General features: G+C 32.0%; 3 protein-coding genes across 3 annotated transcripts; 1 reads left to right on the top strand and 2 right to left on the bottom strand.

Annotated features, from left to right (window-relative positions):
- Positions 1-18,548: 18,548 nt before the first annotated feature.
- Positions 18,549-23,093, bottom strand: LOC134686161 (uncharacterized). The gene is made up of 2 exons (XM_063545834.1): positions 22,209-23,093; positions 18,549-19,093 (listed from the first exon to the last, which is right to left on the bottom strand). Exons 1-2 carry the CDS (start codon positions 22,996-22,998, stop codon positions 18,684-18,686), a joined length of 1,200 nt encoding a protein of 399 aa, XP_063401904.1. The 5' UTR covers positions 22,999-23,093; the 3' UTR covers positions 18,549-18,683.
- A 14,278-nt stretch (positions 23,094-37,371) lies between these two features.
- LOC134687196 (proteasome subunit alpha type-1-like) lies at positions 37,372-54,312 on the top strand. Its single transcript, XM_063547295.1, has 11 exons — positions 37,372-37,452; positions 38,641-38,685; positions 40,042-40,143; positions 40,797-40,900; positions 41,405-41,493; positions 42,058-42,128; positions 42,856-42,985; positions 43,464-43,543; positions 44,758-44,829; positions 51,836-51,898; positions 54,036-54,312. The coding sequence occupies exons 1-11, from the start codon at positions 37,450-37,452 to the stop codon at positions 54,135-54,137; spliced, it is 861 nt and encodes a 286-aa protein (XP_063403365.1). The 5' UTR covers positions 37,372-37,449; the 3' UTR covers positions 54,138-54,312.
- A 681-nt stretch (positions 54,313-54,993) lies between these two features.
- LOC134687809 (uncharacterized) lies at positions 54,994-64,071 on the bottom strand. Its single transcript, XM_063548265.1, has 2 exons — positions 63,651-64,071; positions 54,994-55,403 (listed from the first exon to the last, which is right to left on the bottom strand). Exons 1-2 carry the CDS (start codon positions 64,069-64,071, stop codon positions 54,994-54,996), a joined length of 831 nt encoding a protein of 276 aa, XP_063404335.1.
- Between the last annotated feature and the right edge of the window lie 8,018 nt (positions 64,072-72,089).

The raw sequence follows: 72,089 nt of genomic DNA, 5'->3' as shown, positions 1-72,089 counted from the left end.
TAATTGTGATTTTGTTAATTTGTCTGATGATGATAAATTCAAATTTTTATTCACTGATGAAAATGTGTGTTACTTTTTAGCCAAAATCTGCTATGATGTATTATTAAAAAGAAAAGGTATTTTATATAATTGTAGATAATAATGTGTTTTGTAGAAATTTTATAGTCTCTCATAACTCTTTTTAGAGTGGCTCATGTTGTTTTAAATATTACTGTAATTTTATAAATGTATAAATGTATGTCAATTTTGAGGTGAGACTCTAATAAAGTATTTGTCTTGTCTTGTCTTGTCTTGAAATACGTCACATCATCTATTTTCATACCTTGAACAGGTATTCCTACAAAAAACAAGGCCAAGACTATTGATTTTTTAATATTGATTTTATTTTATCATTAACATCCTTTATGCAAGGTACCATACCACGTAACTTGTCATGGAGCCAAATAATATCGAACAAATTCAAATCGTGTTTTTATCATTCTGATTATATGTTTATCTGTATTTGTCCTGGTCTTTTAAGGTTTTATCGTCTTTACGATAAGATAAGATACATGTAATACATGAATATAATTTAACCGGAGAACATCTTACATCAGTTGGACATAGATCATCCTGTGTTACTAACGCATGTTATATTGCCTTTTCTGGCATTTTAACAAATCGGCCGTTCGTTGTGATACAGATGCAACAGCTTCTTGATGTTTTACCTACAAGCCCGACTTGTAGTGTAATTGATTTGTTCTGTTGTGTTGTTTTATTTTTTGATTACTTAGGTACCGGTGTTGGGACAGTGGTAAACAATTCAGTGTTAGTATCTACACAGTTTGTGAGTTGGCGACAAAATTGCTGTTGACTGCATTTGTTACATATAATACAATGTTCAAAAAATCATCATGATAATAGATAATAATTACATTAGATGTATGTTTCATTATAATACGTTATTCTGATTGGCTAATTGCACATCACATATTATTCTGTAAGCAGTTGCATGAGACAATAACATTTCATTCATGATGACACGAGGTCCCGCAATAAAGTGCACAGTTGAATTTAAAAATTTAACTTCATGAAAATCGTGTTTTTATAATCCTAGCTAAAAAATGTAATTATAAGTATTGAATGCTTCTTTTTGTAACTTTATAGGGTTGTAAAAGCGTTGACCGTGCGTACATTTTTAGAATGAAGCGCTTCCGCGCTTCATACAAAATGTACTTCGGTCAACGCTTTTACACCCCAATAAATTTACAAAAAGAAGCATTCAATTCTTAAATACACCGATTTGAAATAGGTTTTCTTGATATTAATGAAAAACATTTAAATGTTTCCGCAAGTCTTATAATACAATGTGGTTATTATTGTTAAAGCATGCTGAAATGTACATCTCAGATAGATTTATTCGAGTGCACAAACGACTGTGCAATACTTAGGCAAATATTTATGCTGCAAGTTAATGTTTTGAAACAATTTATGATATAATAAGATTACTAATTAAAGTGTTTTGACCGGATTGTATGTATGCGCAATGTTTACATTGGCTATACAAGTTTCAACTCTCAAACCCCCCAGGCCAAGGATAACTTGTTAACAGAAGTATAGTCACTACAAGCCTTCTTCCAGTCCGCAGGAAAACCTTTGCCAAAGTGGGGTGTCCGTAAAGCAGTGTACGATGTACATTAAAAATCCTTGCAACAATTATGTGAGTGGTCCGTATTCGTAGGTAGCCGGTTGCAAGTATAACTGCATGCCTCTTTCCAATATATATACTCTCGTTTCCAAAGGAAATCCCAATTTACCAGATCAACGGCCTCTATTGCAAAGTATCTATTGGTAATTTTTTCTCGTCCTAAACATGCATGAAATATTTGTCACCTGACGATAAGCAACCAATAATAAATAATTAATTACCACCGGAACTCTTTTAAATCCCTTTTGGAACCTCAATTTTAAAAGCAGAATCTTGTATATCGAATGCATTTCTTTCCAATGTAGAAAACATTGTATTATCAATCATCATTTAAACGTGAGGATCTAGCTACAGAGACCGGAATTATCTCATGTAAACTAAATGAAGACGATGCGTTTCTATGTTAGATTTATACTTTTAATGTGCTTTGCGTATACAGCAGCTCCCGTTTTGTACGATTTGTTAATTTACGCTTTCGTACGTTCGTTTTTCAATATCCAGGTCATCTCTGATTAATGTTTTACAGAGCTACATGTATTAAATATTTTCTTAAATACTAAGTTTTCTTAAATCAGCATATCATTGATTTGTGCCTACCGTGTTCATGTTGTTTCTTAACTTTAATCCTTCACATACTTTATTTACAAAGTATTATAAATGACATTAATATTCTTTGAAGTATGTCATATGACAACTTCAAATGACATTTATTTACTTTAAAACATATGTAAATACGTACGATTATTGATATTATGGTATTGAATAAGACTTGACAGTGAGTTCTCTAGCATAATTTTTTTGTTTGTTATGATGCAGGAATGTTAAGGTTATGAAAAAATTCAAAGTTACACTTTATTGTCAAATTGATAGCAGTCAAATCGATAAATATGAAACAACGAATACAATGTATTACAACTTATGTTGAGGATGTACTTAGGTGAGAATAGGTAAAAATTAATAAATTAAGAATTGGAAATTGATACTATAAGCTGATAGAGCATTCGTTAAGGATAAAAATAAGCTAAAAATATTGATAGGTCATGGACCTCCTTTTCGAAATATTTGAGATTCAAAATATGGCGAGAAAAGGCTGACTCGGACTTTTACCTTATATTGAAAAGAAAGAAAATTAAGAATCTTCTAACATTTTGGTAAATGACCTTTTATGAGCTATTAAGACTTATATGAAAAAATAAATGAGAGTTATGGGGCAAAATATTTTACCTTGCATTGTATGGAAAAAAAACCAAGGAGTCCGTACATTTGACACGAATTCCAAAACCTCACCTAAGTACATCCTTAAGTTAGTTCCAATTTAAAATGTAAGTCAAAACGGATTTATCAATGATAGTGCTGGTGTCATACATATTTTACCAAACTTTATATCAACATTTTTAGCAACATCATCTGTTGAGACAAATGAATGGTTGAAGGCGGATACTTTACTGCTTAGTTTTAAGTTAAATTGCAATGATGCAACTTAAAAAGTGAATTGGATAGGGGCGGAGTGATTTTTCTTATGTTTTATTTAAAACAATAATTCAGTTGATTAGTTATTGTTTATGTTTTATGGAACTTCTTTTTTCTTAAAAACTAAAGTAAGACTAGGTTCATATGTTTCGCATACCTGTGGCCGTTGGTTGTATCACCTTTAGCATCGGGCCTTTTTCAGTCGCCTATTCGGTATTGACTTTGCATCTTGTTGAAGGTCGTGTGTTGATCAAAGTCAAATCCACTTAATCCATGCCATTTGGACTCTGTTTGCTAGTTGTCGTTGGTAATGATACCAAGTCCCCTTTGTTTATAATGTGTATGCATAATCTTATACGATATTCTACTTACTTTCCATTACATGTACGTTAGATAGTGATAAAGTGTCTAAGGGAACATTTAAAACACACCATCGAGTTTTCTTCGGTCGATGAAGTGTCGACTCAAAATAATTTTCATCAATATTAATTAACATTAATAACATTGACTTTTTATCACAGATTTCCAACGTTATTTTCCTCTTATTGTTGATGTGTTTTCATCGATTTTAAAAACATGAATGTATTATATATCTATCTTGTAATACGTCTATTAATACCTCTTTACAGGACTTTTAGCCTCATACATTATAGTACTTTTCTAAGAAATAACGGTTTCATGTTCAATGAAATATTTTTCAATTTCAAATATTATTGTCTCTGAATATTTTTTTTCAACATTTGTAAGGATGCATTAACTTGCACTGTCGTATTTCGTACGTTTACGTCGTTACAAAAGCAACATAAATTAAAAAACTTCAAATGAAAACTTAAAATCCGAAAAGTATCCAATGCAATACGTGTGTGTTCATAATATCATGTGATACATACAATGCAGAGCATAATGCTCCGTGTAGGGGACGGTTAAGGTAGCTCTTGTTTAATCAGAAATGCCTTTTGGCCGGAAAATGGTGAAATTGGATGAAATGTTCTTCAATGATACACATGATAATGATAATAATTTGTAAGGGACATAACTACAATAATTTAACATTTTTAATCAATCAAAATATTTAAAATAATAACAGTGAATTTACAACACAAACTTTTGGTGGAATTATGCGCAGTCGAATAGTCATTGGCCACCATAAGTCTGCTTCATATCTTGACTTACGTTTACAAATTGAAAATGAAGGCCGGTTTGAAACACAATTTAACGCAAAAAAGGAAAAAATTTCTGCTTTCGAATTGTGAACTTTCAATTTCTATGTACAAACAAACCAACAACACCTGCATACGGAGTATATATTTCCCAGTTGATATTCCGGGGCTTGCATTTCCTACCATGAATTCCATAATAGAGGATTACTGCTCACAATGACGATATTAAACCAAGAGTTGCTGCTCGTCAAGTTGAGGTCATAACTTCTTGAACACAGACGGCATTACGTGTTTTACAGATGATAACGCATATGTTAAACTTATCGTAACTACAATCCCGTACACATTTTCCGGATACGACTTATTAAAGGGTTTGTACCCACAGGTTTAACTCGACGGGTGCCACATGTGTAGCATGATTTGCCTACCTTTCCAGAGCACCTGCGGTCAACCGTAGTTTTTGAAGGGGTTTGTGTTGATCAGTCTTTAATTTTTTGTTGTGTTTTGTGTGTTGCTGTGTTTTTTGCTCTTTTTCTTTCTAAGCCATGGGTTTGTTAATTGTTTTTACAAATTACTTGCAATTTCCCTTTGGTGTCTATCTTTCGTAATTTGTAGAAAATACCACCAAATGTCTAAAACCTTAGTTTCGGCAGCTTCAGCGTGAGTCATTTGGAGTCCAATGGTTATCGTCAAAATCGAAAAAAAAAAACCAAAAGACACGTTATAAAAATTATTTCTTTTTTAGCATGATTAATATTAATTAATGCTCCCATAACCTTAAAATTAAACAAAAGAACCCAGAATATATATCTGTGTGGTAGAAAATTTAAAAAGTTTTAAAATTTGGTATATACTTTCCTTGGTGGTAATATCATAACGTTCCTTTACGGAATATCTGTTTCACAAGCACGGCAGAAAGGTTCCATTTGTCGTAACAACAATTTTGATCTCTTTTCCCCGATTGTTATCTAAGCAATTACATGTGACTGTCCCTCTGGTATATTTTGTCCGTCTTTGACACTTGTTACCAGATTCGTAGTTACATGAGCATGGAACGTATCATTTGATTTACCTGGTTTGACAACAGCAAAGGATAAATCCGATGTGAAAGAAACTGATTTAATCACAGCGGCTTCAAATGGGATCATGTGGACTTATCTTTACTTTCTTAATATTTTTATATACTGTTGTCTGCCTTTTCTTCTTTTCCCCTGATGATTATTGCTTTCCTCTTTGTGTGAAGTTTTAACTGACTTATCTTTTTTTTTAATTTCATTTACTCTTTTTTTTTGTGCAAATTATATCACATAATGAATAAAACTGTCTGGATCAAATTTCATATCCTCTTTCAATATAATATAAATTTTTGGTGTAATGTTTCAAAGAGACAACAACCCGACAAATGTGCAGATAACAACCGAATGAATCTTTCAAGCGAGAAAAAGCCACACACGCATCCCTCTTCATTTATTACAAACGTTAAACATAATAAAATTAATATCAATAAATTGTTGATAAAAGACATGGTATACAATACCGCGTATTCCGTTGTTGCGTTTGTTATTGCCGGAGTGATCTAGAACTTATAAATAAAGACTTCAAATAGGTTTAATTTAGACTCATTTATATTTTTTGTTTGGGCATGTATCATATTTTCCCTCCGGTTTATATGATCCGTTCATCCTATATTGTCTCTTAAAATTCAAGAGTCAATCTTAAATTGAGAGTAAATTATATGGCCTTCCAAATACCGTTTCGATCCCTAACATCACTGAAGAGACATATATTGTCGAAATCTAGATCTGGTGTACTAAAGAAATATTGAGACCGAATGTTTGTGGCACAACATCGTAGCCACAAGTTAACAATTTTTTTCTTTCTGTGACGTATTAAATTTATATTCAGATCCATTTTGTTACATCTTGTGATCAATTTTATTTGGCAATCGTCAATGGCAGTCAGCAGGGTTAAAGAACATCAGTTGTTCGACCTGTTAGTCAAATGCGTTTTGTTTAAATATACTTTTTCACTTTTTGGTCTTTTGGAAAATGTTGTTTGTGCTGTTTTTAGACCCTTCTACAACGAAATTTGTTTGACATGCACACGTATAAAAATTGCGGTTTTTATCCAACGCAATCATAGGTTTGAACGTAGTTTTCAATTTAGACTCTTTTATATATACATCTGTTGTAGGGTTGTCACTGATTCAGACGTACTTATGAATATAATTATTTTCTGTGACTGTATCTTACATTAATTTGTAGGATCCTTTACTATAGATAATTTAGCTGATCTGTAACAATAACATCTTCATGCCTTATATATCATGTACTGTAGTACGCCGCTAGATTAAAACTGACGTGGAAAGGTAACATATGGCCACCGAAAGCTCTTTTTTAGAGAGCCTAGGTGGTCGTGTGGTCTAGCGGGACGGCTGCAGTGCAGGCGATTAGGTGTCACGATATCACAGTAGCATGGGTTCGAATCCCGGCGAGGGAAGAACCAAAAATTTGCGAAAGCAAATTTACAGATCTAACATTGTTGGGTTGATGTTTAGACGAGTTGTATATATATATTTATAAAGCAAATTTACAGATCTAACATTGTTGGGTTGATGTTTAGACGAGTTGTATATACATTATGTACACAGCCATGTATCACCATCATTGATGGCGATCCGATGGATACATCTGTTGTAGGGTTGTCACTGACTCAGACGTACTTATGAATATAATTATTTTCTGTGACTGTATCTTACATTAATTTGTAGGATCCTTTACTATAGATAATTTAGCTGATCTGTAACAATAACATCTTCATGCCTTATATACCATGTACTGTAGTACGCCGCTAGATTAAAACTGACGTGGAAAGGTAACATATGGCCACCGAAAGCTCTTTTTTTGAGAGCCCAGGTGGTCGTGTGGTCTAGCGGGACGGCTGCAGTGCAGGCGATTTGGTGTCACGATATCACAGTAGCATGGGTTCGAATCCCGGCGAGGGAAGAACCAAAAATTTGCGAAAGCAAATTTACAGATCTAACATTGTTGGGTTGATGTTTAGACGAGTTGTATATATATATATATATATACAAATATATATATATCATTCGTATCTACCATTCAGCAAATACATTCAAATTAATGAAAAACGTATACAGAATACAAAAGAAACTCAGAGTGTAAAGTGTTCGTACGGATAATACTCCGACAGGGAACGAAAATTGATACAATCGAAATTGTAGTTGAAAAATAACTTGTGTCAGCTTAATGTCCATTGGAAGGAGCAGGACAATACTTTATTAAGGTGGTGCATAGCTGCTGACATGATACTAAGAGGAAATTATTTCGTTACTCATAATTGTGCCGGTTTTTTATTCGCATTGTATTCGATGATTTTACACAACATCGCCAATTTATCTTCACTTGACCTAAGACAGGAATGAACCTTTTAATAAGAGAAGTAACAAACTTTTACTAGTTTGTAAAAAACTTTAAATAAAGTGTCTTATATTGCAATAGTTTTTTCTAACTATTATCATAATTACCATCAATCATTTAGGACCACATTGCAGCCTCAATAACTCATCGTTAGTTATTTTTCATGCACAATAAGTTAAAAAAGAACGTTCATTTAAGGAGCTGTGTCTTAAATTGAATAACACCATAACTCTTACGATGATATATCGATAGGAGGGCAACACTTATCATCTAGAAAATACTGTGCCCAGAAAATGTGATATATCTATAACCGTCACTATATATTGTGTATGTACCACCTCCAGCAATGTATACTTCGTCTCCTCTTTGTAAACTAAGTACAACATCAAATGTCCCAGTCTTGTAACCGTCACCGGTGATCAACCTTGCTGCTGTCCACGTCTTATTGTGATAAATTTTCGAATATAATGTACCTCCACTCGTTGACATTAGTACCGCAGTAAAGTGATAAAGACCTTCACGGGGAGCTGTAAATATGCCAGTACTTGCTTGATATCCATTTCCTACATTGGTCCATACTTGATTGAATAACACCTTTGTTCCAGCAGACAAAATTTGAGAACTTGTCCGGTAAGCCGAAAAAGCAATCGTCTCTCCTTTCTTTAGCATTTCATTGTAACCTGCAAAAAAAGTATCGGTAAGTTTTTGTCAAAATACCTAATGTCAACTTATGGCAATCAGTGAATTAAATCGCAGCTATATCGACTAGAAAATGGGTAACACATTTGGATTAAATACGAATACAAGCAAAAATAAGTATCCATAAGAATAGATATGTTTAATATTTATAGTTTTTTGTATATGCAATAGATGCTGGCTTTTATATCAGGTTTATGAAACGTGACTGATTCTTATCATTGATCAAAATCATATACGGAGTCATAAGCAAACTAAGAACCTATCATTTATACAGTTTTGATATTTCACAACTGTCATTCAAATTATCGACAAAAATTATCGTGAAATAATAATTAACTGTCAACCATTGCAATTGGATCGTATAAGATCAAGTTCGTGAATGCAATCAATTACATTTATACTTCAAAATCTGTGAAATTCAAAAGGACTGTCAAAATGCAAAAAAACAAATCTAAAAAACATATAAACATTTCCCGAAATAGTTCCTGGTTTTAAATGTTTCAATGTCACGCATCGTTTAAATAGCGGCAAAGGAAATAATGAGTAATAAATGTGAATGTAAAGTAAAAAGAAAACATCGAACTCAAAAAGAACATTCAAAATGGAGAATCTCTTATCAAATGTCAAGATCTGAAGCTCTAGCACATTAAAAGAATGGAACACAATGGTAAAAAAACCTCCTGACTTGGAACAAGCATTTGCATATGTAGAAAATGGTTGAATACACCTGCAGCTATCAAAAACCCAACTTGAATGAAAGAAGTATAGAATTCCATTTTATTGACAATAACTTGTGAGCAATACAAACAGACACAATTTGTAAAAATGTCACAAATTAGGATTCAACAGCTAGATTTGTGTTATAATGTTAATCACTATAACGCAAACAACTATGTCAACAAAGTAACACAAAATAGCATTATAGAAAATTTTAGACATATCATATACGCAAAAAATGAAAGACGAGAATACACAACATGACCACAGCATAATAACGCAACCGCGGGATGTATGCATATAGGATCATATAGAGCCGAAATAAAAGGATATTACTAAAACATGATCAAAAATATTTAAGGTTAAACATATACAAATACAACAAATGGACACTTTACTACTAACACGTAATGAAGATGATTAACAACGTTCGTACTTAAAGTACATACTTCAAGGCCGTCATGTGTTATTTTTGAGGTTGATACGGAATATTTATTTGTATCAAAGTCTTGGTATCTTTTTATTAAGTTTGAGTAGCAACTGCAAGCTCCTGACTACTGAATGAGTACGAATGTATCTCCAGTGTACATCATGTTTGACAATAGAAAGAAAGAACATCTTTAATATCATGAAAACTCATTTCCCACTTATTTTCGATGGGTGGGAATATTTAGGTCCTTTTCAGAAATTTAATATTCACTCGGTCTTGAATGATGTTGATTTTCCCATGTAATTACACGATCGTAGGGTCATATATAAACTTCGATGTTTTCAGTCTTTTTCTTCTCTGTGCGTTTTTGTCGTAAAGACAAGTAATTTCAAAGAAATCGACGATCATTTAACTATATATGTCTTTGCATAACACTTATAAACGATAACACTTCTAAGAGGTTTTAGTCTAAAACTGTCGTTTTAACCTTAACAGAATATAAAAAGGACTTTTTTTCGGTATGTCCAGTTTTTCAGTCAATTTTCAGACTTATCTTTTGCGGTAAAATAACTACTGACTAGCTTGTGTTTTCTGTCCATTCAGTAATTTTCAGTACCAGTGTACAAATTATCAACAGCTACTTACCAGTGTAAATATAAACTGACCAGATTTGAATTTACTGCCACTGAAATGTATGAATTGTAAGTCGCAGTCGAAAAGTTTGAAAATTACCTGGTTATTTGAAAATGACGTTACAATTTCTTGTTAAGTCTGATAACATATATTCGATTCAAACTGGTCGGTTATTTTTTTCAAAATAGGTTAACTAGTGTCAAGCATTTTAAGAAGGCAATTTTCTTTGCGAACTTAAATCACACGATGGTATGATGTCAAATTAGACAATTATCTACAAAAAAGTAATATTGAAGTAAAAGAGAAACAAAATCAAGAAATACTACCTTTTAAAATAAGTTTTTTTTTAAACAACAAATGGTTTATAGGACATGTACAAAGTATTGAATGAAAAACATATAACTTTTGCTGCAAAGGATAAATTGGGAGAACCATCTTAATATGACTGGTATTAACTAAAAAGGGGGGGGGGGGGGGGGTATACACACTTCGTTTACAAAATATACTTGAAGTACTATGCTTTATAAAAAAAGAAGATGTGGTATGATTACCAATGAGACAAATACCCACGAAAAGACCAAAATGACACAAACATCGACAACTATAGGTCACCGTACGTCCTTCAACAATGAGCAAAGCTCATACCGCATAGTCAGCTATCAAAGGCCCATATAAGACAATGTAAAATAATTCAAACGAGAAAACTCACGGCCTTATTTATGTAAAAAAAATGAACGAAAAACAAATATGTAACACATAAACAAACGACAACCACTGAATTACAGGCTCCTGACTTGGGACAGGCACATACATAAATAATGTGGCGGGAGCCCAACCCTTCCCCTAACCTGGGATAGTGGTATAACAGTACTGGTTTAATTATATAATTATTCATAGAATTTTAGGAACTAAATCACTATTTTACAAGATGAAAATAAATAGTAGCAACATATGTAGATTTGGAAAGAAACACCAGAGACCATAGACCATTTATTATGGAGCTGTCCAATGGTCACCAGTCTCTAGATTGCACTAACAACTGGATTTGTGAGATGATAAATATTAAATTGACTTTGAAAAATAATAATAACTACGAAAAGGTTAAAGTCATAAGAAACCTCAAATCCAAAAAAAATAATGCATATGTTTTTTATAACTCAATCGATAGTTTTCATTGTAAAACTTATGTACATATACTTTTTTCTGAAGAAAATTCTTTAATTTATTCATATTTAGAAGAAGTTTACTTTATTTGAATTGCTTCCTTCCCGCAAGCAATTCCCCCGATATATTTTCCGTATGCAAGGTGACCTCAGTGTGACCCATCTCGTAAAAATCCGGTGACCACAATACGCATGGATGTCCTTAAAATAAACTATTATCTGAATTTACATGTTAAACACGTGCTCAATTTCCATGCTTTTTTGTTTATTTTTCGTCAATTGTTGACAAACAGGTGACAATCGTTAAACTTCGGCTTCAAAACACGAACTTTAATTACCTGACCGATTGAAAAAAAAATTGACGATTATACGAAGTTTACACGAAAAAAAAGATAAATTCGAGCACAGAAGACTAAGTTTATGATGTTTGTATGCATTGGTTTAAGAATTGGAAGAACATTATTTTTCACCGGTCACTCGTTTCTTATGACTTTAAATTGAATATTGTTAAAAATAAGATAATTCTGCTTACAAAATACTATATTTACCGAACAAAATTACAAGAAGTATTGCCTGCTTTAAAAACAACTTTTTACAGGAACACTTGAACTTAGAAAAAACATTTCATTTAAAGACCCTATTATATAATAATTAATAAATGTCGAATTTTTATTTAAACACCACAAATTAAAAGAACGAATTATATTCCATTGATATTAGATAATCATTTCTGTTTAATCTAATGTTGCAGCGTCATATATTCAATTATTGTTTTATTATCTAATACTTCCTATGTGGAAATCTGCCACATTCTGTATATCTTTGTTAATATATTTTGTGTTAGTCCAAGTGTCACAATAAAGAAAATTCATTAAAAAAAGTTAAAAAGAACGGAAGGCAAATGACACAGCAATTGACAATTGAATGTCACCGTTCGGCCTTTAACAATGGAAAAGCCCATACTGCAAAATCGCTATAAAAGGACCCGAAATAAAAAACGTAATATAATTTAACCGATATAACGAACGGCTAAATTATTGTATAAATTCATTATTGAAAAACTAATAATTAATAATAATAATATAATAATTAAATCCCTTTGGTCATTCTATGTTTATCACCTTAAATCTTTAAAACAAATTATCTTAAAAGAAAATGTTATTAATGACATTTTTTATCCTTGCAGTAAATTAGATGACAATTTCAGACACCATTTATAAAATCTGGAAACATCAATGTTATGAACAGAGAATTACTGTTACCATGTTATTGGATAAGATATCTTTCATACCAGTTTTTCTTTGTGATGCAGGAATGGACGATGGGGTATCTATCATACCAGTTTTTCTTTTTGATGCAGGAATGATAAGATTTTCAAAAATAATTGAATTCTAGAGACAAATTGGAAGCAAATCGATGAAATGACGAATAAAACTTAATTCAACTTATCATTAGATAATGCAATGTCATTAGATAGTTCAATATCATTAGATAATTCAATATCGTTAGATAATTCAATATCATTAGATAATTCAATGTCATTAGATAATTCAATATCATTAGATAATTCAATATCATTAGATAATTCAATGTCATTAGATAATTCAATATCATTAGATAATTCAATATCATTAGATAATTCAATATCATTAGATAATTCAATGTCATTAGATAATTCAATGTCATTAGATAATTCAATAGCATTAGATAATTCAATATCATTAGATTATTCAATGTCATTAGATAATTCAATATCATTAGATAATTCAATATCATTTGATATTTCAATATCATTAGATAATTCAATGTCATTAGATAATTTAATGTCATTTGATATTTCAATATCATTAGATAATTCAATATCAATAGATAATTCAATATCATTAGATAATTCAATGTCATTAGATAATTCAATATCATTAGATAATTCAATATCATTAGATAATTCAATATCATTAGATAATTCAATATCATTAGATAATTCAATGTCATTAGATAATTCAATGTCATTAGATAATTCAATATCATTAGATAATTCAATATCAGTAGATAATTCAATATCATTAGATAATTCAATATCATTAGATAATTCAATATCATTAGATTATTCAATATTATTAGATAATTCAAAATCATTAGATAATTCAATATCATTAGATAATTCAATTTCATTAGATAATTCAATATCATTAGATAATTCAATATCATTAGATAATTCAATATCGATAATTCAATATCATTAGATAATTCAATATCGATAATTCAATATCATTAGAAAATTCAATATCATTAGATAATTCAATATCATTAGATAATTCAATATCAGTAGATAATTCAATATCATTAGATAATTCAATATCAGTAGATAATTCAATATCATTAGATAATTCAATATCATTAGATTATTCAATATTATTAGATAATTCAAAATCATTAGATAATCCAATATTATTAGATAATTCAATTTCATTAGATAATTCAATATCATTAGATAATTCAACTTATCATTAGATAATACAAAATCAAAATAGTATGAAGAATTGGCATAAACCCAAAGCCAGCACGGACATTTAGGACACTTCAAAACAAAACTTTACGTTGCCAAAAAATGAAGCACATCCATACAATCCACATAGTGATGGCAAAATTATATCAAATAATTTCAGTAAAAAGATGTATATTCGTGAAGTTTATTTCATAAACGGAAAAGTTTCAGATACAATATTCAGGTGTATAACATATGAGTTGTTCGATTTACCAAATGAAATTGTCCTACTAGAAATGACCAGGATACTGACAAACGAACATGTGCCGAAGAACGGACGTTCTTGGGGCGGTTATTGCATGTTTACAAACTGTAGTTTTAATTTAAAAATGTTATTATTTTGATGGCATAGATAGAAACGCATTAAATTTACTAATGTTAAAAATATTTTTGAAAAAAAATATAAATGAAAGACGTTTAAAAGTTTTACAATACAATGTAATTATTATTGTTAAAAACATGATGGAATGTACATCTCAGATAGAATTATTCGAATGCACCGACGACCTTTGCAATGATCACGCAAATAGGTATGCCACAATTGGATGATTTGAAACAATTTATGAAATAAAAAGATTACAAAATGACTGTTATTAGACTTATATTTGCTTAATGATTTTCATTGGCTATTCAAGTTTCAATTCTCGATCCCAACTTGGCCAAAGGTGACTGGGACAGGGTAATAGAAGTATAGTCACTACAGGCTTTCTTCCGGACGTAGTTAAACCTTTGCTAAAGTTATGCGTTTCTATGGCATTGTATGAAGTACATTAAGAATCCTTGCAACAATTATGTGAGGGGTACGTATACGCGGCCTATATTTCAGTGTTTGTATTGGTAATTTATTCTCGTTCTAATTATGCATGCACTATTTGTCAATGGACAATAAGCAACCAATAATAAATGATTCAATCAATCAGTTAGTTTCTAAACAAACATGTATATCAGTTTATCAAAAAAACATATGGTATTTTGAACCAGTTAAAAATAATGATTTCTGGATTTATCATATTTTTAATCCTTTGAGGATGGCAAAACTTGTAAAGGGTAAAAAAAAAACTAGTCATGAGAGTAAATACTTTTTTTTAAAAGAGGATTTAAAAACAAATGTTGAATGAATTGTGCGTTTATAAATGAATCTGTTGTAGTTTTTTGTCTGTATTGTCGTAAATTTCCGCAAAATATTCGCAATTAGAAAACAGGTATTGAGCATTAAAGATGCAAAAGCCGAATTGCAACTCTAATTTGATTATCGATGTAATATTACACTAAACTTCAAAGTCTTTAGCAGAATCTACGTTTTATCACAAAAGGATAATCTTTAACATTCTTTATCTACAAAGTATTATAAATGACATTTATATTCTTTAAAGTACGTCATATGACAAATTCAAAGGACATTTATTAATTTTGAAAAATATATGTTGATACGTAGTATTATTGATATCATGGCATTGAATTAGACATGACTATGAGTTCTCTAGCATACTTTTTCCCTTGTGGATGCAGGAACGTTTAGATTATAAGAAAATTCAAATGATTCACTTTATTTACAAATTGACAGCAGAACAAATCGATAAATATAGAACAATTTATAACAACTTAGGATTAGATTAGCGACATCATCTGTTGAGAGAAATGAATGGTTGAAGTCGATTACTTTACTACTTAGGTTTTAGTTAATTTGCAAAAATGCAACTTAAAAGGTGAATTGGATAGGGGCGGAATGATTTTTCTCATGCATTATTTAAAACCATAATTCCGTTTATTAGTTATTTTTTTATGTTTTGTGGAATTTCTTTTTCTTTAAAACTAAAGTGAGACTATCAACCAGTTTTTGTCATTGGTTTGTGTCTTTTTTAATTGTTTTTTTTTCTCGTTCATATGTATCGCATACCTTCGTTGTTTTTATCACTTTTTGTATCACGCCTTTTTTAGTCGCCTTTTCGGTATTTACTTTGCTACTTGTTGAAGGTCAGATGGTAATCAAAGTCAAATCCATTCTATCCATGCCATTCGGATTCTGTTTGATAGATGTCGTTGGTAATCATACCACGTCACCTTTGTTTATACTGTGTATGGATTATTTTTTGCGATATTCAACTAACTTTCAATTACGTGAGATAGTAATAAAGCCTAAAGGAACATTTAAAAGTCACTAACGAATTTTCTTTGGGTGAGGAAGTGTTGACCCAAAATGATTTTCATCAACTTAAGTTTACATTAAAAACATAGCGGATTTTTTTATCACAGGTTTCCACAATACATGAGCAACGTTGTTTTCCTCTTATAGTTGATGTGTTTCCGACGGTTTAATAATTTTTTTGTAATATGTTTTTTTTTCTCTAAATAGATTTATGACTTTTGAATAGCGGTATACTACTGTTGCCTTTGTCTAATATCTTAGTCACTCATGGAAATATATTTTTTTTAGTACCCGGTTTGGTGTCATATATACAAATGCAACACAAAATCGTTGCAATCCACATACTATCATGAAAATATAATTCTACAACGCAGATTAAATGAAAGCAGTCAGAATACTAAACATCCAATTAACACCAGACAGGACAATATTTCTTAGATATACTTGTGCATCTTCTGAAGGCTGTTAATGTCCAAACGAGCCCTATTATCTGAACAAAACAGACATACTTTATTGATACTGATTAAAATATAGTTCTAGAAAAAAAATTATATTTGCAAGATCCACAATAACCAGGGGATCAATATTCTGGACCGAATTGATCAAATAATATCCACACTACAATAAAAAAAAATGATATAAAAAGTCCTACAATAGTAAGAAAACAAGTCTGCACGCGACATCCTCGTTTGACTCAGCAAGTTTGAAACAATGTGTGCAACATACATTGTCAGGCATAAAAACACAGTTGACCATAAACAGGGAAAAATTACACTGGCAACATAACATATTCTTAATATCTTTGATGCACCAATACCAAACATAGGGAAAACATATAAGTCAGTTAAAGAGACGTTGACAAATTTTCCATGTTTAAAAATATGTTAAAGTAGTTATCAAAGGTACCAGGATTATAATTAAGTACGCCAGACGCGCGTTTCGTCTACAGAAGACTCATCAGTGACGCTCATATCAAAATATTTATAGAGCCAAACAAGTAAAAAGTTGAAGAGCATTTAAAGACAAGGATACATTTTTGCAATTTATGTTTCTTTCGAAAACGATTAAAATTGCCAACCAAATCACGTATACTCCAAAAAAACACATTTGATTATGGCTAAATCGGAGATATCTAAACCCAAATGGATTGATCTAAAACAGAACGGTTCTTAAAATGGTTTTATCGGAATCGATGTATTATTCTCCATCTGGCAATTTGTCTACAAATATCTATTGATCGTTGCAAAATTTGTCATTCATTTAGTGTCATGTACGTATTGTTCGCGCGTATACATTTTTTTGAAAATCAATTTCTCTTATAGCCTCATACATGATAGTGCTTAAACTCATTTAATCATTTTCTTTCATTTCTGTTTTAAATCACACCACTGGTGTAATTGTCATTGTCATTTATAACAATAACGATTTCATGTTCGTTGAAATATTTTTCAATTTTGAATATTTTGTTTCTAAATATAAAAAAAAACCACCTGTAAAGAGGCATAAGCTTTCACTGTCGTATACCTCTCGTTAACGTCGTTACTAAAGAAACAGAAATTGAAAAGCTTCAAACGAAAACTAAAAAAACAAACAGTATTCAATGCACTACGTGTGTGTACATACTATCGGATGATAAATGCAATGCAGAGCATAATGTTCTGTTTGGGCTACGGTTAAGCCTGCCTCATATCTTGACTTTCATCTAGAAATTGACAATGTGGGCCGGGTGAAAACGAAACTTAACGATCAAAGGGATTATATCTATTTTCCAATTGTGAACTTTATGGTGGTGTTCGTGTTGATCAGTCTTTAGTTTTCTATGCTGTATTTTGTGTTTTGTTGTGTGTCTGTTTGGCTTTTTCTTTCTTAGACATAGCGTTGTCAGTTTATTTTTTACTTATGAGTTACAATGCTCCTTTGGTATCTTTCCTTTTTTTGTAGAAAATCCAACCACTGCCCACAACGTTAATTTCTTCTACTATATAATTAGTCTTTTGGTGTCCAATGGTTATCGTTAAAATTCCAAAAGCATTACAAAAGAAACATTATGAAAACTGTTTGTTTTCAACATGTTTTATAGTTCAGATGCTCCCAGAACCTTCAAAACCCCGCACCCGGGGGCGAGAGTTAGCTGGCCCCTATACAAAAATGTGTCATATCTTAGTGAAAATAGACATCATACTAAACTCAAAAACATATATTAAATGAACTTAAATTCAAAAAAAAAAAAGACTAGCAAAGGCCAGAATCTTTTCGTTGCCAATAATAGTCTTTTTTTTTAAAACTCGCATTAACTTCGACGGTTTTAATCAATTGCGTCAATTGGGCCTTCACCGGAGCCTTGCACGACAAGAATGAACCTTCAAATGAGAGAAGTAACAAACATTAACTGGTTTGTAAAAACTCTTTGATAAAGTAACTATATTGCAAGATTTTTTTAAAACTAAATTTAACAAACTCAAGTCTCAATTATTTATTGACTAGTTATTTTGCATGTTCTATAAAGTCAGAAAGAACGTGCATGTTAATGAACTGTGTCCTAATATGAATAAATCCATAACTCTTCTGATGAAAGGATGACTGTATTTATTATCTAGAAAATGCTATGTCCAGAAAATGTTATGAATTTACCAATGTCACTATGTATAGTGTATCCACCACCTCCTGCAATGTATACTTCGTCTCCTCTCTGTAGACTAAATACAACATCAAATGTCCCAGTCTTATAACCGCTTCCAGTAATATAATTGCCTGCTGTCGGCGTCTTATTGTGGTAAATTTTCGAAAATAATGAACCTCCATTCGTTGACATTAGTACCGCAGTAAAGTGATAAAGACCTTCACGGGGAGCTGTAAATATGCCAGTACTTGCTTGATATCCATTTCCTACATTGGTCCATACTTGATTGAATAAAACCTTTGTTCCATCCGACAAACTTTGTGGACTTGTCCGGTAAGCTGAAAAAGCAATCGTCTCTCCTTTCTTTAGCATTTCATTGTAACCTGCAAAAAAAGTATACGTTAGTTTTTTCAAAATACCTAATGTCAATATATGGCAATCAGTGGAGATAGAACATTAAATCGCAGCTATATCGACTAGAAAATGGGTAACACATTTGAATTAAATACGAATACAAGCAAAAATAAGTATCCATAAAAAAAGATATGTATAATATTTATATTTTTTTATATGCAATTGATGCTTGCTCTTATATCAGGTTTATGAAACGTGACTGATTCTTATCATTGATCAAAATCATATACGGAGTCATAAGCAAACTAAGAACCTATTATTTATACAGTTTTGATATTTCACAGCTGTCTTTTAAATTATAAACAAAAATTATCGTGAAATAATAATTAACTGTCAACCATTGCAATTGGATCGTATAAGATCCAGTTCGTGAATGCAACCAATTACATTTATACTTCAAAATCTGTGAAAATTCAAAAGGACTGTCAAAATGCAAAAAAAACAAATCTAAAAACATATAAAACATTTTCCGAAATAATTCCTGGTTTTAAATGTTTCAATGTCATGCATCGTTTAAATAGTGGCAAAGGAAACTATGAGTGATAGATGTGAATGTAAAGTAAAAAGAAAACATCAAACTCGAAAGATCATTCAAAATGGAGAATCTCTTATCAAATGTCAATATCTGAAGCTCTAGCACATTAAAAGAATGGAACACAATGGTCATAAAACTCCTGATTTGGAACAATATGTAGAAAATGGTTGAATACACCTGGGTTTGCGGCTATCTATTAAAAAAACCCACCAGAATGAAAGAAGTATAGAATTCCATTTATTGACAACAACTTGTGAGCAAAACAAACAGACACAATTGGTTAAAAATGTCACAAATTAGTGTTCAACAGCTAGATTTGTGTTATAATGTTAATCACTATAACGGAAACAACTATGTCAACAAAGTAACACAAAATAGCATAAAGAAACATTTTAGACATATCATATACGCAAAAATGAAAGACAAGAATACACAACATGACCACAGCATAATAACACAACCGCGGGATGTATGCATATAGAGCCGAAATAAAAGGATATTACTTAAACATGATCAAAAATATTTAAGGTTAAACTTATACAAATACAACAAATGGACCCTTTCTAGTAACACGTAATAACGATGATAAACAACGTTAGTACATAAAATACATACTTCAAGGCCGTCATGTGTTATTTTTGAGGTTGATACGGAATATTTATTTGTATCAAAGTCTTGGTATCTTTTTATTAAGTTTGAGTAGCAGCTGCAAGCTCCTGACTACTTAATGAATATTCGAATGTTTCTCCAGTGTACATCATGTTTTACAATAGAAAGAAAGAACATCTTTAATATCATGAAAACTCTTTTCCCACTTATTTTTGATGGCTGGGAATATTTAGGTCCTTTTCAGAAATTTAATATTCACTCGGTCTTGAATGATGTTGATTTTCCCATGTAATTACACGATCTTAGGGTCATATATAAACTTCGATGTTTTCAGTCTTTTTCTTCTCTGTGCGTTTTTGTCGTATAGACAAGTAATTTCAAAGAAATCGACGATCATTTAACTATATATGTCTTTGCATAACACTTATCAACGATAACACTTCTAAGAGGTTTTAGTCTGAAACTGTCGTTTCAACCTTAACAGAATATAAAAAGGGCATTTTTACAGTATGTCCAGTTTTTCAGTCAATTTTCAGACTTATCTTTTGCGGTAAAATAACTACTGACTAGCTTCTGTTTTCTGCCCATTCAGTAATTTTCGGTACCAGTGTACAAATTATCAACAGCTACTTAACAGTGTAAATATAAACTGACCAGATTTGAATTTACTGCCACCGAAATGTATGAATTGTAAGTCGCAGTCGAAAAGTTTGAAAATTACCTGGTTATTTGAAAATGAAGTTACAATTTCTTGTTAAGTCTTATAACATATATTCGATTCAAACTGGTCGGTTATTTTTATCAAAATAGGTTAACTAGTGTCATGCATTTTAAGAAGGCAATTTTCTTTGCGAACATAAATCACACGATGGTATGATGTCAAATTAGACAATTATCTACAAAAAAGTAATATTGAAGTAAAGGAGAAACAAAATCAAGAAATACTACCTTTAAAAATAAGTTTTTTTTTTAATCAACAAATGGTTTATAGGACATGCACAAAGTATTGAATGAAAAACATATAACTTTTGCTGCAAAGGAAAAATTGGGAGAACCATCTTAATATGACTGGTATTAACTAAAAGGGGGGTATACACACTTCGTTTACAAAATATACTTGAAATACTATGCTTTATAAAAAAGAAGATGTGGTATGATTACCAATGAGACAACTACCCACGAAAAGACCAAAATGACACAAACATTGACAACTATAGGTCACCGTAGGGCCTTCAACAATGAGCAAAGCTCATACCGCATAGTAAGCTATCAAAGGCCCATATAAGACAATGTAAAATAATTCAAACGAGAAAACTAACGGCCTTATTTATGTAAAAAAAAATGTTACGCAGCAGAACTACTGATTTACCTGCTCCTGATTTGGGAAAGGCAAATACAAAATGAAGCGGGCTAAACTTTCGTATGAAGGCGCTAACCGCCCATTTAACCCGGTACAACATAAGAGCAAACTATAAAAATCAACCAAAAAATGGTTACCATCAGATGGATGCAAATCAAAATATAGACTGGACGTGGAAAGGTCCTTTTGAATACGCACAATAAAGCGACACTAAGTACAGATCTGAGAATATTCACAGTAACTGTCATCTAGGTTAAAGTCAGCATTTGGAATAGCTAATTTTATTGTGATAACACATAATGTGTCCTACAATACTGTGCAAACAAGATAGTACAAAATACTACTCAGGGCTATCAGTGCAGATGAACAACTTTATATACCATGCTTTAATTTTTTGACTAATTTGAAGCATTAACATTTTGTAGTTTGAAATTAAAAAAAATGTGTATAAGATACATGATATAGAATTGACACCAAAATTAGACAATAAACAAAGTAAATTCACCTTTTGAATTTAAAGTCAACGTGGGTAGTTTAGTCATATTTTTTACACCGAGGGACTTTGCAATACACAAATTACCTTGTTTGCTGTTGTTTGAAACTTGGCTTTCGATCGTATTAATTTTTGCCATGATTTCTTCAAAAGTTGTATTTTGCTGAGCTTCAATATCAAGGAATTGATTATTTAGAACATTGATATGTGATTCTGTTGTTAATTGTTTTACTTCTTGCTTTAGAATATATCCTCCTAAGTTTTGTACATTCGCGTCAGTAACACGGGTCACATTATACAATGCAAGAAAGTCCTGGCTTCTAGCGTTCTGGTTGTTTGTCAACAAGGCAGTTTTTTGTTCAAGTGACTGAATTTTACTTTGCACAACACGCAAATCTAACGTTTGGTTGACAATTTTCAATTGCTTAATCTCGGACAGTTCTTTTATGACTTCTGTTGATGTGTTTTTCAATAAGTCTAATTGATCATTTTGTCGGACAAAACTGATTTGTAGCAATCGATGCTTTTCCTGTAGTATTGTCAAATTCAATTCCAAATCCCGATTTTTCTGCTCCAAATGTGCAAGTTCTATCGTATCGTTCGGTTTGTTAGATTGTTTTAGTTTGTCGTCCATTACGGTAAGCTTTTGTTGTAACTGAGTTGTCAGAAGTTGCAAAGTTTGTTCATTTTCGCGCTGAAACTGAAAAATCTGATTTCTTAATTCTTTCTTTTCCGCTAAATACATATCCATTGAAATGCATTGACTCGTTATGCCGGGGCTTGATGTCTGACCCGGGTTGAGAAGAAATCCTTCAACATACATCGCAAAAGTTAAACATGACAAAATAAAAATTATTGAATTGTGGCGTAAATACATTGTTCACGATGCAGTCGTATTATGTTTTTGTAGCGGCTGTCCAAGTGATCCAGAACCTAGTGAATTCCCTTTAAATCTGTTTGTTATTAAACAAAGCTGTCAACTTTTCTAAATGATTACAAGATGACACAGTTTTTATTTAAACATAGAATACCCCACTTAAATCCACAGTATTATCTTTCTGTTTGATTTATGAGTATATGTCTTCACGAATAGTTGATAACATTGTAAATAGTAGTGTTGCTAAGATACATTATATGTTTGTTGATGTGCAATTTTAAACAGAAACCGATAAATGCGAATTCCTGTACAACGCAATCTAATGTGTCTTTTATATGACAATTCAAAAACCCATTTTACTTTGGAAGAAAATAAGTTATGTCACCTATCAATTGATTCGAGATAATTGTGAGGGAAAATAGCTTTGACTTTACCTGTACCATTAATTGTTATATTTAGGAGATGATTCAGGATTGGAGATAAGGGTTGAATGAATTGGGCGAGGATATACCGGTGGGTCTAAATGTGCCGTGACGTGTGAAGTACTGATGTATAGGAAGGACCACATAAATGCTGACATGCTGTTGAGAGAAATGTATTCTCTTAATAATATGCTTAAAGAGACCTTTCTTCCCCTATTTTTCATTTATTTTCACATTTCTCTATCGGTATGACACAATATGTCTCATCTAAAGAGAAAACTTTGTTCTCGACAAATGTTTGGACAAAATTTTCCAATTAGTTTAACCTTGTCTTCTTCTAAATTTCTTAACATGACGTCATGGTAAAAGGTAAGCAGACATGATGACGTCACATAGATAAAACACAACTTTCTGCAAGTCTTTGAAAAAGAAGTATAAGCTTCAGATCTTATAGTCATTATGGAACCAGATTCCACCACTATGACCTGTGTTGCGTTATTTCTCTAATCTCGTCAAATTAAAATTATGTTTTTGAAAACGATCGGATAGCCTCGCGTTTCGAGTGGAGAAATACGTAACACATTCCACGCAGCAGTGGAATCTATATATATATCAACTTTTTTAAATCTTTATTCTCTATATATATCAATTGAGATATAAATGAATATGTGTTTATACCTTCTCCTTCTGTCACTATATAATAAGCCTTCTTTAACAAATTGTAAATTCATCTTCATCTTTTGAAAACAATCTGATCTTGATTTTTTTCGGTTCATCGTACCCTCTCATGCACTGATATTCTTTACCAATTACAAATAAACCAATAAGTATGTGCGAAAAGGACTCAAATATTCGTGTGCATGAAACGTTACTGGTGTTTTATTCAACAGTTACGTAATAGAACAAGAGTTGACAAGCCTTTCTGCTTCTCATGCGATACCTTCCATTATATTAAAACGAAAGAGAAAAACATTTTAAATATTCAAAAATTGGTAGTATAGTTAATCACGTCTGAAAACTAAACATTAAAACTACAGGACAGAAACTGGTTAATTCATTTATCCTGGAATCAGTCAACTATTGTGCAAATAACATATATACAAATAGATGATTGCCTTATTTTGGCCACGAGCATCACTGAAGACAAATGTATTGTCGAAATGCGCATCTGGTGCAAGAAAATTGGTACCGTTAATTTTATTATTTGAATTTGTCTACATTTAACTTCAACTAGTCTGCTTCAAACTAGGGAGAATTGTTATTTTAACAGTACTGTTGATATGTCAACAGTTTATTTTGTCTTTAACTCCGTGACCTGCATTTTACAATTTCGATTTCTCATACATTTGGTTATACCAAAGAATATGAAAGTCAGATGTGATCTCTGATGAAATGACAAGTCAGTCAACGTTGTAAATACATAATATGCTAAATCGCTTTCTATATTATAAAAAGATTTTTTTTTAGTTCTGAAAAAGAACATTTGATTACGTCTATTCACAGAGACACATTTAAAATCATGTTAGAAAAATGGAGTTTTGTGCAAACGCTGCTTGATTTAAATATGATTCTACAATATTCATTGTAGATTATTAATTCTAACGTCAACATACATCTATACTAATAGAATGACCTTTTATGAGCATTGTTTCTCCATACAAATTGGTTATCTGATGACATATGTACATATAAGTTAATCAAATCATTTGAACTATAAGTTATCAGTGGAAATTAAGCAGGTTCAACCCACCACTTTGTATTATTTCCTGAACCATCAGTTGTAATCAAATATTTTTTTCTATGTATGTAGGAGTTTGTTGCACTTCAGTGTTCCTGTTGTTTTCCTCTTATAGTTTATATATTTCCCTTGGTATTAATTTGTTACCCAGATATGTTTTCTCTCAATCGATTTATTACTTTTGAACAGTAGTAATATTACTGTTGCCTTCATTATGCCTTTTAAGCGGACAAATGCCCGAAAATAAAGTAAGACATGGGTTTTTAAAGGTACATACCCTAATCATATATTGGGGATTAGGTTTATTGTTAATAAATTCACGAGTATTAATACAGATAAACGGTTGTTCCCTCCCAACTGTTTTAGATAAGCTTTCCATATAAGAATCTATACTTATACCTGGCGTACAAAATTATGAGTTCGGTATCTATGATCGGTTTTTTACTGTCTGTTCACGTCAAACTTTTTGAAATGTTTGAGTTGCATGGTATTAACTGCCTTTGATAATGCTTTTCCATTGACTTCTTCTAACGGAGTGAACATTTTGTAGTCGGTTTACTTGTTCGTATGGATATCTAAGAGTTTACTTTTTTTATTCCAATAACATTTGCAGCCATAATCATGCACACGTATATTTATTAAATTCTCAAATCGATAACTACATTTTATTGTTTTAGATATAAGTGTTGGGAAACTTAAAATTTGTGTTCAGGAATCCGATGGAAAGAATTATATATCAATTGTTTACTGTTCTGTAATGTATAAGCTTTACAGATAAAGAGATATCATTTGAATCTCGGTGTTTGGCTAAATACGTTTCTTAACAACGGTTTTTATCATACTTTTTTCTATCCTTTTTAGGATAAACATTAAAACGTATAGTTTGTAAAACATTTAATTCCGTTTCCGGATTCGTTCAATTGTCTGAAATTGAACAATAAGGGTTTTTTTTCGTTGTACAAGTCGTTCCTTCCCTTATTGTTTGTGTGGTTCCAAATGAAAACAAAAAGTAGTAAAGTAAAACCTCATATGTAAAAGTGCAGGAGAGTATGATTCATATAAGTAGTTTTAGTGTTTTTGTTTTGCTTTTGATCATTGCTAGCATTGTTTTGTTCAAAAATATGTGTTAATATTTTATTTGTGCCTCACTTTTTGATATTCGTTTAGAATTTTCCTCTGAGTTCGGTATTTTTGTTATTTTACTTTTTCCTGCAATATTATTTAGATAGTCACTTCTTTTTTAAACTATCTTTCGATATGATTATTAAACAAACAAAGAACGCTTCCTCTGTTTCACCTACACTATTTTCTGTGAATGTCCATGATTGACTCGGCCGGGGATAACGTGTTGTAAAACGGTAAAAAACAGCTACTTAACATGCTTAAAGTTGCAACACATATCAACAATTTAAAAAAAAAATTGTGTCTCACATTTTTTTTAGCAAGCTCGGCCTCATATCTTGACTTAAATCTATAAATTGACAATGAGGGTCGGTTGAAAACAAAAGTTTACGACAAAAGAGATGATTTCAGCTTTCCAATTGCGAACTTTCCATTTCTAAGTAGCAACAATCCAGCAGAACCTGCATACGGGTATATATCTCCCAATTGATGCGATATTCCCATGCTTGCATTTCCTATCATGATGTTTTGATAGAGGATTGCTGCACACAAGGAAGCTATTAAACCAAGAGTTCCAAAATTGTGAATTTGAAAACATCCCTTCGTAAATTTTACGGACATCAATACGAGTTGGTTGACTGTTATGGAATAACCGTTTCACAAATGATATCGGCTATATTTCTTACGTCGTAACTACAATCCCCTTCCTTTTCATGAATGTGACCTACCGACTTAGACTATTTACCGGATTTGTTATCACATAAGCAACACGACGGGTGCCACATGTGAAGCAGGATCTGCTTACCCTTCCTGGACCACCCCTAGTTTTTGGTGGGGTTCGTGTTATTTATTCTTGTGTTTTCTATGTTGTGTCATGTGTTCTTTTTTTTGTCTGTTTGTCTTTTTCATTTTTAACCATGGCGTTGTTACTTTGTTTTACATTTATGAGTTTGACTATCCCTTTGGTATCTTTCGTCCCTCTTCTTTACATCTGCACATATTTCTTGAAAAAATTAAAAGCTAGCATGCAATATTGGTACATTGTTCTAAATGTTTATAGAAATAACACACAACATCAGTTATTCGATTTTGACGGACGAGAATTTAAGCATAGATGCAAATTCGGTATTCCTCATTATCTAATCATGGGTCGTTTGGAGGTAGTTGCTAACATCTACGTCACTTTGGTCTCGGATGGCTTGTTATCTAATTGAAAATCAAACCGCATGTAGTTATCAGGGGCGGATCTAGACATTTAAAAGTTGGGCAACCCAGGACAAAAAGGGATGGGGTCCAGCCATATGTTCCCATTCAAATACATTAATCGTTAAATAAAAGGGGGTCCCAACCTCTGGACACCCCCTGGATTTGCCACTGCATATTATATAACAATATAGTGTTATTAACTGGCTATTTCTGTATTGGCACTGTTATAGATTCAATGTTTGCTGTATTAGCCTCGAGACCTGTAGGGTCGAGGGCCAATACAGCTGACCGAGAATTTATACCAGTGCCAATACAGAAACAGCCAGTTCATAACACTTTTATCAAATAATCCAACTCTTTCAATGCAGGCTTGTTCTGAATTTACATACAGCAAATGTGAATATAGGGCCAATATTTCCAATACTGGCAATGATTTGAATATATTGCCAATATTTCCAATACGGACTAGCAATGAATCCTGAACTTCATGCATAAAATATGTTTACATGTATTCATCTCGTGATTTATATGGCCAAGACGACGTCACCAGTGTGACACATGCTGCTTTGGCAGTATTAGGGCTGTTTTAATCGTATTATGTAATCACATTGCGTGTGCGTTTATATGTCCTTTTGAAATTTCCAAATAAAACAATTTTATAAAATAGTATATCAACAGTACATGCAGGGACAGTATATACACGTTAGTATAGGAAGTCCATGAATAGTAGTATTATATAAAAAAGAAGATTTGGTATGATTGCCAATGAGACAACTCTCCACAAGAGCCTAATATGACACAGACAGTAACAACTTTAGGTCACCGTACGGCCTTCGACAATGAGCAAAGCCCGTACTGCAAAGTCAGTTATGAAAGGCTCCGAAATGACAATGTTAAACAATTCACTCGAGAAAACTAACGGCCTTATTTATGTGAAAATTGAACGAAAAACAAATATTAAACACATAATCAATTTAACGACAACCACTGACTTGGGACATGCACATACATACATAATGAGGCGGGGTTAAACATGTTAGCGGGATCCCAATCCTCCCCCTAGCCTGGGATAGTGATCTAACAGTACAACATAAGAACGAACTATGAAAATCTGTTGAAAAAGACTTAACTCATCAGATACACAAAAGTACAAGTGGACGTGGTCGGGTACTTGTACATCCCGACAACAAAAAGACACTAGGAACAGATATGAGAGTATTCTCATTCAACTGTCAGCTAAATCAAAGCCAATTAAACCTAATAAAACAAACCATGCATCTAAGACTAAATTATCAATCCGTACACATCCAACATCCAGTGGTTTTAGTGTAAAGACGTCATAAACAGTCAGAGAAAAATATGACCTTGTGCAATGACAAGATACAGGTAACGATAGATTGTAGATCCATGGATGTGTTTATGAATATAACATACTAGCAATTTTTAGTTTGCTTTTAATTTACTAATAACAAAATCAATATTTATACCAATAAAAACAATATTTAATGATCTTATTACAACGTTAAATCTATAACCTTTTAGAATAAGTTTATTGACAGGAGCGATAAGTTTACAAGGATCATTTCTTAATTTCTGGGCACGGCAATAACATTTCCGTAAAAATGAGGATGTGCTTTCCCGTTTGAAATAATGATGTCTGTTTATTCTGATCGTAAACACAACTTGCGATTGCGTTGGTAATTTTATACAAAAAGAATTGTTTCAAAATAAAAGTACATAAACATATCAATTTGGTCATAGACCGCATTTGCCTAATAGATTACGTAAAACAATGACAAACTTGCAATCAATTTTCACATCTTTCGACAACTACGCGCCCTAGAGGTGATCTTGGAGTTGTAGCAACTACATCAGATTCTGTTCCAAAAGACGATATTTCAGTAGGCTGACTCAGAGTATACGTAATTCTAGCGATTCAGTCCTACTGTTTGTACCGGTGTCATAAACGACTGCAATATATTGTTTGGTGTACATGAGTTTTAAGAAGCAAAATTTATTATCAACAATTGTATCACTAGACTATTCATAAATGTATGGCTGAAAAGTATTCTAAAACTTATTAACTAAATCTATATTTATTTCATTCAGTATAATTTGATTTTTATTAACACGCATATAAATCAATTTAAAACGCGTCTAATCCTTTACACAGTAAAAGTAATTGTGAAGTCTAAAGATCTCTAAAGATACAAAAATTGTGGTATTTATTTAATCTTAATAACAGTAAGACACGAATAGTCAGCATTTACGGTAACTCCGGCATAAACAAACAATTTGTCATTCGCTTGAGCCTCCACTACAAGGGAAATAGTATTTGTTGCCATATGAGGCGACGCCGCAGACGCTCCAAAAGCAATGATGTCATCATTTTTCTTAAGGTGGTACGAACAACTGTTACAGCTGGTTCTAAGTTCGGCGGAAATGAAATAGAGACCGGAAGTTTCACAAATGAATTTCCCGGTTGACTGAAAGGCTGTAACACCCGCGTTTGATATTCCTACTTTTGAGTGAATGTTCGGGAATTTGACGGTTAAATCTTGAAATGTTTGTTCGACTGTGACACAGGCTGTTATTCCAACTGAAAACATAGTAAAACATAGTTTTATTTGAAATTATGTGTTATATGTTAAGATAAAGGCATATATCATGTACATGAACGTTTAAAAAATCTCAGTTTGCAATTGGTATTGTTTCTTTCTCATAGTGCTCAAATATATTTCATGTATTTGTCCTGTGTGTACTTCTTCTTTAATGATTGACTGATTTTTGGTTTTAAAAACTATTTCAGCACCTTTCAATAGTTGCTCGTCTGCAAATCATACACTTGTGACGTCAAACCCCTGTTCATATCTCTAATTTTTAATTTACACGTTATAGAAGTTTAAAAAAAAAGTAGAAAGTATCGATATGGGCGCACTTAAAATTTATAACTATTGATGTATTCTCTTGCTAAATATTATTGCTGAATATTATTTTATATCAAAGACATCTAGATATTCTCCCAAGTTGTAATCGTCGATAAACTTATTGATTTTGGATGAATCGAAGGATTTCAAGTATCAAGACTTGCATTATAGTTAATATCAGTGTGGTTTAATTAAATGTTGAAGTCGAATTTACAAAGTTTTCGCTATAAGCAGTACATGTATTATCGAATTTATAAAACTGAGTGTTTAGAATTTGAATATATATGTACTTGAATAAATACTACTTCTGTTATTTTTGGGACCGATTATTTAGAAAGTGGAGGGAGCATATTTTTGGAATCTCGTTTTTTGTGATTTATTTTGTCACCTCCCGCTTTCTTTTGGCGCTATATCTCCATTCTCACTTGTTATCTCCTATATACCCCATCCCCACTTTGTTCAAACACTATTTTCAACACCCCAAAAGATTGCCATCGCCCGCTTTATACGTTCGTTTCAAAATATTTGAACGAGTTAAATTAAATAGCAGTAGACTGTCTTTAGCACAGTCGGGTTACATTCTCGGATTGTATGTAAATCCAACCGCTCGTATTCTGAATATTGGTTTTGGATTATAAAGAACATCAAGAATTTGCAAGAAACTACTTGAAGCTAAACATGCTAAATAAAATGTCATTTTCACAAAACGTTGTATATAGTTATCAAACTTAAGGTACCAGGATTATAATTTAGTACGCCAGACGCGCGTTTCGTCTACATAATACAATATGCTTTATTTTAAAAACACTCAGTCACATTGACATGTGAAACAAGAGGTAAATTACAAAATACAATCACATACAATTAAAGAAATAAATAAAACAACTTAGAAATGAAATACATGTATATAGAAAATTACTTTACTTTATATTATAATATTTTAGTTAACTTTGAAATGAATAAAGATACGTTTTTAAGTACATTAATATTAGTCAATGAGAGTAGTCCTTTCATTTTTGCTTCACTCGGATATTTCACATAGTACTCTGGAATATGCTGATTTCTGATATTTTTTACCAATAAAGAATTACATTCAAATAAATAATGGTATTCGTTGCCAATTGCAGTTAAACACAAATTACATGTCCTCTCTTCTTTTGGAATGTTATACCATCTTCCCAACTCTACTGGAATTTTTAAATTGCAGCATCTTAATTTTGAAATATATTTACGTTCGAATGGTGTTAATTTTAAAAGATAGTTTTCTAGTCCAAAGATTGTTTTAAAAAGTCCATAAAATTCTCCTCTGGATGAGTTGTCAATTTGACTATGCCACTGTTGAATGAATGAATCTTTTAGTTTTTCTTTCAGTGCGATTTTTAATTGATTTATATCTAATGGTGATTGCTGAGTATAGCTTAGTCCGGCATTGTCTAGGATCGATTTAATGTAATCCATCCATTTGAAAGTGTGATCATCTTTTAATTTGAACATAATTTGATAAAATATACTGCTCAGTTTATTTTCATTGGTGAGAAGTTTGTTCCAAAAACACACCATCCTACATTTAATTACGGTATCTATTGGTGTACGACCAAGTTCTCCATATGTCATAAAATTTGGTGTCGACGATCTAATTTTCAACACATTCCGGCAAAACTGCAAATGGACTTTTTCCAACATGTAATTATTTCCAAATCCCCATATCTCACATCCATATGTCAGAATCGGAAGTACAAGTGCATCAAACAGTTGTAATTGTAAGTCGACAGGTATAGAGAGGTTACGTATCTTTGTATAGAGACTAAAAAGAGCTTTCTCTGCTTGTTCGCTAAGACGTTTCTTCGCTGTTGCAAATGAACCATTGTAATTAAAGGATAGTCCTAGATATGGATACGAATCTTGAATTTCAATAGACTGGTTAAATATTTGAAACTTTGGTAATGTTCCTGATTTCCGTTTGCAAAACACAACAACCTTTGTCTTCGATAAATTAACATTTAACTTCCATCTGACACAGTATCTTTCAAAAACATTTAAGGCGTGTTGCATTGATTCGGCCGTTTCAGATATAATTATAGTGTCATCGGCGTACAAAAGAACGAAAAGTTTAATATATATATGCAAATGGTTGTGGCAAATGTTTTCGATAACTTGCAAGTTCTGAACATCGTTTCCGGCAAAGAAAGACTCCAGATCGTTTAGATAAACAGCAAATAAAAAGGGGGATAAGTTTTCTCCCTGTCTCACTCCGATGTTACAGTTAAAAACGGCTGACACTTCGTTCCCATTCCTGACGCAAGATTTAACATCACTATACATACTATATATTACTTTAAAAATGTTCCCAGAAATATTCGCCTTTTGTAATTTTATCCATAAAGATGTATGCGAGATTGTATCAAAGGCTCTCGAAAAATCAACAAAAGTGCAAAAGAGTTTTTTTCCAAGTGCTTGATAAATTGATATTAATGAATGTAATACAAATATGTTATCCAATGTACTATATCCTTTTCTGAAACCTGTTTGAGCCTCGGAAATCAGATTGACCTCAGTTGACAGTTCCCCAAGTCTTTCATTTAAGATAGATGTGAAAGTTTTCCCAAGACATGACACTAATGTTATTGGTCTGTACGAATTAGGATCATATATATTGCCTTTATTCTTGAAGATAGGTTGAATAATTCCCATTGTCCATGAATCTGGTACCTTCCCGGTATTTAAAACAAGATGAATAACTTGTGATAGATGGTCAACAATTCCTTAACTGTATGTTTAATATGTTCATTCACAATACCATCATATCCGGAAGCCGTATTGTTTTTAAGTTTTTTGACGACATTCAAAATTTCTTCTTCTGTGATTGGAGAATTTAAAATTCTGTTAATGTTCTCTGGTGGTACCTTTGTTAAATCTATGTCTGAGTTGTCTTCGATGACTTCACCTTGGCTTAAACGTTTGAAATGTTCATACAAGTCTTCAATTTTAACAGCATCAGTTTTATTTGATTTGTTTGTATTTATACTATTTAATTTTTGCCATAGCCGTTTTGGGTCAGATTTAGCCAGTTTTGTAAGATCTTTTGCGGTATTCATTTGGAAATCATTATAATTCCGATTTAGTTCTTTTTTTATAAGATTTACTTGCTTCTTTTAAAGCCTTTTTATTTTCTTTACTCTTTAAGTTCCCGTATCTTTGTCTAGCCTGATGGAATGAATTTCTTTTGCTCTTGCATCCTCTTTTATACCATGTTTTTTCATTGTGCTTTGCATATTTCTGGTTTTTACATTTTGTTCCAAACACTGAGATGGAAGAGCTGTTAAATATTTCACAAATTTTATTCATTGCCGTATCAATATCGGTTTGTTGTACAGTATCATTTCGATCGATTAATTTATCAAGAATGGTTTCTATGTCTCTTATTCCTTCAGACTTTTTTTCTTTAACAAATGTGACAAATTTATCTTGTTTATTATTATTCCATTTTATAACTTGCTTCTCGACGGTTTTCACATTGTTGATATTAGTATATGGTTGTGATTCCAGAGTAAACTTAAGGTTACAGTGGACATCTGATAGGACAGGATTAAATTCTTCAACTTCGAAATGCTTTGTCATTTGAAAAAGATCAGAACTAAGTATTAGATAATCAACGACGCTAACGTCATTACAAGTAATGTTTCCTACTGTTTTGTCATTACCTATTCTTGAGTTAGCAATATATATATTCATTTTTTTACACAATTCTAGCAGTCGGTGACCAAACGTATTTGGTCTACATGCACATTTGCTATATCTTTGCAAGGAAATATTGCTTGTTAAGAGTCCATTGTAATCGGAAAAGTACTGCATCGTGTGGGTATCATCAGTATTTAGAATTTCAAGTAAAAGTTGATCTGGGATAACATAATCCGGTAATGTAGATGTCTTAGCGTTAAAATCTCCTATTAAGACGTTTTTTAGATTAGGTTCAGACAGATAAAGAAATTCGTTTTCAATTTCAGTAAAAGCATCTACCGATGAGTATTTAGATCCTTCTGGTGGTATATAGACACAGCCCATTAGTACATTGTCATTTAAAAGATCTTTCGAAAATTGTATCCACTGTACAAATTCTGAGTTTGTTTTTGGAAATGTAAGAAATTTTTCAAGTTCAGATTTGTAAATAATTACTATGCCACCTGACTTTCTTTTAAACTTTGATCGATGTTTACTAAAACAACTGTATCCGTTATAGGGAGTGATATAATGTCTAATTTATCTGTTTTTGTTTCTACAAATATAGATATATCGTTGTTGATAACGAGTTCTGAGAATTCTGGTGCTAAAGATTTTGATTTAAGTCCACATATGTTTAAAAATGAAAATTTCAATTCACCTCTTGTTGACCTGTCCTATAAATGAGTATTTTCTATCTCGTCAGAATTTATTCGTGAACGTTTATAGGGCCTTGGTGGAACTGGAGGGCCACTATTCACTGGAATTTGAGAGTGTGTTGGTCTATCAATAAGGCTATCTCTAAATTCCCTTCCTTGGGTGTTTGAAATATTTGGTTGCGGTTTGTACAGTTCTCCGTTGATATATAATCGATCTCGTACTAGAACCGCTTTGTTATTGTCCTTTTTGGCCTGTTTTAGTATAGGATAAAGTTCTTCGCGTTTTAATTCTATTTCTTTGGGAAATTGTTCCTTTATCCCGTAATCGGTACCTTTCAATCTGTACGCGCATTTCAAGACATACTCAAGATCTCGTCTGGATGTGAAGCGAGCTACTATAGGTCTAATACCGTTCCGGTATTTTTTCCCGAATCGATGGACATTCAGTCCAAAGGATAAAGTGTTGTATATGCCAAGCTCTTTGTTGATGAAATCTCATCAGTGACGCTGTATACATTTTTCTGAAGTGATTTTTTCTCCTCAAACGATTGCAAATTTGCTCCTTCTGTATCTCCATTGCACATCTTGTTGGCATCAAGTCACTTTAAAATTACTGTCTAGTTATTTCTAACTGAATAAAAGTAAAAGTGGTTACCTCTGTCAAGATTTAGGTTATAAACAGACGAGCTCAAGAGTTTGAAAATATTTTGTTCATTGTTCTGTATTTCACCGGTGAAAATACTTTTCTGCAATTAACATTTCGATCTGGGACTATTAAACTAGTCCCAGTAACGATACAGTGTAGTTTTGTTAACAGCCTTCTTATATTGCATGAAATTTTTCAAGATCCTGTTTAAATGATAACGAGACGATTTTAGAAATATTCATTTTTTTATTATTTTACCGAGTTAATGTTCAGTAAGTATTTCAATCGATCGATCGATCCCAGTGGCGGATCCAGGGTTGGAACCCCCTTGTTTAGACGATTAATGCATTTGAATAGGACATGTAGTTGGAACCCTACTTTGTCCTGGGGTTAGGAACCCCCTTTTTAAAATGGCTAGATCCGCTCCTGGATCCTGTCTTTGGATTACATTTTTTATGCATAGGCTACATCTGGGAACAGTATATCTAACGGTTAATATATATGTTCCTGGTTATATGAATTAATGTGCATTCTAGTCAATGTTATTAGATTTTTTTCTTACCGTCTTTTAACACAGCTGACGGTACCACGATTTCTCGAGAAATACGAAAAAAAACTGTATATCCCCAAAACAAACTGATATATATCCCGAGAAAAAAGACTCTTTTATGGTGTTATGCCACTTTTTATAGTGTTATATATATATACTACTTTTTACAACATTTAAGAATATTAATTAAAGATATTACACATTTTTATTCAATAAAAGTGTAAATTTCGTTTTAAAAAATGCAAAATCGTTGTTGGAGACAAATTATATGGCGGACATTTTAAATGTAGACAACTTTAGGAAATCAACAGTACTGAAAGATTAGATTCTATAAAAAAAAAATTATAGACTATGATATTTAGTACATAATTATAGTAAAATATTAAGATTAAATATCAGAAAATTCTGTATACGTGACATGACCAAAGTGAGCAATGACTAACCGATGCATGACAAGTCATAATTTCTTTGATTTTTTAAATACAACAGTTGAAAATACGAAAAATATATTTATAAGGGTAAAAATCTTGACCTAACCAGCGACGACTGTGTCAATATCGTTGTACGTTCTGCTGTATATTTATTTAAATGCTAGAGTATTTGCTTAAAATTAATGAAAAAAACAACAACATCAAAACACATTTCTTATCAAATAAGAAAAAAAAAACTTGGAAAAAAGGGTAGGGTTCATGGTTTTGATCATGTAGATTGGTATATTGTAGTTTACTGAGTTGAAGAATATTTTGCATATCACTTTTATTTTGACAGCAGCAATATCAATGGACTTATTTTATATTAAAGTTTAAAAAATGTGAACATTACGGCAGAATGTCACAGCTAGAACCAATGTAAGCCAGGAAACACCAATGACGACCCGTGACTCTTGACCAGGTTTTTTTTTATTCGAATCTTAGACTATTTAGTAGTCTAACTTCAAATGATGTAACAAAAAAGAAGATACGTTTTGTTTTTGGCATTCCCGAAATGTAAAGGCAGCCACGGTTCAGTCTAACCTGGGGCTAGTGCATCGAATACATTAATCACAGATTCTTTCTTGTCATTTTATTTTATTATGTGATTTCTTACCCGTTTTCATTTGATTAATGTATCTTGTTTAATACGCGGTGAGAATATTATTGGCCAAACATTTTTGTGATTCTGTGATTACCATTTGACACCCCAACTTTCTTTAATAAATTAATCTATTTAATACGTATATAATTCTTACTGTTTATCTTTAAACAAATTGTGAGTTTTCGAAATTATGATATACTCTTATCAATATCCGTCAATGAGCCAAGGATTTGTATACAAATCCTCTCAGGAATGAACGAAAAAGAATATAACTCTTGAAATTATGGCGGGAATTTGAATTACCTCCCATGAAAATATGCTCTCCTAAATTGAAGGAAGTTTATTTGATTAGAAAATTTCACACTGTCATACCGGTTGAAATCTGAAAACATGGTAATTTTCGAAGCTTTCTACGTTTAATCCTATTAATATTAAGTTATCACGTAAGGGAATGTAAGCCCTGTACACGAATTAGTGCATCTGTTTAGATTAAGAAGCATGTAAAGCTACAATGATGTTAGTCCAGATAATCATGCCGTCTTCTGAGGGTATTTTTATATTTGGATTTTTTTAGTTCCCTCATTGACGTCGCAGGAGGGCGTCCAAAATTTTTTATAAAATAGCCGTCCAAGGCGTCATAATTATTTGGACTACAATGATGTATGGTTTGATCTTTTTTTTGTCATGTGCATATTTTTTTTTATTTTCGTCGAATTATACTCAGTCATTATAGAATTATTGGTATTTACCTTTTTTTAAATGAAAACAACCTTGTTATTCACCTTGTCTTTTCTTTTTGATTGTACTGTATTAGTTGTTCATGTTTTCAACTGCCTTTCTCTCACAGGCTCTTGTTTTCTTTCCATGGCGAATAATCTTCAATAATTGAAAGATCGCTTGAAAAAGAAGAAGATCTTCTATCACTATGTAGTATTCTACAGGGAAAGAAGTTCAGGGTAGGGCTGAGGTTTGTGACCTTCCACTTTTGCAATCAGACTTTCGTTTTGGTTATTTGAATTTACTTGCTACCCCGAACAGACTTTCCATTTAAAAAAAATAAAAATTAACTTTGCCGACCTTTAGAACAAATTTTCCAAACGATTTCAAAATTTGTTTTCATTTTTATTATTTATGACAGCAATGTTAATTTTGTTCATCAGCTAGCCTTATACTGAAAATCTTCAACAAGTAATGTGTACATTTGTAAATCTGAGTAAATTCTTTTCTGACAAACCTCAAAAATAACATTGAAAACAATTAATGCCATCAACTGAAAATGAAGGCAATTACAAAACTGGATCAGATTATGGGGCAGATAAGGGTAATTCCAGGTTTGTGGATCAATTACAATAAGAAAATAATAATTCCAGGCAGGTGATAAAATACATCTTTGATCATGTTGATGATGAAATTTAAACAGTAGAATTAAAAACCAAAAGATATATCATTGTAAATGAAAAAGAAAGAAAAAACATCAAATATTTAATACAGACACTTAAAATTACTGTTAGATCACAAATGTTCATGTCAAAATAATTTTGATAATAAGCATGATAAGTAATGTATTTCTTTTCTTTGTAGTTTCGTAATCAGTATGACAATGATGTTACAGTATGGAGTCCACAGGTAATATATTTAGGCCAACTTCAGCATGTTCAGTGGCAACCTTAAAATATTCTTTGTTTGAAAATGCTTGCCCAATGACTTACACACATGTATGTATATTAGGTATGTAGGACAATGTAGGATTTTTTCTTCAGCGTCGAAAATTACAACCGTTTAAGACGGTTAAACATTTTAAAGCAGGTAAAAATGTGGGGACAAAAAGAATTGAATATTTTGTGTAATGATTTGTGTCGTAATGTTTTTAAGGGTAAGCTGCTTTTAAGTTGTGTAGGAAGGCAGTATCAAACAAAATGAATTTTATTTTTAGCTTAAGTATCTATCTGACACTGATATACATGTACATGTACAATAATGTACAGTAAAAAATTGGTGATACAGTTTAAAATCACCATGATCACAGATGTGAATAAACTCTTAATTTTAAGTCTTTTGTTGATATTTAAACTGAATAGGCAGCTCTAGGTAATCTCACTTAAAATCTCAAGCATTCTTACAGAAAAATCACCAGCTAGAGATAATTGACGAACTCAGAACAATGTTCCTACATACAATACTAAATCACCTGCAATGAGCAAAATTCTAACAGCAGGCCACTTATGAGATAAAGTCACTTTTTGTCCCTCACTGAGGGCTGAAAGCAATATGATTTACTGTATAGTTTTTAAGGTATGAAAGACCCAATTTTGACAAAATATTAAACAAGGCAACCAAGCTAGGGTAAACAATAGCCAAACAACCTCTGTACATTTTGTACATGTTACAGGCCTCTGTCTAGGGACAAGTACATAAAGGGACTGAGTGTCTTGACAGGGTTGAACATTTTCCTTTGCTTAAAATTCTTCTGATATAATACTTATAACTTAGTACACAACATAAGCATGATAAGAACAAACTACAAAGAACAGTTTGAACATGTTTGACTTTAAATAGGTACTATGATATATTTACAAATTCTGAGATTTTTTTTTTTTTTAAAACAGACTGGTAGAAGTAAGAAAATCAAAGTGAGCTACTGTTAATACTGTGGATTCGTTACTGTTTGTGGGATACTTATTTTCATGGATTTTGTTGTTAAAGGGAAATCACAGATTTAAATTTTCAAGGAAGTACAAAATTTCTATAGTTTGTAGGCAAACTGAGAAATCAAATATCCACAAAAAACACATTTTTCCTCAATCAACAAAAGTCATAATTAGTTAAAGAATCCACAGTTATCATTGTATTGATTTGTGCATAACATACATCATGTACATGTACAACATTTTAAGATGAATTGGGTATAGTATTTCTGTCTGAATATCATGAATACGGTTATAAAAAAATGATTTTATGAAACAAATTATATTTTACTTTTAGGGCAGAATTCATCAGCTTGAATATGCTATGGAAGCAGTGAAACAAGGATCTGCAGCTGTAGGCATTAAATCCAAAACACATGCCATATTGGTAGCATTAAAGGTAAAGTATAAAACACATACATGTACCGTACACATTATTATGACATAGCACTAAAGTTGGTGTATAGGTAAAAAAAAAACATGCCATATACCTAGCATTAAAGGTAGTTAACAAAAAAATATCATGCATAGCACTAAAGGTTAAGTATACGTACAAAACACATGCCATATTGGTAGCATTAAAGGTAGAGTACAAAAAACATATCATATGCATGGCACTAAACTGCTAAAGTTGGAGTATACATACATGACATACAAAACACAAGCATTAAAGGTTGATTACAAAACATGTGCCATACTCCATGTATTTGAATATTTCCAATGTTTTTATTCATGTCATTAAGGCGATTTCATTTGTTCTGGATTAAAAGTCATTTTCAAAACTGGCAAGCCTAAAGATGCATCAAGATAGACTAATACTGTATCAACTGAGAACAGATCATGTACATGTACATGTCATCAATTATGGCAAAAGTTTAAAAATGATTCAAATTTAAGTCATTTCTTTGTTTTTTTTTATCTCGAGACTGAAGAAAATAAATTTTATAGCAAAAGAATTTCTTCTTTCGACTGTTGGCCATGGACTCGTCTATGCAAAAAAAATTAGCTTTACACTAGGTATAAATGTATCAGGTATTTCTTATAATATTTCAGCGTGCACCATCAGAGTTGTCTGCCCATCAAAAGAAAATTTTACCAATAGATGATCATGTGGGCGTGGCTATAGCAGGATTGACAGCTGATGCACGATTACTTAGGTATTTATCAAACGGAACTACTTTAACATAAAAAGATATGGTCTGATTACCAATGAGACAACTCTCCACACGGCAACACATAATGTAGAATTGAACTATTATAGATCCATGTACAGCCTTCAACAATGAGCAAGAGCAATAATGCATATAGTGTAATCTATAAAAGACTCCAAAATGATGTATGTGAAACAATTCAAATAAGAAAACTAGCGACTGATCTATGTACAAAACAATAAATGAAAAACAAAATATGATATACTGTTTATATATACAGCAACATAAATTTTTTATCTTCAGAAACTGGAAAAATAAACTTAACATCACTTCATGTTCATAATTTTGTAAATTCTTGAGTGTAAATAGTATAGTGTCATCATTGGAGAAAGTAACACCTTAAATGATGACTAGGAATATGATTTGTATGTTCAAATTGATTTCGTCTTATATAGCTATGGATCACTATTTGAGTTTGATTTCAGAAGAATCTTACAATTTGTATTTCAGTAATTTTATGAGGTCAGAATGTCTCAACTCTAGATATGCCTACGATCAACCATTCCCTGTGTCCAGATTAGTAGCCAACGTTGGAAACAGTATCCTTTCATATGATTACACAAATAAGTTTGTCCCTACATATGCATATTCAAACAACATAACCCTTTAAATTAAAAATTTATATTTCCGAACATTTGAGATCAATCATCTTGATTATCACATTGAAGTGTTTCTGCCTTAGGTGTGGGAGTTCAAGGGTTCAATTCATAGATTAGTCAAACCATAGACTTAAAGATAAGCATTAGCTGTTCTTCTTCCAAAATTGTGGCATTTAGGAATAAGCATGGCCATCTCAGAGATAGAATAATGTGTGTTAGAAGGATACACAGTCTTAATGGTGACTGCAGGGATTAATATAAGTTGCAAAACTTGTTTCCCAATCCACTATAAATAAATATGTTTAAACTAAACTAAAACTGATGGTGACTGCTAATTTGTGATCAATATTTTTTTTGCAAATTCTATTAAAACATATGTAGCTAATTGTCTTTAAAGATAGATAAGGAAGTAAATATATAAAAAGCATGTATCTTACTGGTTTGAAATCCTCCATATGTTGGTTGTTACACTTCAGAAATATTTTGCCTTAACCTAGCTCTAAGAATCACAAATACCAACTCAAAGATATGGACGAAGACCATTTGGTGTAGGACTTCTGGTAGCTGGTTATGACGTATGTATATCCAGAGTACCACATCTTCTATTATATGTTGTTTCTGAAACTTCTAGTTATTTGCTTTTACCCTTTCCATTTTATAAGCAATCCTTCTTTTTTGAATTTTTGTATTTTTAATTGATAATTTGCATATTGTAAATTATGATTGATGCAAGTAAATTCTTTGAGTTGATTGTTTATTATATTCATGGTAGTACTGCATCATTGAAGTTTGTCAATCAGCCATGCTTTTATTCTTATTCTGTGTAAGAACCTCCTTGCAGTTGAAAAACGTTTTTACAATTCTGACCAACAAGAAGAGTAATACAACACAAGTTCAATATCTAGCATGTTAAAACAATCTTGAGAGAAAACGTTTTTGATTGGCTGATTAAATTTGATCATGAGAAACACACAATTTGATTGGCTGAACACGATTTTCCTCCATTGGACACAGTTCAAAATCGGGAACAACAATATTTTTCGTGTAGATTTTCACCAAATCGTGTTTTAGAAGGTTTTTTCAAGAACACGATCGTGCAATCGTGGCAAAGGGTCAAAATCGTGTAGTACACGCCTAAATCGTGAAAGTTGGCAGGTATGCTTATATTTTCATAATTTTGATTTATATATACATAATCTATTGAAAATATCTTTATATCTGAAAATATTATTTTGAATTCAGCATCTAAATATGATAAAAGACAAAGACAGTTTCAATGATATGGTTTTGTTCTATTTGCAGACTCAAGGACCACATATATACCAGACATGTCCATCAGCCAATTATTATGATTGTAAAGCTATGGCTATTGGTGCCAGATCACAGTCAGCAAGAACATACTTAGAGAAATTCTTGGACCAGTATCTTGACTGTTAGTACTTATTTAGGTTATTAGTACTAATGGTAAAAATTCAAACAAAAGCATTTTATAATAAGTCCCCTAATGACTAAGTCAAAATGGATTTTACTGATTGCACTCCTTCTGTTTGTCTGTCCATCTGTCATTTCAGCAAATCAGTTTTCCACACTTTTTTTCATCATGCTTGAAGAAAGTGATTTGATATTTGGTGTATTATTTCAGATTAATTCAAATTTTTGTTCTGGTCTGATGATTTTGTGCAGAGTAACGATCCTTGGACTAATAATTTTCACTCAAATAATCAGTTTTCTGCACTTTTTATCTTCATGCTTGTAGATATTTAATTGAAAATTGTTGTATTGTTTTATCATGACAACTTACAGAGTGAATTCAAATTTTGTTCAGGTCTGATGATTTTGTGTAGAGTTATGGTCCTTGGACTAATAATGTAGCAATTTGAATTAATTTTTTTTTTTTTTTTTTATTTCAGGCACATTAGAAGAGTTGGTAAAACATGGTTTAAGGGCATTACGTGATACACTGCCACAGGAAGTAGAATTAACTACAAAGGTAAGTCATTAGTGATGGACAACTTCAGGAAGTAGAATTAAATACAAAGGTAAGTCATAATGTGATTCTCTGCCACATGAAGTAGAATTGACTACAAATGTAAAAAATTGAAATATGATGGTTTCTCTGTACACTAGAATAACTGAAAATTGATAAACAACAAAAAAGAATGACTCCATGGTAGATTATATAACGGTCCAGTGATCATTATCATAAACTTTGGTTGAATCCAAAATGACACACTGTTTGTCTGACCGTTTTAATGGAATCTGTGTATTTAAGAGCTTAGCTTTTAAGAGAGAAAAATTGAGAATTGTCTGCATATGTTTACAGGTGTAATACCACCATTTATTTCCCCCTATTAGTCTTTGTTAAATTTGCACTTTTCAAAAAATTGTGTACAATTTATCTTTGTTTCAAATAAAGAAATACTTGGCATGACTAAAGTTTTATCCTGTCCAGTTCTATAGAAAAAGTTTCACATAACATTTCATTGCATATATAAGAAAATAACCATCATTGGAAGTTAACCAATCAAATTTCTCCCCTTATTCTATCTGTGTACAAGGTTTAGTCACCATGTAACCTCAAGATTACAAAATTTTCTATAGAAATCACAAATAATAAATAATGGTGTTTTGAAATACCCAAGACATATGATTATGACTCAGAAATAGTTTTACTGCAATAACATGTAGGATTAACTACCTACAACGGTCAAATTCAAGGGAATATTTTTTTAGACCTACTTTCGTATGCAACCGGATGTGACGTACCGTGATTTGGTGGTATTACACCTACAGGCATACAATTATAAATGATAAAGAGTGAAAACTTGGCAAGCTGACAAATTGCGGTTTTTGATACAATTAATTTTATGATACAATTTTTACTCCAATTTACTATGTGGAAATATTTGAAATGCAAAGAAATGATGTTGAAATTTCAGACCCTATATTATGGTATATAACTGTTTCTTTGGTTACAATTCCATAATGATAGCAATTTGTCTTATGTACCTGTAACCCAAGGTGCTTCTCAAGTATATATATCATGTGATTTTAGTCCCATTCCAAAAGTTTTTGGGTTGCTGTTCTAATGACATTTAACTCACATTTTTCTTTTTTAAAGTTTAACATAAATTATTAGGGTGTCATTGATATTCTCTTAGTCATTTTAATTATGTTTAACTAATCCTATTGTTTTATTTTCAGAACTGTTCACTAGGTGTTGTAGGTAAAGACACAGATTTCACAATATTTGATGATGACAGAGTAGCTCCTTATGTATCCTTTGATTGGTAAAGGACGCCTCCGGGTGCGGGAATTTCTCGCTACATTGAAGACCTGTTGGTGACCTCCTGCTGTTGTTATACGACCGCAAATTTTGAAAAAATTTTCGTCGTATATTGCTATCACGTTGGCGTCGTCGTCGTCGTCCGAATACTTTTAGTTTTCGCACTCTAACTTTAGTAAAAGTGAATTGAACTCTATGAAATTTTAACACAAGGTTTATGACCACAAAATGAAGGTTGGTATTGATTTTGGGAGTTTTGGTCCCAACATTTTAGGAATTAGGGGCCAAAAAGGGCCCAATTAAGCATTTTCTTGGTTTTCGCACTATAACTTTAGTTTAAGTTAATAGAAATCTATGAAATTTTTACACAAGGTTTATGACCACAAAAGAAAGGTTGGGATTGATTAGGGGAGTTTTGGTTTCAACAGTTTAGGAATTAGGGGCCAAAAAAGGGCACAAATAAGCATTATTCTTGGTTTTTGCACAATAACTTTAGTTTAAGTTAATAGAAATCAATGAAATTTAAACACAATGTTTATGACCACAAAAGAAAGGATGGGATTGATTTTGGGAGTTTTGGTTTCAACAGTTTAGGAATTAGGGGCCAAAAAAGGGCACAAATAAGCATTATTCTTGGTTTTTGCACAATAACTTTAGTTTAAGTAAATATAAATCAATGAAATTTAAACACAATGTTTATGACCACAAAAGAAAGGTTGGTATTGATTTTGGAAGTTTTGGTCCCAACAGTTAAGAAAAAGGGGCCCAAAGGGTCCAAAATTAAACTTTGTTTGATTTCATCAAAATTGAATAATTGGGGTTCTTTGATATGCCGAATCTAACTGTGTATGTAGATTCTTAACTTTTGGTCATGTTTTCAAATTGGTCTACATTAAGGTCCAAAGGGTCCAAAATTAAACTTAGTTTGATTTTGACAAAAAATGAATCGGTTGGGTTCTTTGATATGTTGAATCTAAAAATGTACTTAGATTCTTGATTATTGGCCCAGTTTTCAAGTTGGTCCAAATCTGGGTCCAAAATAAAACTTTATATGATTTCATCAAAAATTGAATAAATGGGGTTCTTTGATATGCCAAATCTAACTGTGTATGTAGATTCTTCATTTTTGGTCGCGTTTTCAAATTGGCCTACATTAAGGTCCAAAGGGTCCAAAATTAAACTAAGTTTGATATTAACAAAAATTAAATTCTTGGGCCTCTTTGATATGCTGAATCTAAACATGTACTTAGATTTTTGATTATGGGCCCAGTTTTCAAGTTGGTCCAAATCAGGATCTAAAATTATTATATTAAGTATTGTGCAATAGCAAGTCTTTTCAATTGCACAGTATTGTGCAATGGCAAGAAATATCTAATTTCACAATATTGTGAAATAGCAAATTTTTTTTTTAATTAGAGTTATCTTTCTTTGTCCAGAATAGTAAGCAAGAAATATCTTATTGCAAGATTTGTTTTTAATTGGAGTTATCTTTCTTTGTCCAGAATCAACTTAAATCTTGTTATATACAATATACAATGTATATTCACTTTTTACTACCAACTGATAAATTTAAATAATCTTTACCATTCGAAGATAACAAGCAGTTTTTTTTACATCTTAATATTTTATGATGTATTTAAATGAGTAGTTATTGTTGCAAACTCAATTAGAATATTTTAATTGAGATTAGTTTTGGAATAAGGGAAAGGGGGATGTGATTAAAAAATTGGGTTCAATTTTTCTCATTTGAAATTTCATAAATAAAAAGAAAATTTCTTCAAACATTTTTTTGAGAGGATTAATATTCAACAGCATAGTGAATTGCTCTTAAGAGAAAACAAAAATTTTAAGTTCATTAGAACACATTTATTCTGTGTCAGAAACCTATGCTGTGTCACGTATTAAATCACAATCCAAATTTAGAGCTGAATCCAGCTTGAATGTTGTGTCCATACTTGCCCCAACCGTTCAGGGTTCAACCTCTGCGGTCGTATAAAGCTACGCCCTGCGGAGCATCTGGTTTTTTATTTGTTTGGGTTGTTGTCTCTTTGACACATTCCCCATTTCCATTTTCAATTTTATTATTTGATGATGATCAAGAGAATATACCGGTACACATCTTCTGCAGAAACTGACTGCTATTAGGAAAACTTGATATTTTCCCATTACTACAATTTTTTCTCAAAATTTAATAAATTTTTTCTAGAATTTTTTTTTTTTTAATAACTGATTTGACTTTGTTCAGTTTTTAAGGGTACAGATATATAGATTGTATTAATTTATGCAATCATAATCATTATTTAGCTGGCCTACTATATTTCAATTTTCCAGAATTTATTTCTACATTTGAGATAAACAAACCATAGTATTGAGCACATTATTTTATACATCCTATAAATGATAAGTTCAAGAAATTTATCAATGAAATATATACTCAGATATTTTTCAAGTTACAAAATCAAAAAGAAGTGTATAATCATATCACATCTTCTTTTTATATTGTTAGTTTTTTTAGCGATACTCAACCAGTCACATTGTCTTTGATAAGTTGCATTGATAAAAAACTTGCAATAATTTCAGGATTTACATGTGTCTATATGTGTTTAATTCTGGAACCACTCTTAGTTGAGAAAGATTTTTTTTATTGTGGTATTGAGCCCACAATGTCATGAATGTGGCAATTTTTTTTAATTTAAAAATGCAACAAAATGCGAGACTTACTAATTATAAACTAGTAAATTATCTTTTTTGCTACAATTAATATGTTCAAATGAACTCCCAATTAAAGTCATATGAAACCTCAATTAAAAAAAAAAGGCATATGCTTTTTATAACTAAATGGATAGTTTTCATTGTACAACTTATGTACATATACTTTTTTTCTGGGGAAAATTCTTTAATTTCTCCATATTTAGAAGAAGTTTACTTATTTTTAATTGCTAAACTCGGAAGCAATTTGACGACATATTTTCCGTATGCATAGTGTCCTGAGGGTAACCCTCCTTGTAAAAATCTGGTGGAAGCAATACGCATGGATCTGTCATTAAAATAAACAATTATCTGATGGTACATGTTAAAAATGTGCTTAATACCCATGCTTTTTGTTATTTGTTTACTATTAGGTTACAATCAGTAAACTTCGGCTTCAAAATAAGGCATTTAATGAGCAACCATATTTGTTAAATCATAACAGACAGAGAGAAAAATAATTGCCAATTAAATACATTTTTGCGTAAAAAATGCGAAATTCAAGCACAGAAGACTAAGTCATGATATATGCATGCATTGGTTCAAGAATTAGATAAACATTATTTTTCACCACTCAATCGTTTAAGAACAATGAATTTTATTTCGTGTTGGCTTAGTACATATTAGTGCGGTGACAGAAGTGTAAAAAGTCGTCTAGATCGCGAGTTTAATCTCCCCAAATAACACACGGCTAAAAATGGTCTTAACTTAAAGACAAATATGTCTTCTTAAGTTTTTGCCCTGTCATCAGAATTTCGTACGGTCACATTTTTCTAAAAAGTCGTTTTAATGACTAGTAGTATATTGGAGAGTTTCAACCCCCCTTTTTCAAAATGAAAAATTGTGTATGTTCACTTACATTTAACTGAATTAGTTTTTCCTGAAGCTATTTTCATATATCGAAATATTCTATTTAGTATTTCATTTTCTTATACTCTATAAAATTTGCAAAGTTAAGACTGTTAAAAATTGAGGTATTTTTAATTGCAAATTCAGACACAAACTTTAGTTTCTTCTTCATAGTAGCAATAAAAATTATGCCATAATATTTTTAGCATATAGTATTTCATAAAACTATTTAGTGATAAAAATTTCAGAACCAAAATATGAAAAAAACCTTAAGAAATCAATGGAAAAAGAATGGAATAAAAAACTTCAATTTCAACACGGAACTTAATCCCTTGCCTTCCGTCACATTTTGTATATTAGTCAATAATTTGCTCTCAACTGATATATGATATAACTACCTCTTCGCTAGTATATACACATATTTGCACTGATATATGCTACATTCTTTGTTTGTATGTGTTTATATTCTCTGTTTTTTTTGTTATAAAACATTAAATATACTTTGTCAGAAAAGTCTAATTGTAAAATCAAAATAATTGACGGATAGTTTCAGTAAATATTCCGTGATATGTCAAGTATGTTTCAACTTGCTCCATTAAGTCCAAAGAAAAGACAAAAGTTGTTAAATTGAAAAAATGGACTGAAATTTTGAGTCAATTTCCCAGTATAGGAAAGTCGATTTTTGTATCTGTATTGAATAAAAGATTAGATGAGGTGAACATCAAACTGTTTCATGCGAAAGCTGTTAATTTACAGAACTCCGTGCAGGCTGTGCATCATTGTTCATGCTTCAAAAGTTACACAAGTAAACATATGTGTCCCCCCTTTTAGAGCGAGGAAGCTTCTAATCTGATATTTAATGACGACATACAATTATCGGACTGTTGTCCCTCAGTTTCGGGTATGTGTACGCGTTCTAGAATGCAGTCGTTCAACTGGAGCGCTTGTATATTTTGTTGCAACAAAACATTTTAGAAAGATAAAAAAAAACTACTCAAGTTTGAATCAGATGAGCGTATTAAGAATGTTTTAACCGTGTCAGATAAAGTTAAAGTTGAAATAGTTTCCCGTCCATCTTTTAAACTTCTTGAGCACTCTGTCATTTTGGTTGCATTACAAATTATTTGCTAAAAACGAAAAAAAAAGCAGATATATCAGATCACGATACTGCTTTTACTAATTTTATTTTGGCAATTGACAACGATGTAATGGTCATTCCTCATGACACCGTTACCAGATAAATATACTACTTAGTAGTAGATCTTTTCTTCCAGCTGATTCTAATTTAAAATATTCTACTTAAAATGCAGTCTTAACTCATTGATTTCTATAGAAATTCAGTTGTCAAACAACGTCAACAAGTTCAAGGCAAATATAACAATATTTTGTAGCAAAATAACTATTTGAGATGCCATATCAGCTGTTAGTCGATTGAAAACTGAACTCAAAATTTTTATGTCAAATGTAATAGACACAAATAACGGACAGATATGTCATTCCACTGCAAGTATACAATAGAAAAGACAGCTCTACAAACTCTACAGAAGTATTCCCAACTTCGGATAAATTGTCTCTTTCTTCTTCAATTCAGTCAATGCCTTCGTCTTTATTGCAATTTATTTTATGGTAACTCGATGAAACTGCATAGCCAAGACTATTCTCAGGAAATGGCATCACAGAAATTGCGTAATTGCTTAAGCAATTGTTGGGTCAACCGTTTGTGTGACCATTTTTTTTTTAATCCTTTTCACTTAGGATTGGCTTTACAAATGTACCATGATTTTGGTTCGAAACACCTTGTTGAAATATTGAATGCCAATGGATTTTATGCTTCTTAAAGTAGAGTGCGACGCTACATCTAATGTGTTGCCAACCATGAAATTGAGCGAAATCAAGATAGTGTGTATGTCTCATGCATAATGTTTCCCCATCATCTTTGCAGACAAGCGTATGGATGTCATCTTAACCCCATTTTAGATCTCTGTTTTGAAAATCTTCAAAGTTGGATGAATTAAAAGGGATGGTTTGAAGCTGATATTTCTTTGGGAACAAATGTCTTCGGACTTCCTACAATACCTTGTCTGTACTTGTAAAGAAAAACTCAAAATAACGTGTTTGCTTTGAGCAGAACCTTTCATGTGCATACCTGTGGCCATGAGTGAAATGTAAAGAAATATTAAAAACATGTCTTGTGACGTTTGGTGAAAAAAAAGATGATGGAGATAACGGTTGATTAGGTACAGAGCTTGTTGAACTTAAACACACGGTCCCAGCCCCCGGGTTTGGGGAGTGTTGGCGTGCCCTTAAAAAAGTCAAACCCCGCCACATTCTGTTTGTGTCTGTTTCAAGTCACGAGACGGTAATGCAGTGTTTGTCGTATGTTTCTATATACTATATTTTTTTTGTTTCCTATTCATTTTGTACATCAATCAGGTCGAGAGATTTTTAGTTTGTTTTACAATATTCATTTAGTGAATTGAAGACTATGCAGTATAAATTTTACTCATTGTTGAAGCCCGTACTGGACGAATTGGTAATTTATGTCTCATTTGGAGGGTTGCCTCATTTGCAATCATATCACATCTTCTTTTTTTATATGGAATACTTTTGAAGTTTGTGGTACGTTGCAAGGAAAAAAAGGGGGGATATAGGTACAAAACTTATAATGTAATAGATATTAACCAGAGTTAAATACGCAACAACAGATAAAACTATATGAAAGCAGTAATAATAGTGAAAAAAAACCAAAAGCTACGAATAGTCTATAATTAAACCTGAAGTATCCGCAATTCAATTTGAGGTCATATTTGACTGTAGTGTTCTATTGCTTTGATTTGATACCTCACCCAATATGATAGTTTAAAAAATAATTTTAAAGTATTGTCCTGCATGACACTTGATTTTTACCTGAAATTGAAATTTTTCAAAAGGTTAAGGTGCTCTAAACATTTTATAGGTTGAAAACTTAATTTTTGAAGTTTTGTTTATAAAACGTCGTTTTAGGATTTTTTTGATAAAATAAATCTTAATGATTAAGGTTTATGTATAATAACAAACATTAATAAAGCCAAAACAGTATCGTTTGTATTTATGTAGAGTTTAGAAATAGAAAAAAATGTCAAAATTGAAACCCTCCCAAATTTTCACAGATTTTCACATATGACCTTTGACCTCAATTTAAAAAAATTGTGACCATACCAAGTCCTGACGACAGGCATATTATTATAGTAAACGATTTCCTCTTTCCAATGATATATTATATAGGTGTGTGTTCGGTGGGGAGATTAAATTCAAAAAAATCTACCTTCAGTCACCGCACTATATATGGGAATGAACATCGACAATAATTCTTCTTGAGTTCTTTTCTGAAATCAAAGTTTGTCCTTAACCAATGAAAAGCTTCAATTGATTGAAGGAGAAGAAAGAACAAATGCCAGACCCCCAGCAGAGGGAGCAGGAGAGGTAAGTTGTTAATATCTCAATTTGTCAAACTTTTGTAGAAGAAATACATAGAGATTGCAAAAATTGATTTTGGGGATACAAAATGTTGATCTTTAGAACGAAAACTTGCTAAAATTAGAGAAAAATTATAAAGTAGTTTCAATGCCACAATATATAACTTTTTGTTGCTTTTCTTAATTTTTTTATTACTTGTGTATTCATATAATGTAGAGTGCACAAAGTCAGGTAAACAAAAATACTGACTGCACCAACCTACTATCATGATAAGCCATACTCTTAATTTTGAATACCATGCTATCTTCATAAAATGATTGTGCATAAAATTTTGATGCCTATAATATTTTATTGTCGATTGTAACCTTGTGGTTATTCATAGATAAATATAGATTCTTACATTGATACCAGTGGATTATCGGATTTATCCAATCGAGATAGTTAAATTATCAATTTTAAAGTTCGAGCCGCCTCGGCGAGTACTTTAAAATTTATAATTTAACTATCGAGATTGGATAAATCCGATAATCCACGAGTAACTATGTAAGAATCTGTTTCTCTAATGATTAAAAATACATTTTCTTTTTTTGTTTACCGAAAATCCCCTTCGAGTGCCTTTCACATTGCACGAAGTTGTCAATTTCATTAACACCTGTTATCATATTTTGGTTCATCCAGTCAGCCAAAAAGGTCATGACCCTTAAAATCATCCAATGATCTTCTGAGATCACCAGCTACCACACTTTGATTAAATTTTTTTATACAATGGGTTCGAAAAGGGATAAGTTTCCATAGAATTAGAGAAATCAATTTAATTAACAGCGTTATCATGGTTGATTAATATATAATATCTAAAAGGGCATATTGTATTTCCTCAACACATGTACACGAGTAGCAATGAAAACCTTCATCATCAGTAATGGTAGTAATTTCAATGCACCAGATGTAGATCTCAACAATTAGTTTATTAAGTGATGCTAGAGGCTTAAATATTATCAAATCTTAAACCATATATCAATGATGAGAAGCTTAACCTGGACAAAAATCCTATTATCAACATTGGTAATTCTAAGGTTCTCATCAGTAAAAGTACCTTAAGACTTGTTAAATAACTTCCTCCTAAGATAGAAAACAAAAATACCAAACTCAAAGGAAAATATAAAACAGAAAACCTGTCATAAAAAGGCAAAATCAAAAGCTCAAACACATCAAACAAACGGATAACAACAGATATTGGCACAGGCAGTTTTTTTATGTAGAAAATGGTGGATTAAACCTGGTTTTATAGCTAGCTTAACCTCTCACTTGTTTCATAAACATGATAAAGTTCCATTATATTAGCAATGCTTTTTGAAGGAAACAAACAGACATGATAGATAAAAATTAAAATAGGGAAACAACAGTCAAGATTTTGTTATAATAAGTAGATAATGTTAGGATGGATATAGGGAGATTTGTTATGAGTGCCAATGAGCATGATGAGACAGCTCTCCATCCAAGTCACAATTTATTAACAAAATCTATTATAGGTCAAGGTATGGTCTTCAACACAAAGCCCCTGGCTCACATCAAAAGCAAAATATAAAGGCCCTAAAAAATTACTAGTGTAAAACCAAGTCTAACTTATATAACAAACGAGTCACACTTATGAACCTCATAAACAGACTACAACTAATGAACATAAGATTCCTGACATGGATCTTGGAACAGGAACAAACAATTGCAGCAGGATTAAATGTTTAAATGGTACCAAATCTTCTTCCTTATCTGGAATAATAGTGTTACATCACAACAAAAGACACACTAAAATATCAATTAGTATGGCTTAATCCAATCAAAAAATGTAGTAACACAAATTAACACAATGAACGAATAAATTTGATGTATGATACAATGTAAATACAAGTTTGAATAAACATTGTACACTGGAAATGGACTTTAATCAATCAGGAGTTACATGATTTAATTGTACAATGTTGTTTCGGTGTCAAAAACAATTATAAATTATGGTACAGTGATACTTTTGATTGCAATTTATAATCACAATGATGTTTGAGAAAGGTTTTATAATTCAATTAAGATACAAACCCCCAAAATTAAGAACATTGTAACAAGTTATCAATTTGATTTTGTTTTTTCACAGGCTGCCATGGAAACTGAAGGTGAAGGTGAGGCTCGTGGTGAAGGTGAAGGTCAAGATCCACAACCAGCAGAACCTCAAGCTGATGAGAGAATGGATCAATAAGTCTGATCTGACATAAACATTAAATCTCAACTCATCCATTCATCTTCATGTTGAAATATGCTCTAAGAAATTCATCAACAAAATTAGTGCTACCTTGACATTACAGTTACTCTGCACATGTAATTCACATGTAATGTACATTTAACTGTTAATAAATCAGTTTTATTTACATTTACTTTTTGTTTCATTTATGTTTCCTTCTGGAATTGAATGGGTTTAGGGTCCAGATTCTTTTAGTTCAATTTTCTTAACTTACCTGGCCGAAAGGTTGTGAATATGTTAAAGTCTAAATGAACACAGTAAAAAAACACAGAAGCCACCTGGCCCACAGAAGATAAATATGTTTAAAAGTTTAAATGGACATTTTACAAACTTGGTTTGCTATGAATTAGGCTGTCAGTTTTGTTTTATAGTCAACTATACATTTTTTCTCATTATTATAGGCTGTAAGTTTCCCTATCATTACCTATGAACACTTAATTTAAACTTTGATGGATAGTTTTCTCATTGACGATCATGCCAATTTTATAATAACGAAAAAGAATAACCCTAAATCTTTTAGCATTAGGAGTTTCATTTTCATAATTATTCTAAAATTATCAACAAATTCAATTATTTTTGACTTTATAACACATATTGGACAGTATACAATAGTTTTACACATTGAGTTAATTTGCATGTATTCCAGGATTGCCACTTTTTATTTGAATTGTCAAAACCAACAGACTTGCAGCGTTGCATACTTGTTTAAAATATGTTCTTGCTAATTGAAAAGCTCCACTTAATAGCTAGAAATTTGTTCAAGTTCAATAAAAAGCTACAAATCAAACCAGTTCTTCGCCATGCCATTCTTAGTTTATGTGATCCTATATCCAGAAAATGTAATGTATTTATTACTGCTACTATAGATTGTATAACCTGTATCACTCTCGATATGTACTTTGTCTCCTTTCTGTAGATTAAGTACAACATCAAATGTTCCTGTCTTATAACCATCCCCACTAAGATAACTTCTTGTTATCCGCACTCCATTGTGATAAAGATCCAATCCAAGACTTTTTCCATCAGTTGACATAACAACAGCAGTCAAGTGATAAAGACCTGGGTGTGGAGCTTCAAATATCCCAGTAATTGGTTCATATCCATTCCCTACATTGGTCCATGTTCCATCAAATATCACTTTTTCACGGGATGACAATGTTTGTGAACTTGAACCGTAAGCTGAGAAAGCAACTGTTTCTCTTTTCGCCAACATCTTGTTGAAATCTGAATATTAAAGGAAATATGAAGTTGTTTTAATTGTGTTGTAAGAAAAACAATAAGAAAAAGAAATGTGTATTTATTATTTTTTTTTTTTTTTATACGACCGCAAAAATTAAAATTTTCGTCATATATTGCTATCACGTTGGCGTCGTCGTCGGCATCGTCCAAATACTTACAGTTTGGGGATAAGGGGCCCAAAGGGTCCAAAACTAAACTTTGTTTTATTTCATCAAAAAATGAATAATTGGGGTTATTTGATATGCCGAATCCAACTGTGTAATGTAGATTCTTAATTTTTGGTCCCGTTTTCAAATTGGTCTACATTAAGGTCAAAAAGGTCAAAAATTAAACTTAGTTTGATTTTAACAAAAATTGAATCCTTGGGGTTCTTTGATATACTGAATCTAAAAATGTACTAAGATTTTTGATTATTTGCCCAGTTTTCAAGTTGGCCCAGATCAAGGTCCAAAATTAAACTTTGTTTGATTTCATCAAATATTGAAGAATTGGGGTTCTTTGATATGCCAAATCTAACTGTGTATGTTGATTCCTTATTTTTGGTCCCTGTAGTGTACGTGCTCAAGGCACCTTGGAATAAACATACGACTTTATGGTTACATGGTTTAATATAAACTAACTAGCATCTACAGCAATACACATGATTTTATAACAAACATTAAAGATCATTAAGGAGAAATACATATCGTGGGAATCTAAGATAAAGTCATAACTCATGTCACTGCATCCGGTGATGCATACAGTTATAGTACCGACAGCTGATTAACGTAAACAAACTTGAACTGATAAATATCAACAATGTAAATACTACATTCCTCTTGTCCTTGGATTGATAATTATATCATTGAAAGATTAATTTCCAAAATAAACGCTAAGCGAAATTAAGAACTTATTTGATCTAAAGAAATTGTCTGTAAAATGTGTGAAAATAATCTAATGAAACCCTACATGATTATACTAAATATTTACAGTCTATAGCGAACATTTACAGTTTTAGTTCATCACAAAATCTTTAAAACGTTCTGGTAACTTTTGATTACGTTTTGGTCTTGACGGTATCAATGAATCCTCACGAAGGTTAACTTCTGGATCTGTATGTTCATTTTCATTTGTGTCTTCAATATCAGTGTCAATGTTTTCGTTCACCAAAGTTTCTTCTTCGTTTATTTGTCCGTTAAACTTTTTAACAAATGAACTGTTTCTTTGGGAAATGGCTCCTTCATTGTTCTTTAAGGAGGTAGACCTAGGTTAAGGGAAATAACTCTTAAAATCATCAGTACGTTTGTGTCAGCCATTTTCATAAATATGTTCTAAGCTTCTAGGATACATAGATTATTTTCAATCTGTTTCAGGTAAATGCTTAAAATACATTTATAAAACTTGACTATTACAAACTCATCACTGAATTAAAGAGTTATCTCCCTGGACCAAGGTCTACCCCCTTAAGGTAAGACGAGATCCTTCTCTCTTTACAACATACTACAGATCGTGTTCGAATGATGTTGACAGTTTGTTGGTTTTAGTCTGTTTTTGTAACACTATATCTCCAACGTCAATGTCTGATTCTCGCGTTTTTCTTTTCTGATCGGCATATATTTTTCCCTTTTCTTTCATTTCAAAGTCTTTTCTTCGCGTATCTGCGTCATCTTTTTCATTCTCCGCATTAATTTCGGGTAGTTTTGTACGAATTTTCCTATTGAATAGGAGTTCTGCAGGACTTTTCCCAGTAGTACTATGCGGAGTACTGCGGTAGGCTAATAGAAATTTCGGAATTTCTTTTCTCCAGTCTCGATTTTCGGTATTAGCTGTTCGAAATGCTTTAAGTAAAGTTCTGTTTTGTCGTTCAACTTCACCATTGGCTTGAGGCCAATATGGTGTGCTTCTGTTATGTTTGACACCGTTTTCGCTCAAATAATTATAGAATTCCTTTGATGTGAATTGGGGTCCATTGTCCGTTTTCAAAGATATCGGAATTCCGTGATGAGAAAACATCATATCAAGCGAACGTATAATTTTATCGGTTGTTACTGACTTAAGTATCGCTACCTCTTGCCACCTGGAGTAATAATCCACTACGACAAACACATATTCGCCCGTTTGAAATGGTCCCATAAGATCGGCACACAAGTCTTGCCACGGTCCGTCTGGCAGCTGTGTTCTTTTTATAGGTTCTTGTTTCGGCACGGGTCCTACGACTTGGCATGCTCTGCACGATTTTACTAGATTTTCAGCATCTTGATCAATTCCTGGCCACCATACTTTTTCACGTAGTCTTAATTTTGTTTTAACAATACCTTGATGACCCACGTGTGCTAATTGTAAGGTTTGTTTTCTAAGTTTATCAGGTATAACGATTCTTGAACCCTTTAGAAGTACACCATTGACAACTGATAACTCTTCTCGGAAACGGAAAAGATCGTTTGACTTTGAATTTTTCCCATTCAAAATCTGTTTGATGTCTTTATCCAAATGTGCTGAATCTTTAATCATTTTAAATGTCATCGCGTTCGGAACTGCGTTTTTCGCTACGAAATATGCATACTCCTCTGCGATATTTCTTCCAGTAGTCTCATCTCGAACCTGCGATAATCTGGAAAGGCAGTCTGCTGCATTTTGCGGTCCTGGTTTATACTTGACATTAAACGTATAAGGCTGTAACCGCATCGCCCATCTTTCAATACGTGCTGGTGGTTTAGATTTCGGGGAATAGATAACCTCTAACGGTTTGTGGTCGGTTACTGAAATAAATTCCTTCCCATACAAGTATAAATGAAACCGTTCACATCCCCATACAACAGCAAGGGCTTCGCGCTCAGTTTGCGAATACCGTTGTTCGACATCGGTCAGTGTTCTACTCGCAAAAGTAACAGGTCTAAAGTTCCCATCACTTTGTTTCTGGCTCAAAATAGCTCCAAGTCCTACAGGGCTTGCATCTACTATTACGTGTGTTTCTGCTATACTGTTATAATATGCTAGCGTTTTTGCACTTGCTAACAACCTTTTCAGTTAATCAAACGCGTCTTGGTGTCTACTTGACCATATCCATTTAGTTTTTGCTCTCGTTAGCTCTCGGAGAGGTGCTGAAACTGTTGAGAAATCTGGTATATAGCGACCACAATAATTTACAAGTCCTATGAAACTTCTCACCTCTGATGCGGTTTTCGGATTTCTCGCACTTGTTACGGCTTCGACTTTGGACTTTTCTGGACTAATTCCTTTTGCTGAAAGTACATGTCCCATAAATGTCATTTTGTCCATATTGAACCTACATTTGTCTTTATTAAGTCTTAGTCCCTTTTCGCGCATTCGGTCCAAAACTTTCTTCAAACGCTCGTCATGTTCCTCTTGAGTGCATCCGTATACAATTATATCATCTGATATGTTTCGTTGTCCGACACAACCTTCTAAAGCCATTTTTATGCATTGTTGGTACATTTCTGGTGCACACGATATTCCGAACATTAATCGCTTATAACAAAATAATCCAATATGAGTAGTGAATGTGGTTATATTTCTGGATTCGGGTTCCAGTTCTACTTGATGAAAACCCATCCTTAAATCAATTTTAGAATACACATTAGCTCCGTTTAGCTCTTGTAAAATTTCATCCACTGTAGGAATTGGGTGTCTCGAACGTTTTACGGCTTCATTAGCTCGCCTCTTATCAACACAAATTCTAATTTCCGAGTTACATTTCGGAACTACTACTAACGGTGACACCCATTCTGTCGGACCTTCAACACGCTCAATTACATCCATTTCTTCTAACTCGCATACTTTCTCTTCCACAGATTTTCGAATATTAAACGGTAATCTCCGAGTTGGTTGTGCAATTGGTTTCACATTTTTATCTATATAAATTTTCAATTGGTAATCCTTCAATTTACCTAATCCACAAAATAAATCAGAATATTGTGACCTTATATCACCTTGTGTATTGATCATATTTACAGACGGACCGATCAATAAAATGCCTAATTCACTTGCTGTACTACGACCCAGCAGGGGTGTATGATTACCTTCAATTACCATGAAATCGGCTTTAACACACTTTCTTGATTCTTCACATGTTATATCAGATCTAATCTTGCTATTGATCATTTACGGATTAATAGCTCCGTATGCATATAACTGCTTCTGAATAGGAATTTTATTGACACCACATTTCTTTAATTTGCTCATTATTTCACTATTTATAATATTACACGTAGCTCCGGAATCAACTAAGAATGGAATAACAACATCTCCTATTTTCAAAGTAATCCTTTTTTTCGGAGGAACGATCAATCGCGAATACATATTCTTCTGAATCGTCGGAACTTTCTTCTTCCATGTATCTTACTTTTTCCTTCTTGTAAAACGTTCCTTGTTCCTTTGTTGTCTTCTGGCTCTTGCATTTCTTTGCAAAGTGTCCCTTCTTGCCACATTTGTGACACGTCTTATCCATGGCAACTGTACATTCTCTAGCTATATGCCCCGTACGGCCACATCGATGACACTCGATATCTTTTCTTTTAGAGTGATTATTATAGTCATGTCTCTGGTGTCTCGCTGGATTAAAGTCGCGTTTAACTTGAACTCTGTTTATGTGAACTTCCTCAAATTGTGCGGAATGCTGATCTGCTGCTTCACTTGCTCTCGCTATGTCTTTTACTTTTCAAGTGTCAAATCCTTTTCACGCAAAAGTCGGCGTCTTTATTTTGCAGAATAACACATATCAACAACCTGGTCTCGAATGGCATCGTTAAGCATTATTCCAAAATCACAAGTTTTTGCTAAGTTTTTAAGTCTTGTTACGTAATTGTCAATTGACTCGTTTTCGTTCTGCTTACATTTACGAAATACGTGTCTTTCTACCGGCTGATTTTTCTTCGGAAGAAAATATTGGTCGAACTTTGCAACGGCATCTTCAAATGTATCTCCTGTTTCAGTGAATGTCTCAAAAATGTCTTGTGCATCTTGTCCAATTAAATGTAAAAGTAAGGCTCGTTTCTGTGCTCCCTCGGATACACCAGATGCGGTCATATAATATTCGAAACTTTTCTTCCATTTTGTCCATCTTTGCGAAAGTGAAGATTGTTCTCCGTTACAATCAAAAGATTGCACAGTTGGTAAATCCAGTAATTTTGCCATAATAATTTCGTAATCACGTTCACCGAATAAGATATCTAAACAATAATTCCCGGATTCTAAATCCATTTAAAAAAATGCATTTTCCTCGTCGCCAAATTGTATTGTACGCGCTCAAGGCACCTTGAAATAAACATACGACTTTATGGTTACATGGTTTAATATAAACTAACTAGCATCTACAGCAATACACATGATTGTATAACAAGCATTAAAGATCATTAAGGAGAAATACATATCGTGGGAATCTAAGATAAAGTCATAACTCATGTCACTGCATCCGGTGATGCATACAGTTATAGTACCGACAGCTGATTAACGTAAACAAACTTGAACTGATAAATATCAACAATGTAAATACTACAGTCCCATTTTCAAATTGGTCTTCATTAAGGTCCAAAGGGTAAAAAATTAAACTAAGTTTGATTTAAACAAAAATTGAATTCTTGGGCTTCTTTGATATGCTATGCTGTATCTAAACATGTTCTTAGATTTTTGATTATGGGCCCAGTTTTCAAGTTGGTCCAAATCAGGATTCAAAATTATTATATTAACCCTTACCATGCGGTGACCGTCATTTGACGGGCGGACCCTAATAACCGTTATTTGGCTCCAATGGCGTTCCATACTTTTAGAAGTCCACTTTATGAAACTTATTTTAAAAGTTATGCATGTTCTGTCAACCTGAGGCTATCCATATTCACGTTTCTCATGTATAAGTAGCATTTTGAGCACAAATACGGACTTGGAAAATTAAAATTGGCTAAAACTCGGTTTTCTGGAGGGGTAGGCTTCACATCTGTATCTTACACAAGAAGTTCAGAGGCACAAAACTGGCAAAGATAGTGCAAACCAACGGCCATATAACTACTGATCATTATTATTATTGAAATACGCATAGGAAACAACTACTTCCGGTTTTGGTTCCATTCGAAGTCAAAAATCGGCAAAAATCGTGAAATTCGGCATTTTGGGTCCAAATGACCTTCTGTAGACTGCTGAATCAAGATCAGATTCACTCCGACCTAACAACTGTTGGGGTCAATTTGTTCACTAGGGTCAACTCTACACGCAGGCTACATCTGGATACCTTAACCAGCAACCTGGGTCTACTGGGTCAAGAGAAGGGGTGAAAAATCGGCAAAATTGACGCTTTTTGCACCTGATGACCCACTTTGGGGCAAATTCCCGCTACAAAATTCCGCCTGCTCAACCCGACCACCCCACCCCGTGATCACCTATATTAGATTTAAAGAAATCAATATGCTACAGCAACAGGGCTAAGCTCATTTGCATATAATTTGCATATTTTTGCAAATAAACGAAAATTAGACATTTTCTAAAAACAATTCCGCATGGTAAGGGTTAAGTATTGTGCAATAGCAAGAAATTTTCAATTGCACAGTATTCAGCAATAACATGAAATCTTCAATTGTACTGTATTGTGCAACAGCAAGAAATTTTCAATTGCACAGAATAGTTCAATAGCAAGAAATCTTCAATTGACAGTATTGCGCAATAACAAGAAATATCTAATTGCACAATATTGTGCAATAGCAATCAATTTTCAATTGGAGTTATCTTTCTTTGTCCAGAATAGATATGTGTGCAATAGCAAGATATTTTCAATATTTTTTGAAAATTTGAGTTATCTTTCTTTGTCCAGAATAGTAGTAGAATCAACTTAAATCATTGTTTTATACAATATACATTGTATTTTCACTTTTACTACCAACTGATAAATTAAAAAAATCTTTACCATTTAGTGATTACAAGCATTTTTTTTTACATTTTAATATTTTATGAAGTATTTAAATGAGCAGTTATTGTTGCAAACTACTTTAGAAATTTCATTAGACCACATTCATTCTGTGTCAGAAACCTATGCTGTGTCAACTATTTAATCACAATCCAAATTTAGAGCTGAATCCAGCTTGAATGATGTGTCCATACTTTCCCCAACCGTTTAGGGTTCAACCTCTGCGGTCGTATAAAGCTGCGCCCTGCGGAGCATCTGGTTAAATATTTCATAACATAATAACGTAATCGGTCTATAACTAAAATTTTGTGATTAAATTACTCATATATTTTGTTTTTTTGTAATGAATTTTTGTTTGTTTGTTGAGCTTTTTTTTGTTTTGCTTATGGTTTTCTACGTCTTTTAAACAGCAAGACAAAAATAAAACTATTCCTTAATAATTCAGCAATAATAATCCTATTTACACATCTATAAATACTTGAGTTGGATTGGTCCAATTCCTGTTTTCCCCTGGATTTACATTTCGATAAACCTTGTTTCCGAAACTTCTTTCGTGACCTTCGCTGTAATCTTTTGATGCTCAATACACATGCATGCAGGAATCCCGGGATTTTCAGTAAATTGAGATTGAAAAACATAACGGTTGTTCCTATTCTAATGCATATTAGCTACACCTCTTGAAAATGTGTTTCATCGTTGTAATTCTCAAGCCAGATATTTGCGATTTTAATTGATATTTTTGTGTGTGATATTTTAATAACCATCAAATGCAATTGACAGGTCGAATCTAGGGTGTTAGACGCCATATTGCCATATATTGTTTCCATGACATAAATTCGCTCAGATCATTCATGAAATCTTCGCAAAATTTTATTTCAATTTAAATTTATACATTTTCAAATCTTTAATGCATTATTTAAGAATTTTTTTATAGATGTACTAGACTACAAACAGCTGTTATGCATTTGTTATTCAATTTCAATTTGCTGAAAATGCCAAGATCACTACACCAATTTGTATCGTTCATGAATAGTGACAAAATTCTAACTGACCGATCCGTTTCAAGATTTTTTTATATATGCAAATTATATCATTTACGTTATTGAAGAAGAAAAAAAGGAATTACTTGAATTCTGAAAGATAATATAGTGATTTTATCATTGTATTAATTGGTATATTAAAGATTATGATATTATTTGATGCATGTTGCTATGTGCGTGTCATATATTCACTATGAAAAATTTCATAAACAAAAATCATTAAATAAATTATTATCATTCCGTCAATGATTTTAAGTTAATGGAAGCAAAGTATTAACTAAATTCATCTGAAATGAACTTTACCTTTCTGTTGTTGTAAAATTAATTCCTGCAATGTCTTATTAGATTGAACCATGAAGTTTTTCACAATTGCATCAGATGACGTATTAAACCGTTTGTGTTCTTCGTGTGAATCACGCTGCATTGATACCATTTTTCTTTCCCGTTCCTTTTCAGCTTCACTTAATGTCTGACTTTTCAAAGACAAAGAATCAAAGAAAGAGTCCATCTTTTCTCCATATAATTTTGTTTCGTTGTTAGATTGAGTTTTAAAGTTATTGATAATTTCCAGGTAAGAATCATTAATTCTTGTTTCAATCTTAAGTTGCTTATTGAGCATTGTTTCTGTTAAAGTTTCCGTTTCTTTCTCAATTTCGTCCATTCTTTTCAATTTCGTAGACATTGACCTTTCCATCATTTTTATATTTTCCTCGAAAAGTTCCATTTTATGCTCCAATCGTACCAGTTTTTCCAGAACTTTTTCTTCAAAATGAAATTTTGAACAGGTCAGCAAAGTTTCGGACTCCGAACTAATTGAAATTGTTAATGTCGTTATAACTGACAAACATAAAGCAAACAGTCGAAAGACAATCATATTGGCTTCTTCTTAAAAAGTATATGATCTAAATAGAAAAGTTACTGTAATATATACATGATGCAAAAAAGATTTAAACTATATCTTTCCTATCAGTTTTTCTGATCTAAAAGAACTCCTGGTAATTTGTTTATCTTGTTGTATAGATTGTTAACTGCATGCAACTAACAGAATGTTGGTATACCGTATTCATGTTTTCATGCATACTGTTTGAATTTGTGTGAATACTTTTCTAAACTTTTATGAACCATGCAGAACAATTATTAAAGAAGTTAGAGAAAACCTTTTTTTCTCTTCAATACTAAATTTTCTTTTAAATTTTAAATTACTAAGGAAAATATGATTTATAGATCACAAACAAAATTAAGCCGTTTTGTCATATTTAAAAACCGTCATTAATTTCATGCTCGTGTTTTGAAGTCTTTTTTAAGTATTAAAAATATGTTATGTTTTCTGTTCAATTTTAAAAAATTGTGAAATATATAAATTATTTTCAAAGCTAAGTAAATTTACAAACACATTACACGATTCTTATACATACACAAACATGTGAAACATGAAGCTGCAAACTATTTGACTACTCTAGCAACAAAGAAATCCTCACTAAATTACATATACATGTACATGTTTGTAGAAAAAAAGAGAAAACTAGTTAACAAATTTGCAAGAAAATGCGTAGAAAACGAAAAATAACAAACACACGTACGCATTGTTAGAATGAGAAGTCAAGTCACTATTTAATCTGTATTGAAGTAAAAACAACTGTGCAATGTGTGCATTCTTTAAGCTAAGACAATGTCGAGTTAGGCATCTACTTTTTGACATTTCCAAAAATAATTTAGTTTCGTAAATTTGCATGCTGATCACTTAAATTGCATATGAATTAAAAACATAAAAAAACAAAATCTGAAAAATAAAATCCCGGAAATATCTGCATCGCATTAATTAGCAAAATAGTAATAAGACATTGAACGCTTGCCACATGTTTTGGATTTACGTCAAAATCATCATAACTGGAAAGTCACATTTGTTGAAAAAAAAATATACAAGCATGTTGAATCTAATTGGTTGTATATTTTGTTACGTCTTTAAAAAAGTAATAGACTTGATACGTGTGTTCTTTCATTGCATCACATCTATTTTTTTTAACTAGTATGTTTCTGATTCTACAATAAAAAAAATCTTTAGAATAGTTAAACTTGAAAGGACTTATTAAGTAAGTTTTGAAATTTGAAGCACCAAAGTAAAAGTTTACCTGCAAAATCTGATTGATTATAACAAAAGGTAAGGTTATGTGTTCGGAGTAAACATTTGATAACGTCAAGCCTTCACTGGTTTTGTCTTCAAGATATTGAGAAATGAATACGCTATTATGAATTGTAACAACTTGTCTAATAGAATGAATGCAGCTGTTATATGATTAAATTGATGCAAATATAGCAGCCCCCTGTAGAGTTGTATGCTCCTGTAAAACAAAGAATGTTGGTATAATTATATTTAACAAAAGGAATGAATTTCAAATAAGTCAGACAACGAAGTTCAAGGCAATATACGAAAAACTAAACTATAACTTATTTTCACAACACATAAAAACATAATCTACATAACGATAAAAATTCTTTCAAATTCCATCAAATAATTAAAGATAAAACTATCGAGAACTTTTAAACGAACGGAATCTATTTACAACAAATAATGTGTAATCTTGAAACCGAAATGATTTTACTTAAAAAGTTCACCAAAATGTATCATAATTGAATTAATTTTCCTTTTACAAAAGTAAAGATGATTTTGAAGGGGACAACTCTCCGTTAAGATAACAGAAGGGGCTAACAAAGATTCCAACAGAAAAACGACAAAAACATATTCACAAGTGCACACAGAAACATTGATATACCGAAAGATAAAAACCATAAAAATTTGGGGTAATTTGGGTTCTCCGAAAAAGTAGGCACAGCATGTGTCATCAGACGCACCTGTCGTGTCGTCAAATTTGAAAAGAAAACCTCCGTCGATAAGTAACATTAACCTTTCCACATTATGAACTTCTTAAAAAAGGGAAAAGCAATTCTTGAACCCGGGACCTCTGAAAGGGGAGGTTCTTTTGATTAGAAAACATCCACTGTGATTGAAAAAAGATGATGTTATAACAAATGTATAATAAATATTTAATTGTGTGAAGATGCATGCATAAGTAAATAAAAGGACTGTTTGAGTTTAGTTAGAAAATATTAAATAGAAAAGTGTATATATGATAGTACTAACTTAAATTGAGTAGAATACTTCTAGTACAATTCGGCATTCCAACATCTACTAGTAGGCTTGAATTTGAACTCGAATATTTCGTATATTTAGGGCGTTGATTTGATTTTCCCTTTTTGTATTTTTCAGTTTTGTCATCCCGAGGCTTCTTAAATTCACTATATGGTATGTGCTTTGATCATTGTCGAATACTTTTTCTTGTTTTTGGTTAATGGCGAAAAGTAATTGCATTAGTATTTATACCACATCTTCTACTTTTATTTAAAAAAGACTACGATGATTGTTATACCACTTCTTGTTGAAATGTAAGCACCGATTTATTCTTTGAGTTAAATTGCATGTATTCCAGAATTGTCACTTACTTTTGGAAGTGTCAAAACCAACAATTCGTATAAAAGGATGAAATGTGTATAAACGAATAAAAATCTGCACCATTCCCTTCTTAGTCTATGTGATCCTATATCCAGAAAATGTAACGTATCTACTACTGTTACTAACGATTGTTTAAATTTGATTACTCTCGATATGTACTTTGTCTCCCTTCTGTAGATTAATAGTTATCGAAGGTACCAGGTTTATATCTTAATACGTCAGACGCGCGTTTCGTCTACATAAGACTCATCAGTGACGCTCAAATCACTGATGAGTCTTATTTAGACGAAGTTATAAAGCCAAACAAGTACAAAGTCAAAAAGGATTGAGGACCCAAACTTCCCAAAAGTTGTGCCAAATACGGCTAAGGTATAATCTCTTCCTGGAATGAGAAAATCCTTATTTTTGTCGAATATTCAAAGTTTTGTAACAGTAAATTTATCAAAATAACCATCAAGTTGATATTCGTGTCAATACCGAAGTACTGACTACTGGGCTGGTGATACCCTCGAGGACAAAATGTCCACCAGCAGTGGCATCGACCCAGTGGTGTGATTAGTTATCAAAGGTACCAGGATTATAATCTAATATACCAGACGCGAGTTTCGTCTTCATAAGACACATCAGCAACGCTCAGTTCAAAATAGTTATAAAGCCAAACAAAGTTGAAGAGCATTTAGGACACAAAATTCCAAACGTTGTAATAAACATCAAATGTTCCTGTCTTATAACCATCGCCAGTAAGATAACTTCTTGTAATCCGCACTCCGTTGTGAGAAAGATTCAATTCAAGTCTGTTGCCATTAGTTGACATAACAACAGCAGTCAAATGATAAAGAACTGGATTTGGAGCTTTAAATACCCCAATACTTCGTTCATATCCCTTCCCGACATTGGTCCATACTCCATCAAAAATCACTATTTCACCGTTTGAAAATGTTTGTGCTGAGAAAGCAACTGTACCTCTTTTTTCCAACATTTCCTTAATCTCTGGAAAAGTGAAATATGATTTTTGTTTTAATTGCATGATGTGAAGATAAATAAATAGGACAGTAAAAAAATGAATTCTTTTAGTTAAGTTTAAACATATTTTATTCCCTTAAATATGCAAAAGGGATGAGTCACAAGTTAAATGAAGTCTATCCTGGTGAACTTACTTTAAATAAAGCTAATACTAACAATGACCACTGCCCTTTCCTCGATCTTGATATCTATATCACTAACGGAAAGCTGAATACTAAAATTTATGATAAAAGGGATGATTTTTCATTTCCTGTCGTTAATTATCCGTTTTTAGATGGTGACGTTCCCTTGTCACCATCTTACGGTGTTTATATATCTCAACTTGTACGCTTTGCTCGTGTATTTAACAATGGTTTAGATTTTAACAGAGAAATTTATGTATTACTGAAAAATTATTACACCAGGGTTTTCGATATCACAAACTAGTCAAAACATTTACTTAATTTTATCATCGGTATAAAGACATCATTCGAGAATATAGCTCAACATGCAGACTTCTTATACGTTCAGGTATTTCACATCCAATTGTATATGGAAATATTCTTTATAAAGCACAAAGGTGTCAGTATTCACCTCATAAACTTACAAAACCTTTGAATAGACTTATTAAGAAGGGATATAACTACGATACTGTTGTCAAGTCATTAAAGATTGCATATTTTGGCGTTAATATTGAGTCACTGATAAGGTCTTTGTGTCGGAACTAAACACATTTATTTTAAAAACAGTTGTTGGCATGACACGGGTTATGTTCTTCTCATATATGTTATGATGGTATGAAACTAAACCCCTAATGGGAAGGATTGTGCATGATGTTCATATGATGAAATCATAATCTTTCAGTCAGTTTAATTGAAGTCTGGAGCTGGCATGTCAGTTAACTGCTAGTAGTCTGTTGTTATATATGTATTATTGTCATTTTGTTTATTTTCTTTGGTTACATCTTCTGACATCAGACTCGGACTTCTCTTGAACTGAATTTTAATGTGCGTATTGTTATGCGTTTACTTTTCTACATTGGTAAGAGGTATAGGGGGAGGGTTGAGATCTCACAAACATGTTTAACCCCGCCGGATTTTTGCGCCTGTCCCTAGTCAGGAGCCTCTGGCCTTTGTTAGTCTTGTATTATTTTAATTTTAGTTTCTTGTGTACAATTTGAAAATTAGTATGGCGTTCATTATCACTGAACTAGTATATATTTGTTTAGGGGCCAGCTGAAAGACGCCTCCGGGTGCGGGAATTTCTCGCTACATTGAAGACCTGTTTGTGACCTTCTGCTGTTGTTTTTTTATTTGGTAGGGTTGTTGTTTCTTTGACATCTTTTTTTCTTTTTATTCTCTTCACGTACTAAATTGACACATCGATCACTAAATTAGAAAATAAAAAGGATATCCAAGGGTAGAGAAATTAAAAACCAAAAGTCAAAGATATAGTTAGAGAATTTCATGACATAAGAAACCAAGATAAACAAAGAACTTTACTTACTAGTAATTCCTGACTTTTTAAAGACAAAGAATTCAACAAAGAGTACATCTTTTCTCCAAAAAAAATTGTTTCTTTGTGTGATTGAGTTTTAAAGTTATCACACTTTCCGGGTAAGAATCATTAATTCTCGTTTCAATATGAAGTTGTTTATCAAACATTGTTTCTGTTAACGTTTTCGTTTTCTTCGATTTCGTCCATTTTTTTCAATTTCTTTGACATTGAACTTTCCATGACTTTCATCTTTTCATCGAAAAGTTCCATTTTATACTCCAATCGAACAAGTTTTTAGAGAACATTTTTTTCAAAATGGAAATTTTGAACAGGTCAGCAATGATTCGGAATCCGTTCCAGTCGAACTTGTCCATGTCGTAATCATTGATAAGCTCAAAGAAAATATTCGTAAATAAAACATTGTCGGTGCTCCTTACAATAAATATAGTACAATGCACAAAATAATTGAAAGAATAAAATTTGAACCAAGCATTGTAATTATGTAATAAACTTTCTTTCAGTACTTGCTTCTAGTATATAATTATAAAAACTGTTTCTCATGATTGTATCAATTATCTGCTAATATTGTGCACTTTCTGCTAATAATGTGCACATACTGCTATTATGCTTTTACATGATAGACAAATTTTCTAACTTACTATGATATTGAGCATTAATATATGTTTGCGGCAATAAGAGAAATTAGTAATCAGGCTTAAATATTAGACAATAGGCTCACGTCTAGGCAGTAAATATATTGCCTAAATGATTTTAGGCATTAGTCTTAATTCCTCGAAAGTATGTCTAGACATTAATGGTGATGCCTAAAACTAATATGAGAATAAATAAAAAGAAATGTATTCAAAGTCAGAATACATTTGGTAAAAAATTAAATTTTATTTACCTAAAATAAAATCATAAGAAAAATATTGATTTAAGAATGATTGAAAAACCTCTTAAAAATATATTTTAACTCGTTGGATATTTGACTCATTTGCAACCATACCACATCTCTTTACTTTGACAGAGAGTTGTGTTGGTTTTTTTTAATTATCCCTTGATGTTGAGATATGTCAAAGACGATTGCAAAAATTTAAGTTTGTAGCAATCTCGTCGGTTGATCTGTCAATACTTTTGTGTAGAGCAGAATACCTTTGTATATCATATATGGACTAATTTAATTCGAATGGACAATTTAATCAATTTAATGTGCCCTATCCATGCAATAAGCAGTAAAATATTATTTTTTGACGCACCAATCTACTCTGTTTATTTATTGGCTTCCACACAATACATAAATAAGCCCGTTAGTTATCTCGTTTGAATGATTATGCATGGTCATTTCGGTGCCTTCTATTGCTGACTATGCGGAATGGGCTTTGCTCATTGTTGAATGCCGTACGGTTACCTATTTTCAATACCACAAAAATATATTTATTTAATAATAAACAGTCACACTGATTATAGACATATGACTTCGAATATGTATATGTAGTTAAGGTGTCGGTAAAACGTTTTCAGAATACCATTACCTCTTTCTCTACGAATATTGTGTCATACATTTAATTTATATTATTGATGCTTGTTTCTTTTCATTTGTTTACGAAGAGTTGGTTTTTTCTTTCATTATTTAACGTGCAACTGCATTTACTCTACTTTAATTTCAACTTCACGCAAATGCAAGAAAATGCATCACCAAAATATTCCATAAAGATATGTGGTGCATTCCAGTAGAATGTATTATCAAAACCAGGTAAAAATATGTTTGCAACCATCTGCTCATTTTCAACAAAACTAACAAGTAGATTAAGTGTTCGCTATAGATGTTTGTTAACGTCAAGACGTACCTGGTCCTGCCAACAAATTTAAAGAAATGAAGAGGCTATGATGAATTTGTAATAACAACTTACCTTATACATGTATAATAGAGATGTTGTGTTGCTAAATTAATTATCATTTTGAACCATCCTGTATATACGCTAAAAAAAAACACCCACAGAAGCAATATTGTTCAAGCTCATTTAAAAGTGTCATAGGGAACTGAAACATCATTTTAGCAAAAAATACAAAAAGCCTGATCACTTTTAAAACCCATAGAAGATGACGTCACAATTTGACAAAGTTAAACTACTTGACAGGAAACACCACAACACTAGAGCTCAGCTTGATTGAACTCGTCTGAAAATATTAAGGTTCACTAGTAATTGACACTTGTCTTGAATTACAAGGGGCACTTCCGGGGCACTTTGTAACCCTAAGATTTACGAGGAGTTTGTGTTTTTGCCTCTCCTTTATATTTGAACAGAATATGATAGAACGTTTAATTTAAAGTCGGGTTTACATGAACTCTGTATAGCTTTTTTTTGTCAACACTAATAACAATAACAACACAACATTTGGTATCGTGTTACCTAAATACATATAAAAACACACATGAGACAAACAAAGTCAGCTTTATTTCATAAACAAAATATTCATATGTTAAACCATAGCACAAGCAAGCTAAGCACTATCCATCAAATCCTTTTTTTGGTTCTCTTAATGCAGAATTCAGAATTCAAGTTTTAATTTGAAACAAATCTTGAAATGTTCAACATAATGTGATAAAAATGGCAACTTAAACGCTGTAAACAGTTGGATCATATAGTTCAAAGTTAAGATTAATTAAGCGTGACCATATACACAATCATACAATAATAATACAAATACGATTTTAATCAAAAATATATGATGTA

Source organism: Mytilus trossulus, chromosome 10, assembly GCF_036588685.1.
Source record: "Mytilus trossulus isolate FHL-02 chromosome 10, PNRI_Mtr1.1.1.hap1, whole genome shotgun sequence".
NCBI lineage: Eukaryota > Metazoa > Mollusca > Bivalvia > Mytilida > Mytilidae > Mytilus > Mytilus trossulus.
Note: the sequence above shows the minus strand (reverse complement) of the source record. Positions and strands in the feature narration are given on the sequence as shown.

Coding starts and splice junctions, on each gene's coding strand:
- LOC134687809 (XM_063548265.1), bottom strand. CDS start 64,071: ATGGAACTTTTCGAGGAAAATATAAAAATGATGGAAAGGTCAATGTCT. Junction 55,404..63,650: donor AATTTTACAACAACAGAAAG/GTAAAGTTCATT, acceptor TTTAATATTCAG/ATTTCAACAAGATGTTGGCG.
- LOC134687196 (XM_063547295.1), top strand. Junction 40,144..40,796: donor CCATATTGGTAGCATTAAAG/GTAAAGTATAAA, acceptor ATAATATTTCAG/CGTGCACCATCAGAGTTGTC. Junction 44,830..51,835: donor ATGACAGAGTAGCTCCTTAT/GTATCCTTTGAT, acceptor ACCAATGAAAAG/CTTCAATTGATTGAAGGAGA.
- LOC134686161 (XM_063545834.1), bottom strand. CDS start 22,998: ATGTATTTACGCCACAATTCAATAATTTTTATTTTGTCATGTTTAACT. Junction 19,094..22,208: donor TTCAAACAACAGCAAACAAG/GTAATTTGTGTA, acceptor CTTTTTTTGCAG/GTTACAATGAAATGCTAAAG.